The sequence below is a fragment of the Onychostoma macrolepis genome, chromosome 16, assembly GCF_012432095.1.
Source record: "Onychostoma macrolepis isolate SWU-2019 chromosome 16, ASM1243209v1, whole genome shotgun sequence".
Lineage (NCBI taxonomy): Eukaryota > Metazoa > Chordata > Actinopteri > Cypriniformes > Cyprinidae > Onychostoma > Onychostoma macrolepis.
The window spans coordinates 28,189,679-28,261,767 of NC_081170.1; the positions used below are offsets into that span (position 1 = coordinate 28,189,679).

The 72,089-nt window shown below is 40.2% G+C and overlaps 1 long non-coding RNA gene across 1 annotated transcript; it reads left to right on the top strand.

Annotated features, from left to right (window-relative positions):
- The first annotated feature begins 25,278 nt into the window (after nt 1-25,278).
- Nucleotides 25,279-27,323, top strand: LOC131522300 (uncharacterized). The gene is made up of 4 exons (XR_009266499.1): nt 25,279-25,460; nt 26,096-26,190; nt 26,311-26,355; nt 26,522-27,323. It is a non-coding gene; the product is annotated as an uncharacterized LOC131522300 (long non-coding RNA).
- The last annotated feature ends 44,766 nt before the right edge of the window (nt 27,324-72,089 follow it).

The window sequence follows — 72,089 nt, forward strand, 5'->3', positions numbered from 1 at the left end:
ATAAGAAGAAGCAGAATAATAAGTATGCAAGATAACAATAGTGATGCCTTGCCTTTGGCAAGCACCACTAACTAGAATGTACATTTCCTGAAGAAAATGTGAGTGGTGCTTGCAGTGGCAAAACTCGGCACTGGGCAGATACTACAGTGTTCTGCGCGATTGCAGAGAGCCAACTTCCATGTCTGTATGATGTTGTGGAGCTGAGATATGGCTTCTTTACGTTGATATACGGTTGATACCCAGACAGCAACATAGTGTCGGCCCAGATCCGGCCCACATCTGGCCTGTGTGAAATCCATGCGGACCGGATCTGGGCCGACACTGCTTGATGTCTGGGTAGGGTTCTCTATGTGGTTGCTAGGGTGTAGCTGCACAGTTGCCATAGTGATACTTACAGACTGGTTTTTCAGCCCAAACAAAAGAGGCCACCCCCATATCTATACCACTTTCTGGTGCTGAGAAATTGCTTATTCATGTGTTTGCTCAGTTGCTAAGGTACTCTAAATGGTTGCTATGGTGTGGCCATACAGTTTATGGGATGATATTTAAAGACTGTTTGACAGTCTGAATCAACAGAGCCCAACCCCATGTTTCTACAATGTTTTGGTGCTGAAAAAATTGTTTTTTAATGTCCTTTTATGGTTGCTAGGGTGCTGTAAGTGGTTGCTAGGGCATAGCTATGAAGTTGTCATGTCAGTACTTATTGGCTGCTTGATAGGCTGAGTCAAATGAGCCCTCCCCCAAGTCTCTGTGACTTCCTGATCCAAAGATATAATCTCACTAATTTTATGCCAATGTTAAGTCTATGGGACTTTTTCGCCCAAATTTATTCATCCACCAGACAAACATCGTACACTCAATTACTTATAAAAGATATAGCCCACATCTCCTCAATGAGCCGGTCGATTTGACCCCTCTTTCATGGGTCTGTGACAAACGGTGCAGGAGGAGTAGCGAATCTAAATTTTTGTCCAGAAGAAGAATAAGAAGAAGAAGAAGCAGAATAATAAGTATGCAAGATAACAATAGTGATGCCTTGCCTTTGGCAAGCACCACTAACTAGAATGTACATTTCCTGAAGAAAATGTGAGTGGTGCTTGCAGTGGCAAAACTCGGCGCTGGGCAGATACTACAGTGTTCTGCGCGATTGTAGAGAGCCAACTCCCATGTCTGTATGATGTTGTGGAGCTGAGATATGGCTTCTTTACATTGCTATACGGTTGCTAGAGTTCTCTATGTGGTTGCTAGGGTGTAGCTGCACAGTTGCCATGGTGATACTTACAGACTGGTTTTTCAGCCCAAACAAAAGAGGCCACCCCCATATCAATACCACTTTCTGGTGCTGAGAAATTGCTCATTCATGTGTTTGTTCAGTTGCTAAGGTACTCTAAATGGTTGCTATGGTGTGGCCATACAGTTTATGGGATGATATTTAAAGACTATTTGACAGTCTGAATCAACAGAGCCCTCCCCCAAGTCTCTGTGAGCTCCTGATCCAAAGATATAATCTCAGTAATTTTGTGCCAATGTTAAGTCTGTGGGACTATTTCGCCCAAATTTTTTCGTCCACCAGACGAACATCGTACACTCAATTACTTAGAAAAGATATAGCACACCTCTCCTCAATGTGCCGCATGATTTGACATCACATTCATGGGTCTACGACAAAAGGTGCAGGAGGAGTAGCGTGCCGAAGTTTTGTCAGGACGAATAGTAATAATAATACTAGAATGTACATTTCCTGAAGAAAATGTGAGTGGTGCTTGCAGTGGCAAAACTCGGCACTAGGCCATCAGTAGAGCCTTCAACATGATTGTAGAGAGCCAACTCCCATGGCTGTATGATGTTGTGGAGCTGAGATATGGCTTCTTTATGTTGCTATACGGTTGCTAGGGTGCTCTATATGGTTGCTAGGTTGTAGCTGCACATGGTGATACTTACAGACTGGTTTTCAGCCCAAACAAAGAGGCCACCCCATATCTATACAATTTTCTGGTGCTGAGAAATTGCTTATTTATGTGTTTGTTCAGTTGCTAAGGTACTCTAATTGGTTGCTATGGTGTGACTATAAAGTTTATGGCATGGTATTTAAAGACTATTTGACAGTCTGAATCAACAGAGCCCAACCCCATGTTTCTACAATGTTTTGGTGCTTAAAAATTGTTTTGTTAATGTCCTTTTACGGTTGCTAGGGTGCTGTAAGTGGTTGCTAGGGCATAGCTATGAAGGTGTCATGTCAGTACATATTGGCAGCTTGATAGGCCGAGTCAAAAGAGTCCTCCCCAAGTCTCTGTGAGCTCCTGATCCAAAGATATAATCTCAGTAATTTTGTGCCAATGTTAAGTCTGTGGGACTATTTCGCCCAAATTTTTCGTCCACCAGACGAACATCGTACACTCAATTACTTAGAAAAGATATAGCACACCTCTCCTCAATGTGCCGCATGATTTGACATCACATTCATGGGTCTACGACAAAAGGTGCAGGAGGAGTAGCGTGCCGAAGTTTTGTCAGGACGAATAGTAATAATAATACTAGAATGTACATTTCCTGAAGAAAATGTGAGTGGTGCTTGCAGTGGCAAAACTCGGCACTAGGCCATCAGTAGAGCCTTCAACATGATTGTAGAGAGCCAACTCCCATGGCTGTATGATGTTGTGGAGCTGAGATATGGCTTCTTTATGTTGCTATACGGTTGCTAGGGTGCTCTATATGGTTGCTAGGTTGTAGCTGCACATGGTGATACTTACAGACTGGTTTTTCAGCCCAAACAAAAGAGGCCACCCCCATATCTATACAATTTTCTGGTGCTGAGAAATTGCTTATTTATGTGTTTGTTCAGTTGCTAAGGTACTCTAATTGGTTGCTATGGTGTGACTATAAAGTTTATGGCATGGTATTTAAAGACTATTTGACAGTCTGAATCAACAGAGCCCAACCGCATGTTTCTACAATGTTTTGGTGCTTAAAAATTGTTTTGTTAATGTCCTTTTACGGTTGCTAGGGTGCTGTAAGTGGTTGCTAGGGCATAGCTATGAAGGTGTCATGTCAGTACATATTGGCAGCTTGATAGGCCGAGTCAAAAGAGTCCTCCCCCAAGTCTCTGTGACCTCCTGATCCAAAGATATAATCTCACTAATTTTGTGCCAATGTTAAGTCTATGGGACTTTTTCGCCCAAATTTTTTCATCCATCAGACGAACATCGTACACTCAATTACTTATAAAACATATAGCACACCTCTATAACTGGGAGGTTACTAAGCGTATTGCTAAGCGGTTGGTAGTTGTCACACATCATTACTATGTAGATTTATAGTTATTCGTATGTTCTTAGTCTGATTTAACACTTAGCTAATCACTATTAGCATGTAGCTATTCACTGCTAGCATGTGTAGCATGCATGAGGGAAGTCCTGTTTGCGATCATGAGTCAAAAGAGCAAAACCTGCATGTTTATATGACACTTTTATCCAAAGATATCCCTTTTGATCTGTTTTCAATGGAGGTCTATGGGGTGGTTGCTAGGGTGCTGTAAGTGGTTGCTAGGGTGTGGCTATGAAGGTCATAGGTCATTATTTATTGGTTACTTAAAAGAGGAGTCAAATGAGTGTGTGTGAGTTACAGAGAGAGAGAGAGAAGGGGCTCTAAGGGCCTGCGTGTGTGTGTGAGAAAGTGACAGTTGAGATTCAAATTCACGAACATTCCACCATTGTAAGTCAATGGGATTTTTTGCCCACTTTTTCGTCCGCTGTGTGAAGATCGTAGGTCCGATTGCTTAAAAAAGATATAGCCCACATCTCCTCAATGAGCCGGTCGATTTGACACCTCTTTCATGGGTCTGTGACAAACGGTGCAGGAGGAGTAGCGAATCGAAATTTTTGTCCAGAAGAAGAATAAGAAGAAGCAGAATAATAAGTATGCAAGATAACAATAGTGATGCCTTGCCTTTGGCAAGCACCACTAATAAGTATGCAAGATAACAATAGTGATGCCTTGCCTTTGGCAAGCACCACTAACTAGAATGTACATTTCCTGAAGAAAATGTGAGTGGTGCTTGCAGTGGCAAAACTCGCCCCTCGGTTGCTATGAGGTTGCTAAGGTACCCGGGGTGGTTGCTAGGGTGTTGCTATGCGGTTGCTAGGGTACCTGGGGTGGTTGCTAGGGTGTTGCTGCGGTTGCTAGGGTACTTGGAGTGGTTGCTTGGATGTTGCTATGTGGTTGCTAGGGTACTTGGGGTGGTTGGTAGGGTGTTGCTATGCGGTTGCTAGGGTACTCAGGGTGGTTGCTAAGGTGTTGCTATGCGGTTGCTAAGGTACCCGGGTGGTTGCTAAGGTGTTGCTAGGGTACTTGGGATGGTTGCTAAGGTGTTGCTATGCGGTTGCTAGGGTACCTGGAGTGGTTGCTAGGGTGTTGCTATGCGGTTGCTAAGGTACCCGGGGTGGTTGCTAAGGTGTTGCTATGCGGTTGCTAGGGTACTTGGGATGGTTGCTAAGGTGTTGCTATGCGGTTGCTAGGGTACTTGTGTGGTTGCTAGGGTGGTTGCTATGCGGTTGCTAAAGTACCCGGGGTGGTTGCTAAGGTGTTGCTATGCGGTTGCTAGGGTACTTGGGTTGGTTGCTAGGGTACCTGGGGTGGTTGCTAGGGTGTTGCTAGGCAGTTACTAGTTGTCACTGATCGTTACTATGGAGTTTTATAGAGTTCTTAGTTTGAATTAGCACTTAGCTAATCACTATTAGCATGTAGCTATTCACTGCTAGCATGTATAGCATGTTTGGAAGTCCTAATTGTTAGCATGAGTCAAAAGAACCAACTCCCAAGTCTATACGACATTCTGATGCAAAGATATAGGACTTTTATTTATTTTTATTTTTTCCTTTATTTAACCAGGTAGTCACATTGAGATATTACTATCTCTTCTTCCAGTGAGACCTGGTCAAGACGGCAGCACATAAAGTTTCATACAAAAAATGTCACAAAGACAGTACCACAAATTACACAATCACAATTCATAAATAGAGTCTGATCATGAAAAGCAATTACAAGTATCCTTTAAAACATTATACAAAAGACATTTAAAAGTACTCAATGTTGGAAGTGTATCCAGATTAATTACATTTTGCAGTTCATTCCAAGCCCAAGGAGCATAAGCAGAGAAAGCACATTTACCAAATTTTGACAATACCCTTGGAACTGTTAACCGAATACAAGAACCTGATCTAGTACAGCGATTGTTGATATGTAACGTTAACAAATTAGAAATATAAGATGGTAATTTACCTAAAAGGGCCTTTATGATGAATAAATACATATGTAACTTTCTCCTCTGATATAGGGATAACCAATCCAAGGATTCATACAGAATACAGTGATGCATCCTTGACTCTGCACCTGTAATAAAACGTAATGCTGCATGATAAACAGAGTCTAGTTTTCTAAGCAAAGAAGTAGCTGCATGCATATATAGATGATCACCATAATCAATTATGGATAAAAAGTACTCTCTACCAATTTCTTACGGGCCTTATAAGGGAAGCAGTTTTTGAGACGATAAAAGAAGCCTAGTTTTAGTCTAAGCTTTTTCAGCAACTTATCAATATGTATATCAAAAGCTAATCTTTCATCCAACCAAATACCTAGATATTTATAGGAGCTGACTCTTTCTATAAATAAACCATTCAAGGTTGTAATTATAAGGTCTGTTACCTTAGTAAATCATATATTTTGACTTATTTAAATTTACTTGATAAATGGTTGCTAGGGTACTCTGTTTGGTTGTTAGGGAATGGCTTGGCAGCTGCCAATGATGATACTCCAAAGGCTGTTTGCCAGTATGAATAATATAAAACAACCCCCATGTCTCTATGACATTCAGATTTGAAGATTGGCCTGTTTGGGTTGCTAGGGTACTCGACATTGGTTGCTAGGGAGTGGCTAGGAAGTGTCTATGGTGATTCATGATTAGCTGTTTGCTGCCCCAAGTCAAACGAGCCCACCCCCATGTCTCTATGATATTCAGATTTAAAGATATGGCTGTTTGGATTGCTAGGGCGAGGCTAGGAAATGTCTATGGTGATTCATGATTGGCTATTTACTGCCCCAATTCAAATGAGCCCACCCCCATGTCTCTATGACACTATTATCCAAAGATATCCATCTGGGCTTTTAACATGGCAGTCTATGGGATCAGTTGCTAGGGTGCTATAAATGGTTGCTAGGGCGTGGTTTGATAGCTTCATAATTATCCTGAGAGTCTGATTGGTTGGCTGAGTAAAATGAGCCCTCCCCCATTTCTCTATGATATTGTGATGCAGAGTTATGTTCAATGCAAATTCCTATGTAAATTACCATAGTAGGAAAAACGTGTGTTGTTTCATGGGCCGTCCCTCACCATAGTATGTCAATGGGGCAATTTTGGGGCGCTCTTGTGCCCCAGGGGTACAATTTATACCCCATTGCGGGGTATGTTCTCGCACAGCTTTCCTGAAGAAAATGTGAGTGGTGCTTGCAGTGGCAAAACTCGCCCCTCGGTTGCTACGAGGTTGCTAAGGTACCCGGGCTGGTTGCTAGGGTGTTGCTATGCGGTTGCTAGGGTACTTGGAGTGGTTTCTAGGATGTTGCTATGTGGTTGCTAGGGTACCCGGGGTGGTTGCTAAGGTGTTGCTAGGGTACCCGGGGTGGTTGCTAGGGTGTTTCTATGCGGTTGCTAAGGTTGCTAAGGTAACCGGGGTGGTTGCTAAGGTGTTGCTATGCGGTTGCTAGGGTGGTTGCTATGCGGTCAGCCCAAACAAAAGAGGCCTCCCCCATATCTATACCACTTTCTGGTGCTGAGAAATTGATTATTCATGTGTTTGTTCAGTTGCTAAGGTACTCTAAATGGTTGCTATGGTGTGCTATACAGTTTATGGGATGATATTTAAAGACTATTTGACAGTCTGAATCAACAGAGCCCAAGCCCATGTTTCTACAATGTTTTGGTGCTGAAAAATTGTTTATTAACCCCTTAACTGTCACTCACAGTTTTGAACATAGACATTATAGTGCACTATCCAAACTTAAATTTTTATAATTCATGAATTAAAACATTTTGTAACATGATTTTGATGTACAATTTCCATGGTAATGCAATGTCTGATTTTAAAATGGGTTTCAAAGGATGAATTTTGAGACTGATATATAATTTCTTATACGTGATAGAGAAAAAGGCAAAAAAGAAGACTTTCTGTGACAAAGGTCAGAATTGTTGTTATGATGTAGATTTTTCAGGTCCACTCTTGTCATAAATTAATCTATTACTTTTCCTACATAATTTAACAAAAAAAGTGGTAAAATACCTATTTAGGAGTCTTAGACCTTTCCAACAATATATAGTTTGTCATGATTAGATTAGGATTTAATGGTAAAATAGTGAAGTAAACGTAGGCGTGCCACGGAGGGGACGGTGACAGTTAAGAGGTTGTCATGCATTTCTTTATTTCAACACATTTACAGGTAAATCCTAGTATTTTAAATTTGCGATTAATCATGATTAATCACAGTCCATGACTGTGATTAACGCAATTACATTCTTTAATCGATTGACAGCACTAATATACATATATATATAGTCACGGGGTGAAGAATCACACGACAAGGACTGTTCCAATAAATGCCCCGGAGGGTGGATTTATTGACTCAAAAGGAAAATAGCAAACAGGTGTAGAGGTGCGTTGGTACAGTCTATCTCTTCCTCTGTCCTTGTGCATGGTGCCCGTGCTCGTGCTCGTGCTCGTGCTCGTGCTCGTGCTCGTGCTCTATGGTGGCTGCTTGGTCACACGCTGCTGTCTAGAGGTGCAAAGAGATGAGAGAGAGTGGTTAACTGCAGTCTTTCTGGAGGTTGAACTCAACCGTGGCGAGATCTGCTGGGCTTATAATGGGACTGATCAGCCGGTAATGAGGAAGTGCAGGTGTTCTGCCTCCGTTTCCAGGGCGACGCTGATGAGATATCGGGACGCTCGTCACCAAAAAAGAAATCTAAAAAAAAGAGAAATTTTATATCTGAGAAACTAATTATTATTGTTTAGCACGTTATTAAAATCTATTTTTGAAAAAAGTAGGCTATTAATAATAAACATGTTCTAAATATACTGTAGTGTGTGGGACTCACGTCACCTAAGACGTTGTGATTTTGGGTCACACGTCACTCAAGGTGCGGTTATGAGTATATCAGATGACCAATTCCCGCCTCACTTAGTTTAGTGCACCAGTCAAAGACTGGTAATTTGGCAATGCGGGCTTGTTTCCCACAAGCTGTTCAATAATTTGAATTGCACACATTGGAGGGAGCTGGTCAACAGATTTATCTAAAAGATTGGTGGTTTAGCTAGCTAGTAGAGCCTTGGATCATCAACACAAAGAAGACACAATTGTAATTAAAGCTGCAAGCAGCGATGAATGGGCCCTCGCACCCGGGCTCACCGCCGACCGGTTGCTTCAGGGAGAGAGGGAACGGTGAGCAATATGCATTTAAAAAGGCAAACATAGAGGAATATGTCAAAGTTATTTATATGTGCCAAACCTGCTGCCAGCTGGTGGCGCTATGTCTATAACTGAATATTGCCATGTAGATGTCTTCAGGGCAGCACTTTTATCAAACATATGAAGTTTGATGCAGATTGAAAGTAGTATGTTTGAGTTACTATAAAGCATGACATTTCCTATTGCCAAAAGGTGGCGCTATGATTATAACTGAATATTGGCCTTTAGGTGTCTTCAGGCCATGACTCTTACCAAACATGTGAAGTTTGGTGCAGATTGGACATTGCATGTTTAAGTAAGTGTAAAACAAGCCATTTCCTGTTGCCAGCAGGTGGCGCTATGATTATAATGGGATTTTGGCCTTTAGATGTGTTCAGGCCCGGACTCTTATCGAACTTGTGAAGTTTTGTGCAGATTGGACATTGCATGTTTAACTTAGTGTAAAACAAGTCATGTCCTATTGCCAGCAGGTGGCGGTATGTTTATAACTGAATATTGGCCTTAAGATGTGTTAAGACTATTACTCTTATAAAACGTGTGAAGTTTGGGACAGATCGGACATTGCATGTTTAAGTTAGTGTGAAACAAGTCATTTCCTGTCACCAGCAGGTGGCGCTATAATTTTAACTGAATATTGGCCTTTTGATGTGTTTAGGCCAGGACTATTATAAAAGGTGTGAAGTTTGGGGCAGATAAGACATTGTATGCATGAGTTACAACAACTTCCTGTGTCATGGTATTAATAACATGCTTTAGCACTTAGCTAAGTGTTGCTAACATGTTTGAGCATGTTGCTAACATGTTTAGCACACAATGGCATATTTTAATGTGTTGCTAATAGTGCATCACAGTCTAAAACATGTCACTTCCTGTTGCCAGCAGGTGGCGCTATGACTATAACCAAATACGGGAATGTATATTGTTCAGGACAGGCCTCTTATCAAACTTGTATAATTTGGGGCAGATTGAACACAGCATGCCTGAGTTACAGAAACTTCCTGTTTCACTGCATTACTAGCATGCTTTAGCACTTAGCTAAGTGTTGCTAGCATGTTTTAGTATGCTTGTAGCATGCTGCTAGCCTATTTATCACTTGTTGACACTTTTTAATATGCACCTAGGAGTCCATTACAGTGTTAAACATGTCACTTCCTGTTGCCAGCAGGTGTTGCTATGACTATATCTGAATATGAGCATGCAGATGTCTTCAGGACTGAACTCCTATGAAACGTGTGAAGTTTGGGGCAGATCGGACATTGCTTGCCTGAGTTACAGCAACTTCCTGTTTCATGGCGAAACATCAAACTTTGTCAGGCCCCCAGGGACACGCCCCTTGACGAAAACTCTAGATCTTCGCAATTTAACATCGCAAAGACCTTATGATTACACTCAGCAAATTTGAAGACGATCCGATTAAAACTGTAGGAGGAGTTCGTCAAAGTACGAAGCCTGGAAATTGCAAAAACTGCACAAAAATCGAACAGGTAATTCAAAATAACGTACTTCCTGTTGGGTTTTGGATTTTGTACCAAGAGGCTTTTTTGTAGGTAATGGTGTGTTACACGTGTGTACCGATTTTCGTGCATGTACATAAAACGTAGCTCAAGGCGCACTCTTTTGAAATATTATAGGTGGCGCTATCGAGCCATTTTGCCACACCCACTTCTGAAAGCAAAGTTTCATGAGTTTTGGAGCATGTTTAGGCCCTCTAAAATGCGATTCACTTTGGAGAAGAAGAAGAAGAAGAAGAAGAAGAATAAACGGAGCAATTCCAAGAGGGTCCTCGCACCTCGGTGCTCGGGCCCTAATAAGATAAATGAAATTTATTAACAATAGATATGCAAGAGTAAATACAACAACTAGTGATGATACCAATAAGTGAATATGCACTGCTAATAGAGAATAATAGACAACTAAATATGAAGGAAGTTACTGAGTAAATCGAAGAAACAAATAAATGGAATGAACACAGAATGGCTGAATGCAATGCTGTTGAGCTGAATATAGCAATGGAAGAGATTTCTATGGAAATGTTGCTTATGGGAACCACTTAATGGCTCTGGTGGAATTAACGATAAATAACTGCTTATTTATTTCTGAACAAATAATATAGCTATTTGTAATGCTGACCCCAAGTAAATGTTATCTAAACAGGTTAGAGAAACATAGACTGCAGGTATAAACTAAGTCAAGGTCTTTAGGAAAGAGGTTTGGTAAGTTTATAATTACGTTCCACAGGCGGGTGATCAGTCAGGCTGTAGAGACGTCTTCCACTGGTGATGCAGGCTGTGTGCAGTGGGGAGGGCACAGAGTTGTATTCCGGTAGCCGTCAATGCTGACCTGGAGGATGCTGAACTTCTGTTGTGCCACAAAGGGTCCTTAGAGCATGGACCGGGCAGCTGGGTCAGATGAGATTTCACGGGGTCCTTTGCAGCCTGGCTGCGTCGTTGAGGAGCCGTGGGTTTTAGGCAGTGTCTGCCAATGCGGAAGTCCTTTGCGGACTGGGCTGTGCTGCTTTTCGGAGCGGCAAGAGTCAGACGGCGTCCGTCACTGCTGGATCCTTCGCAACTGAAGGCCAGCCAAAAGTGATAAGGAAGGTTTGCTCAGGAGCTGAGTTAAACCTTAGCTGTCTTGAAATCTCTTTCCTCGTCAGGCCAGAGACTCAGAACGTTGAATCTGCTACTGTCTCTCTGGATGTATCAGAGACTCAGAACTTTGGTGTTTCTGTTAGTGTCTCTATAGATGAAAGACTCAGAAACGGGGAGTGTTCCTGTTGCTGCCTTCCCGGTAACAGGACTCAGACTCAGAACAAGGAGTGTCTTTTGGGAAGGTACCTTTATCTCTTTTTGATGAGGCGGAGATTGGAATCTTGCGCCTCTCTGTTCCAGGAATGTGATTGGCCACTTGTGTCCAAGGTGGCCATGATGTTGCCCGCCCTAGTGTGGAACTCATTTGCATACAGTGGAGTACAAAGTAAAAACAGTGTCTTTAACATTTCACTCATGCAATATTTCTTTACCAAACCTCTTTCAAACTACTATCAGCATTATAAGGAGCAAAAAGAGTCCAAACATGATAGGAAACTGTTGAACTATCACGTATTCATACCATAATATGTTAATAGGCCTGCTTCCGTGACCTGTTGTGTTAACAGTCAATGGCCATCAACATAAACTGTACTTCATCTGAGGATGAAGTCAATCCCTTGCAGTTTGCATCCATTTAAGGTCTCCAAATATGGGTATGAATGGATTTGGATAGATCTGTGTGGCCTTTCTTTGTTTCAGCCACTGCTGTTGCATCCAGAGATCTGAAGGAATTTTATGGCAGTCATTTCCTAAACCTTAGGATTGGGTGTGATGGTGAGGGTCAGGCCGTAGTCCAATGAGAAGTCCTCTCTTAGGTGGTCGTGGATGCAGAAGGTCTCCCTTCCTGCCCTGTTAGAGGTGTCTGGCAGTTGTCTTGGCATCTTATCTGATGGTTCTGAACATCTTTTTATGTTCCTCCACCAAGATCCAAATGCAGTGGGGCACATCTCCCTCCACGCCGGCAGTTAGAGAGAGAGCCTGCCATAAACTGGTCCTTGGAATGCCAGTTTGACTGTTGTTCACTACAGTACTTAGACTCATAGCATTCATCATGTTACAGTGCACACTCATATTACTTTTGTTTTATATAGAGCATGAAAACATCATCGCGCCGTAAGAAATTTAAATACAATGAATTGCCTATCATATTCAAAATGTTTTACTCTATTTCAAATATTGTAGTCAGGAATTATAGTTTGGGAAAAAACCAACTATGATTTTGTAGTCATATAGCCTAGTGTGATTTTATAGTAGCCTATGATATGATTCTGTAGCCATCCCAGACAGCAGCTGACTCTGCGTCGGATCCGTTTTCAAACTGGAAAATCCACATTACAGTCACATCCGTTTCAGTGCTGTAACACGGATCCAGCCCGGGCCCGGTTTCAGTGGGCGGGAACTACTTTCACAGAGCAGATCCGGGCCGCGTCTGAAACAAGCGCGTGTTCAGAACAGAAGACGTCAAAGATATTTTGCAGAAAATTCAGCTTTGATCAAAGCAATAAATTGTATTTTGAAGATTATTAAAATAGAAAACCATTATTTAAAATTTTAATACTTCAAAATATTACAGTTTTTTTCTGTATTTTTGATCAAATAAATGCTGGCTTGATGAGCATTTTGCAGAAAGAGTCAAAAAATTTTGTAATATACTGTTTCAATATCTTAGAAAAAACAATTTAAGTGTAAGGATATAGTTTTTCTGGTCCACAGTCATACCGGATGGTTGTGGTAATGCACCAAAAAGTTGTTTGCCAACCACCAATAAACCTTAGTAGAAGAAGACGACGTCAAGACGATCGAGGCACGGACTGTACGCTGTTGTCCTCAAAAACTTCACAAAGGTATGTCACACTGTGTGACCACACTGTTCTACTAACAAATTAATTTCTTATTATGTTGTGTACTCGATAACTTAAAGGTTTGGTGTTTTTATTGCTCCTTAGATCGGTGTTGGACTGGCGGACACTTTAGGCCTATTATCAGAGGACTTGCTAACATGAAGAAAACGGTCCAGAGGTCTGTAATTATACGTAATTAACAAATTTTAACTTAATTACTTAATTTAAAATTTAGTAATTTTGACTGCTTCTATTAAATTTTAATGTTTAAGATTGTGGCCTGATAATTAGTCATGGGCTAGCAACGTTAACGTTTAAGTGCTAACCCCCAAGGCTGCATGCATTTATTTGATCAAAAATAAAGTTAAAAAGTAATATTGCGAAATATCATTAAAATGTGAAATAACTATTTTCTATTTGAATATGTTTTAAAATGTAATTTATTCCTGTGAATTTTCAGCATCATTACTGCAGTCTTCAGTGCATGATCGTTCAGAAATTGTTCTAACATGCTGATTTAGTGCTGGATTTTTATTGGTGCTCAGTTATCAATAATGTTTCTTATTATTAGTTGTAAAAAAAGTTTTTGCTGCTTAACATTTCCTGGAAACATTTTTATGATTCTTTGATGAATAGACAGTTCAAAAGAACAATTTATTTGAAATATATTTTTTGCTTCATTATAGATGTTTTTACTTATATCAATTTAATGCCTATTTGTTAAATAAAAAGTCATTTTATTAAATAACACACACACACACACCAAACATTTCAATGGTTGTATATCATGGTTTCTGCATATATTAAGGAGCATAACTGTGTTTCAACTGATAATAATCAGAAATGTTTCTTGAGCAGCAAATAATAAAATGTGACCCTGGACCATAAAACCAGTCTAAAGTTTTTTCAAAATTTAGATTTATACATAATCTGAAAGCTGAATAAATAATATTTCCATTGATGTATGGTTTGTTAGGATAGAACAATATTTGTCTGAGATACAACTATTTGAAAATCTGGAATCTGAGGGTGCAAAAAAATCTAAATATTGAGAAAATCACCTTTAAAGTTGTTCAAATTAAGTTCTTAGCAATGCATATTACTAATCAAAAATGAAGCTTTGATATATTTATGGTAAGAAATTTACAAAATATCTTCATGGAACATGATCTTTACTTAATGATTTTTGGCATAAAAGAAAAATTGATAATTTTGACCCATACCATGTATTTTTGGCTATTGCTACAAATATACCCCAGTGACTTAAGACTGGTTTTGTGGTCCAGGGTCACATATTAGAATGATTTCTGAAGGATCATGTGACACTGAAGACTGGAGTAATGATGCTGACAATTCAGCTTTGATCACAGGAATAAATTACGTTTTACAATATATTCATAAAAGATATTTTAACTGATAATTACTTTTAAGATTTTAATTAATATATAATTTATTTCTGTGATGGCAAAGCTGAATAAATAAATGCTTTTCTTTTTAACTTTTTATTCGTCAATAAATCCTGAAAAAAGTATCACAGGTTCCCAAAAAATTAAGCAGCAGAACTGTTTCCAACATCGATAACAACTGAGTATCCAATTAGTATATTATAATGATTTCTGAAGGATCACATGAAGATGAGTAATGATGCTGAAAATTCAGCTTTGATCAAAGCAATAAATTATAGTTTGAAGTATATTAAAATAGAAAACCATTATTTTATTTCATTATTTTTAATACTTCCCAATATTAGTTTTTTTTTTTTTTTTCTTCTGTATTTTTGATCAAATATGCTGGTTTGATGAGCATAAGAGACTTATTTCAAAAACATTAAAAATAGTAATCTGTCCAAACATTTGACCAGCCCAGTCCCCTTAAATTTTTTTTTTTTTTTTTTCAGTGGAGCTTGAGTTATTAAAGCTATTTGAATGCCACGATTTATAATTGAGTATTGATAATAATGAGTGCCTGATAATGTTACAACTAGTGCTGTTCAAAACATACTGTTTGTTAGGGCCGATTGAGGCTTGCAGCTTTCTGGAGAAATGCTCCTTCAAATAACTTCACACTCAGCATCCTGAACAATATACCTGTTATGACAGTCATAGTCCTCTAGCAATGCTACAGTATGTGTGTCATTTGGGTACAAACACTTTTTCATCTCAAGTCGGATTAAAGGAAGTGTGTATGACGCTGTTGTCACATGCACTAATTTCCACAGTGGAGCATGTTAATAAACTGTGACTCTTATGTGTAAGGCTTAAACATTGCCTTCCTTGCTTTGCAATACTAAATTAAACAAATACATTCATAACATATCTGTGTAATATGCAATTAGTTGTGTATTTTATTTATTTTTTAATATAAAAAAACAGGTGGCACAGGTTCCCCATGCTTTTCTTCTGTTATATCAGTTGTTATACTTCACACCTATGGGCAGTAAGCAAAATGAACATTATCTTTGTTACACACAAAGCAGGACAAAATTACTCGATTACAGGAAAAATAAAAAAATGCTAACCATGGATAACATTTTATGATGTGGAAAAGCATACACAGTGCGTGCATAATTATTAGGCGATTCAATATTCTGATCATATATTTTTAAGCACTTTTACCAATTCCAAACCACATCAATCATACTATTAATTTTGTTTATGATCATATTTTATAATTATATAACCAACAAGAACTGGAAGTGGAGTTTACACAAGACTACTAGATAATGATCTGATCACTTTGCTGCAGAATTTCAATACCATTGACATCAATTCCATGTGACAATATTAAATCTAGAGTATGATTTCGACAATGTGTTGGTCCTGAGACATGTTGTCTATGAATGCTGATCCTAATGCATTTTTTTTCATTATCAACGTGGATATTAAAATCACCAACGATTAAGACTTTATCCGCAGCCAGCACTAACTCTGATAGAAAATCATCAAATTATTTAATAAAGTCTGTACACTGTAAAAAATAATTCAGAGGCTTTGTAAATATCACAAAAATAAAAACTTGTATTAACTTAATAAAATCTCTGAATATAATTTAAGAGATTATATGAGTTGGGATTACCAAAATTAATGAGTAAAAATCCCACAGTTTATTTCATCTCAAATTTACTTGTTCTACTTAAGTATGTTTTAATAAAAATATTAAGCATTTAACTAACAAATTATATTTTTCACATGTCCTTAATGTTTTTGGTACATTTCAATGAAAATATTTGAGAAGGTTGCAATAAAATCTGTCAGTTTTCAGAGCAGAAATTACTGCTTATTTTCAATCAATTTATTTTGTATTTTGCATCGACTTAAAAAATTTAGTAAGTTTCGCGGCTATTGTGATCACGTGAACACAATGACAGCGCGCTCAACGACGGTAAATCAACTTAATTTACTGGTCACAAGAAAGAAAACTGGAAGAAGAAGAAAGAAAACTGAGGCTAAAACCACCGTAAGACTCCTTTAAAATACTGGTAAGTCAATTATCAAAAGTTAATGAAATATTGGCTGTGTTTTCGGGTACACAAAACGTTCGGTGTAATTTTTTGAATGTTGTTGCGGCCCTGCTGTTCTGTGGTAACTTTTTGGAAGGGGCAAGCATTTCTAATCACTGTGACTTTGTAACGTTAGTTGTTGTTTTTTTTTTTTTTTTTAAAAACCCACCAAATATAAAGCTAAAATACCAACCTGTCCTCCAACCAATACGCCCGTATAGCTCGTTTGTCCAAATCCCTGAAATACGACCCATCAGAGCGTATGCTACAATTGCGCCCCTATCGGCAACAGGACATTTTCATATTAATGTTTTGTATTCTTTTATCTGCGTCATAGTTCGGGTTTCGTGTAGCTCGGTTGATAGAGCATTGTGTTATACGACGATATGTAATTACGTGATCATGCGATCATGGGTTCGATCCCAGAAAACGCACAAGCTCATAAAATGTGCACTAAAAATCATGATTTTGCATGATTCCTGTAAGGGGTAGGTTTAGGGGTAGGGTTAGGTGTGGTCATTCGTACGAATTAGCCACCTAGTAAAATATGTACGAATACTGCGAGATCGGTGTAAAAAGTCCACATATTGCATTTAAATAAACACGCATTTTGATTGGTAATGACAGTCATACGTCATTTCATGACGACAGACGCAACACGAGACTGTCATTATTTTTACGCGCGCTAGAGGGCGCTTAACTTTAAAACGTAAATATGGGTCGTAATAAGGGCTTGCACAAACGACCTATAGGGTCGTTTTTTGTTGGAGGACAGGCTCTAAAATACGGTTAATACAATTCGGCAACTTGAAATGTATGTAAAATGAGTCCAGTGAATGAGGGAAGGGGCCGTATTACTATTAACCGCCAAGCCGGTTTAGTCATTGTTATTTACTTCGGTGATGAGCATATACGTGTGAATAATTGCAGAAAACAACGACTAAACCAGTCTATCCGTAGTCCAGCAATTGTAAATGGACTGGTATAATGGGACAAATCCCTGCTCGCTGCAGCCGCGTCAGTGGCACGTTGAAAAATCTGGGGCCGGATTCACAAAATATTCTTAAGAAGAAATTTCTTCTTAACTGCCATTTTCTTCTTATTTTTTAACTTAAGAAAAAAGTTAAGAATATTTTGTATTCCCAAAAATTCTTCTTAAGAATATTCTTATCTTTTTTCATAAGATTGTTCTTAAGACAAAACTTCAGAAGAATTCAAATTCTTGAAAAGAATCTTCTTAAAAATCATCGTAAATAACTTCTTAAATTTAGGACAGCCCCAGACTTGTCTTAAATCCAAAACGGTAAGAATTATTTAATAAACTGATTGGGTTATTTCAAATTAATTGTTATATTTAAGCATTACAACAACATTAGCTACATATAATACATAGTAGGACTATTAATAGGGATGTGCACGAGTTTTCTGAAGTGACAGCGATGACTGATAATGTAAACAATGATCGGTCATGAATGACTAGGCTATGTGTGACGCTACTTTTTTCTGACTTCAAAACTCAGTAGCAACTCTACAAAAACGAATCAGATAGGGAACTTTAATTGGCCGCTTTTATTTTAGCCTATAAATACGACATAATCTTTGGCAGTATGCAGCGCATATGAATGCGCAGTACGCGTTCGCTGTAGCAGCGCGGACAAACAAACCGGAAGCGTTCACTCGGATGAGAGCGCAAAACCACAGCACAAAAATGAATGAAACAGATCGCTGCAGCTTGAGACAGACAGACTGTTCAAAAACACGCCGCATTAAAAACGTGAAGCGCCATTCAAAGTCGCGACAAAAAGAGTGTGCGTGCTTATTATGATTATTATATGGTAATCTGCAGGAAGCGCAGTGAGTTTATCAGTGCATCATGTTTTCACTCAGATAACTGTCATTTTCTACTTAAGAAAAAAATTAAGATGTTCTTAATCAAATATTTGAGAACTTATTAAGAATTTTTCAAGAATTGCACTTACGAACATTCTTACGAACTTCGTGGAATTTATCTTAAGAAATTTCTTAACTTATTTCTTAAGAAGATTTTCGTGAATCCGGCCCCTGGTTTTTAATCGGCCGTCTCTCTGGGTGAGTTCACTCCATGTCGGAATAGCAGAAACTACAATATAACTGTGTGTAAAAAGCTACCATCTCTTTGTATAACTCGTAATTACTACTTGAAACTAGGTGCAAAGTTTTCCGAGAGCCCCTCATATGTTTCAAAGCACCGCTGAAATGTCCTCTGGAATCACTCAAATGGCGGAGGCAGAACGTTAGTGAAGAAGTTATCGCGCTTAAGTCGAGGGCCGAGTTTCTTTTTCACCTTTACCAAAATCAACCATGGTTTTATTGTGGTAAAGTGTAGTAACCATGTTATTGGCAGATTTATTACCATTTGTATAGGACAGTTTTACTACAAATACCATGATATGGTTAATATATTAATGTTTGATACCATGGTTAATTTGTGTTTACCATGTTTTAACTACAGTAACCATGTTGTTGTTTTGTAGTAACACTGGCTAATTTTCATAAGGGCAGTCAACCACTACCTTACTGTTATTAATTTGAAGTGTAAAGTTATGAATCTCATATGGCAAAACTGTTGAACATTTGTTTTACAGCATTGACGTCATCGTCCAAAAACTTCAAAAGAAAACAAAAGGCAGGAGGTAAGTGCAGTTTACTATAATGTTTCAGTATAAATGTAGAAACACAGGTCAAAATTGTAGATACCTTATCCAAATTGTTTAAATGTGTAGAATCCACATAAGCTTGATTTTCATCAACCGGTCAAAATTTATAGCAGGGCATACAAATTCTGTCTATTTTTTTTGGCCAGACAATGTATGCATGTATGTAGCCTATATGTTTTTATCTACTCTCAAAGAGACAAGAACTGGGAACTTATTATATGAATCACCAAGGAGCACAGTTTTAGAATAAAAACATCACCTACATATTGGATGGCACCTACTTTTTCTGCTTTGATCATAATTATTTCAAAATATAGATAATATTTGGTAGTCTTGTAAGTTCATCCACACTTGGTGTCATTCAAAATCTTTGCAAGTGATACTCTGATTAAAATTGTCTTTTCAGAATCATGGATAATATAGTTTCCAACAGTAAATTCCACTGTTCAATAAGAATATTGCTGTAAAATGTTGTAATGTCTGGGGGGGGGGGGGGGGGGGTAAACTTGATGTTTGAGATTTAACTTTTTAGTCATGATTTGTAGCACCTTGAAGATGGTCTGCTTCTCCAGGTGATATGAACCATATTATCTGTGTCCTTGTCTTGTAACATACAGGCTGAATATTAGCTCTAACCTGTTACTCTTTATATTTGTGTCTTCAGGATGTTGCTGATCCACCTATTTGTGTTCAAGAGGAATTAGCTGTCTTCAACAAATTCGGTGATCTTAGCAGAGGCTGCTGCTATCTTGTGGGATTGACATATGCCTTGGACTTGCGATACCCCAAGAACTTTAAAGGGTTAGTTTACCCAAAAATGAAAATTAGCCCATGATTTACTCCTCCTCAAGGCATCCTAGGTGTATATGACTTTCTTCTTTCAGACGAATCCAATCAGAGTTATATTAAAAATTGTCCAGGGCTGCATTTCCCAAAAGCATTGTAAGCCTAAGAAGTTATTAAAAACTATCGTACGACTGATCTTAATATTACAGTCTGTTTACCAAACGCATCGTAACTTAAGTAGCACTTGAAAATCATCGTAGATTTACGAGTGCTCTTTAATCGTAAAGCACTAAGTGCATCTTAAAGTCGGCATGAAATCAAAATTGAAAATTCATATTTTTTAATAGAATACTGTAGTGTTTATTATAAATAACTTATCCGTGCACTTCATTATTATTTTTTTTTTAATTCATGTGCATTTGTAATCTTTAATTAAAAATGTTAACCTCCCCTCCCCCTCAAAACGACTCATCTTCTCTTCCCGGTCATGAGTGATGGTGCAAGGGCGGAGCTAGTGACGTAAGGGTAAACTCTGGGATAAACGACAGGGCGAAAGCTGGAGCTGATGCTTCACTTTATAGAAATAAATGCATTGAATAGTGCTGATGTGAACAATGGGGAGTACACTACCCTTAAAAATTGAAAGGCTATTAGGATATTACCACAGGATTACTCTTAAGACATTGCAAACAATTTTTTAATGAATATGACTTAACCTGATGGAGGACGCGTTCAGTCATTCAGGCAGTCTCTCTCTCTCTCGGTCTCTCTCGCACGTGCTGTTAGACATGTTTTGTGCTGTTGATTGTCCTCGTCGCCGACATCCTCACTAAATAAAAAAATTATTCATGCTAGGGTGTCGGCGGTGAATCCAGCGGAGAGAAATCCCCCCACAACTAACTGCAAACTGGCATTAAGATCTGCCTCCATATATGTATGAAATAAAAAGGGAAGAAAAATATAAATAAACATCTAAATTCAATGACTGAACAAAAACTTCAAAGATTTCTACTTGCGTGTTTTTGCAGCGTTGAGTAATGTCAATGTAATGTATCGCAGACATATGTTGATTCCTTGAATGTAGTGTTAATCAGAATCCACTCACTGCTCAAAATACTGGAGTTTTATTCATTGCTGAGTTATGCCATTATAGAGCTTGGAAGAGCCAGGACAATTTTTAATATAACTCCGATTGGATTTGTCTAAAAGAAGAAAGTCATATACACTGCCTTGAGGGTGAGTAAATCATGGGCTAATTTTCATTTTTGGGTGAACTAACCCTTTAAATATACTTTGGAGGTCTTTTCCTGGAGCTGGATCCACTGAAACTTTAAACAAAGGTTCAGAGACTAAAAAATTACCCGATTACATAGAGATTATTGTCCATCGTCCATGTGTTGTATAATTGTAAAAATGCATTTTGGTTGGGTGTTGTTACCTTTAATGTTAGGTTTTAATTGTACTTTGTAAGTCTGCACATCCACAGTTCAGTGGATAAAATTTCAATTTATTTAACATGTTGTCATTTGCAAAGTATACCAGGTTGAACTAAAGTTAAAGAGACAGTTCACCCAAAAATTAAAATTCTATCATTAATTACTCACCCTCATGTCGTTCCAAACTTGTAAGACCTTTATTCATCTTCTGAACACAAATTAAGATATTTTAGATGAAACCTTGCAACATTTCTGAGCCTTGATCATGTTAAGACCCTTGCTGTCCATGAAGGATCAGAGAGTTCTCGGATTTCATCAAAAATATCTTAATTTGTGTTGCGAAGATGAACACAAAGAATTTGTGTTCTGGAACGACATGAGAGTGAGGAAATAATGACAAAATTCTCATCTTTGGGTGAACTAACCCTTTAATTATATGGGTTTTTTTTATTGGTCTTATTTGGCATGCAAAGGTTAATGTCTAAAATTGGAAATGTTGTTTTTGATTAATTTTGTATGTTTGTAAGTATCCACAGTTCAGTGGCTAAAATTTATTTCAACAAGTTGTCATTTGCAAAGTATGGTTGAATTGGAGTTATGGTCAAATCTGACAAATAAATGTTTAATTAAAGTAATGTATTTTGTTTATCACTTTGTTATATTTATTGTAAAGTAATAACAGAGTAAATGGTAAATACAGTTAAAAATATAGTAAAAGTAAAAAAGTAAGTATTGTATATACAGCATATAAATTAAATCTACTCATTTTTTTGTTTCGGATTTACTATTGAATTACTATTGCATTGCATAAGGGTTTTAATTATATTTACTCAATTTTATTTATGAGATTAATTAATCTAATTATTTGAATCCACATAATATTTTAGTGTGTTTTGATTTAGAATTATTGTTGCATTGCTTAAGGATTTTAATTATATTTACTCAATTTTATTTATGAGATTAATTAATCTAATTATTTGAATCTACTTAATATGTTTAGTTAAATTTACTTGATTCTTAAAGTATATTTCAATGATTTCACAACTTTAAAATCTACTCAATATTTTTTAGTGTAAAAATGTTTCACCAAAAAAATTGAGTAGATCATAGTAAAAGTTTTTAGTGTTTAGCCAGTACAAACATCACAGGGGATTTATCATTAACACTTGTTTCTCTACACTGTAAAAAAAAAAAACTAATTTTACAGAAAATAACCCTAAATTTTTTACAGTAGTTTTCTGTTATTTCAAATTACATTCAAAACTTAGTATAATTACAAACAATATCTGTAAATTAACAACTTGACTGCTATTTTAGGTACTATATCATTAAAGACAACTTACAGTATTTTTTATTTTTTATACAGGAAAATTACTGTATTATTTGTACGGTATTTTTTGTGTTAATTTAAATTATGTTCAAAACTCTGTAAAATTACAAACAATATCTGTAAATTAACAACTTGACTGCTATTTTAAGTATTGTTCCATTAATGACAAATTACAGTAATTCTCATTTTTATACAAAAACATTATTGGATTATTTATACAGTATTTTTTCAGTTTTCTTAAATTATGTACAAATTTACGTAAAATTACAAAAATAATCTGCAATTAAAAAATGTACGTAGTTCATTATATTAAAGTTTTATGTCCATTCTTTCAATTTAATGTTCTTTTTTGTCATTTTAAAGTAAATCTTATTGGTTTTATATTTAGGTGTATTTTTACATTATATAGAATATAAAATCAGCCTTAAAATCCACAAATCATGTAACCGTGCAATAAAAAATGTATTGCATTAAAAATGTTTTATTTTTATAAAGAAAAAAAAAATCAGTAAGTGTACAAAGTACAGTCTAACGTTATACGAGAAATGTAACAGACAGAAGTGTAATCACAAGAATTTATTGCAGAAATGTCAAAAAGCAGTACCACAGTACAGTAGTCCAAATGACGATGCGCTGCAGTCTCGGTCCTCTCTGACGGAATATAATAGTTTAGTGCGAGGAGCAGGGCATAATTTAAGTTGTTAAACGCTGAAAATACTCTCCCGATCAACTCCGTGACTGAGCGCGCGCTTCTCACTCATCCCGGAAACACGGCATGTCGCAATCTGTGACGAAACCGGCGAGAGCCAATGAGCGTTTGATATCGCTGCCGTAAAACTTCTTATAAAACTTCTTAACGGCAAATTTTGTATCTGTTACTATAGCTACAGAGGAAGGAGATACATATCATTTATGAATGGTTTGAATTTGTATCTGTTCCTCACACAAAGCATCACATGGATAGCGAAGATTTGAATAAAAATAAAATACTTTTATGATCATTTTATTTAATGCTAATGAATGACAGCATATTAATAAATGTATGTGCCCCATGTTAAAACCAAATTAATATTGCATAAGTTAAATGCCCCCCCCCCCCTCTCTCTATATATACATGTGTGTGTGTAAAGATTCTAAATTTAGATATTTGTATTGAGAATAATATATAACATAAAATATATTTTAATTTAATGCAGTTGACTGATTTATTTATTTGCTTAATTTTGAAATTATATGTTTCATTCTGTGTTGACTTGCCATTTCAAAGATTAAATTTAAACAATACTACACTTCATTAAAATATCTGTAATATGTTTATTGCAATATTATTCCATCATTGCCACACATGGCCCAGCTCTGGATGAAAGGGTACATTGCCGACAGGAGGCCAGCTTGAGGCCACATTTGGGCCAAGATCGCTTGCTATGTGGGAAGGACCACACTGTTCATGATGGAACATCACTCTTAGGGCAACCTATACATCGTCTTTACTTTTGAATAACTAAAATACAGATTGTCACTTTCTGTGGTGAGAAGTTCAACATTTTCAGTTTACTTGTCTCATATCACAAATGCTATAAAGTCCTACTGCAGTCAGTATATATGCTATTAAATAAAAGTATGTAGACAAATTTTGTAACTTGCATGCAATTATGGCAGTATTTTTAAATAAGTGTTATGGTGGACAGAGGATTAACAGGCTATGTAACACTGAAGGGCCAAATACAGAAAATACCATACAGTAGTTGTACAACTGGTGCTTCTAAAGGAAAGATCATGGATTTGTTAAAATACAAAAGGGTGCTTATTGGTCATGTATAACCGCACAAGTAGCCAAACGTACACACACACACACACACACACACACACACACACACACACACACACACACATGTACGTCTGGTTTGCTATCCTTGTGGGGACTCTCCATAGGCGTAATGCTTTTTCTACTGTACAGACCGTATATTCTATTGCCCTACACCAACCCTACACCTAACCCTACTCCTTACAGGAAACTTTCTGCATTTTTAGATTTTCAAAAAACTTCATTCTGTGTGATGTATTAGCTTGTTTACCCGTGGGGACCTCAATTTAGGTCCCCATGACACGAGTCCCCATGAGTCTGTGTGTATTCAGGTTTAAATCCCCACCTGAATAGAAAAACAGGTACACACACACACACACACACACGACTACCATGATTTTGCCAAGTAAGACCTGTTCCTAAATCAGCATATTTTATTGATCCCGTCTGAAAACATAGTCCCTCTGGCCCTAAATCTAACTAAACCCTAATATCAGAGGGAAATGACAGGTGGTGAACACTGAATAGCACAGATGCAATGTGAAATCACCATTTGATCAATTAATTAAATGTAACAGCCTACAAATAAAAATAAACAAATAAAAAGACATATTTGTAATCTTTAATTAAGTTATTTTAATTAAGTTAACTTTGCTGTTGCTCAGTGTTGCTTTGAGCTGATTGGTTAAGCTGACTGTCACTCAGGAATCTGGCCAATGACTAGCGAGCGCGCCGTTTTCCCGCTCAAATTTGAATGTACACTTTCACAGCAGTGTCAGTGTGCCGCTGCTGCTCAGCTTCTGCAGTCTGCTGCAGTCGCTACTCTAGTAATGGCTTTTATATGTATTATCTGAGTGTTAAATTCATATTTTGAGTGAGTTTGTGTTGTGGGATGACGATTGAGAACGAATAAACGTGAATATGGACACTTCTACCAGCAGCTAACAGACAAGCAAACTGCAAAAGGTAAGTAACTTTTATTAATGTATAGCCTAATGTTTTATAGTTACATCAAGATTGAAGTGAGATGCTAATCGCGATTACATATATTTTCTCAATGTCCTACCAGTTACTGTGTTTAGTATGAGCTAATACTGTTAGCTAGGGCTGGGCGATATATGAGCATGTCACACAGAAAACCGTCTACAGACAGTCATCTCAAAATACACTCGACTTAAACACAGTCGCTAATGTCTGGAGTCAAGATAAACATTCAGGTGGAAACCCGGTGACCTGTCCGTATAACTTACTGGATCTGTGCTTTTGGTTCTTAAAGTGACAGCAGTATAATTTAGCCTAATGTTACCTGCAGTCGGTCATAATTTTAATCAAACAACAAAATACTAAAGAGAAAATGTATTTAACTGGTCTTTGTTCTATTGCATTAGTCCTATTGTTTGTAATTTGCTACTTTGATCTTATACATGTGATATATAAGATATATTGTTATTGTGAAGTAAAATGTCCTATATTGTGAAATAATATGGTCATATCGCCCACCCATACTGTCAGCTAGTTTTAAGATCAAACCCATAAGAAAAAAGTGACAGTACTTTGAAATGAGTAACCTGAGAACACTGTCATGTAAACTCGTTTGACAGAGAGGACCTGAAAGCATGATCCTTGGACATTTGGAGAAGAACACTGTATGCAAAACAGGATTTTGGATCAGCTGTGAAGATTTTGTATGGAGCTGGTGAGTACATTTTTGCAAGCCCATGTCTCTGTCAGTAAGCAGACAGTGTTTTATTAAACAAATTAATAATGTGTGTGTGTGTGTGTGTGTGTGTGTGTGCGCTTCCCCCTCATGATCCAGAAGTTTTGGAAATGAAAATCTTCTACCATATGATCTTCAGAGGAAGTGAGTATTCATGTCTAACATTAATACATATTATATAAATCTATTTTAAATTAATTTTCACAGTATTTTTATTCCATGATTTTAATTTGTTTTAATACCAGACAAAACAGGTGTCTTCTGACATAATCTTTTTTTCTTTCTCTCTTTTTTTTTTTCTTTTCCCCAGCTAATCCAGCTGATTACTGGCAATTTGGAGGAGGACTGCTCTTTATCTGCTGTGTCTGTCACTTCTGGCCATGGACATTTTCTTGTATGTTTTGGTTTTACTTATTACACTAATATAGCTATTAGTTTTTAACTATATGTAGAATTAAAATACATATGTTTTTCTACATATATTACCAGAGCTACTGTGGTCCCCAAAATTATTAGAACACTATTTATTTTATACCAGTTAAAAAATGGTTTTAAGTCAGTTATTTCTATCTTTTGCTGTAGTGTGTCAGTAGGAAATATCAGTTTACATTTCCAAGCATTCATTTTGCCCTTAATTGTAATTTTTTGAGATTTTTGTTTGCACAAGGAGTCTGACAACAGCCAGTGCTCCACACAGAGATCTGATCTCATCGTCTAAATCCAGAAGAACTGTGGCAGCGTCTCCAAGATGCTTCAAGAAACCTACCTGCAAAGCTAAAAGTTTTAGGCACTTGTGTAAAAATTCTGTTAAATGAGGATGTTGTCAAAAATAATGCCATAAATAAATTTTCTTTATCAATTAACTTTTATAACTAAATTAAATCAACATTTAGTGTGACCATCCTTTGCGTTTAAAGCAGCTTTTGCTCTAGGTGCACGTGTGGTTAGTTTTTCAGGTAACTTTTCAGGTAGGTTTCTTGAAGCGTCTTGGAGACGTTGCCACAGTTCTTCTGGATTTAGTCTGTCTCAGTTTGTTCGGTTTCTTCATGCCATTCCAGACAGACTGATGATGATCAGATCAGATCTCTGTGTGAAGCACTTGTTGTCGTCAGACTCCTTGTGCAAACAAAAATTTCACTGGATTATTAAAATTAATGGCAAAATGAATGTTTGGAAATGTAAACTGATATTTCCTACTGAAACACTACAGCAAAAGATAGAAATAACTGACTTAAAACCATTTTTTAGCTGCTGAAAATACTAGTGTTCTAATCATTTTGGACACCACTGTATATGGAGCCCACAGGAGTCAGTAGAATATTGTGGATTAATATAAGACTTATGTTATGTACTCATGACCTCATCATGAGAGTAACCCTAACTGATCAGATAGAAATGCAATTTTTAGCTATTCAATTCCTCCTGGGGGCTCTGAAGAAGTGTTTATGAAGAATTCATTGATAATGTTATTTTACATTTGAATAATAAAATTGCTTGACAATCTTGTACATATATTTTAGTATTTTTGTTCAGTTTAAAGGACTAGTTCAATTCCAGAATGAAGATTTGCTGATAATTTATTCACCCCCATGTCATCCAAGATGTTCATGTCTTTCTTTTTTCTGTCGAAAAGAAATTTAAGGTTTTTGAGGAAAACATTCCAGTTGACTCCCACTGAAGTCCACTATATGGAGAAAAATTATTTAATTTCTCAAAAACTTTAATTTCTTTTTGACTGAGTAAAGAAAGACATGAACATCTTGGATTACATGGGGTGAGTAAAGTATCAGAAAATATTTATTCTGGAATTGAACTCTCCTAAGTTGAATATATTTAATTCAACATTTTTATGAAAGTGTTCTATGTTCTTCACCAGTACAGTATTTTAAATGTAATTGTGCTGTATTTCTTTTAAATTTTAATTTCTTATGGCATCTGTACAGACTTTGTATTTTGTCTTCTAAATAAAACAGAATTTTCCATCTTGAGCATGCTTTGACACTTTATTGAAGGCTTTTGATTGTAATAATTGGTCAAATAACAGTGTTTCTCTGTAGAACATTTAGTGCTTTCATTGTAATAATCCAGGAAAAATCTGTAAAAATAAGGGTTTTACACTGTAAAAAAATGGTCGAATGACTGGCAGCTACGGCTGGCAAACAAAAACCGTAAAATTAAAATAAAATATCATAATTGTAACAAGCAAAAATCTGTAAAATAAGGGTTTTGCACTGTAAAAAAACGGTCAAATGACTGGCAGCTACGGCATTCTGTAAATGATTGTACTTTGTACAGACACGTTATGATCTAACAGAGAAATAGAATAACCAAATAATGCAATTTCTGGATCAGGTGTAAAAACACAACCATACATATCCGAGAACCATTTAAATATGTCACACCAGAAATCGTATAGTTTTGGACATGTCCAAAAGAGATGGGTCAGAGAGCCTTCTGCAGATTTACACCTGTCACAAATAGGAGAGATAGTAGGAAAAATTCTGTGCAATTTAGATTTTGAATAGTGCAGTCTATGCATCACCTTACATTGAATTAACTGATGCCTAGAACTAATAGAGCAAGATTGAATCCTGCTGAGGCTCTCCTCCCATACATCAGCCTCAATCTGCATAAACCCTTTTAATTAAACGTTTCCACGGTTTTTAGCATGGTAAATCTACCAAAAAGGTTATATTTGAAATTTTCATACAACATAAAGCTTGGGCTATATTAGCTTTGCAAAATGAAAATAAAATAATATAAAGCTAATAGTCAACTTGTTGCTATATGCTGAATTAGTTGTAGTTCACCACTATATGCTTACCCAACCATATTTATATACAACCTCAAAAATGTGAGAAGTGTCCATTAAATAATTGTAAAAAATAATAAGTGTTCCTGTGGCTCAGTGGTAGAGCATTGTGTTAGTAGCGCAAAAGGCTATGGGTTCAATTCCCAGGGAACACACATATTGATAAAAAAAATAACAGTAATGTATAACCTGAATGCACTGTAAGTTGCTTTTAAAGCATCTGCTAAATGCATACATGTAAATTGTAAATGTACATGACTGTAAATCCCAAATTGGTTTAAAGGACCTTTGGATGAATAAATTATTTGTTCATATAAATAAGCAAGAGTTGCTGTATAAACTTTTTTATATATTTTGTATTACTATGTCAAATTTTAGGGGTTGATGGTAATATATTCTTTCATTGTAAGAGGGTTCTGCACTTTACCCTACTTATATTTATAAAAATAAAATAAAAAAATAAATAAATGACAACTTGCATCTGGTCTGTTGATAGACAGATAGACCTTTTCACAGGCGTCCAATCACAGCTGACTTCCGGAAAAGGGGAAGTAACCAATGGCGTTAGAGATAACAATTAAAACAGCAAGCCCCGCCCCACGACTGACAAAAATAGAAGTGTTCGCGCGAGCGGGTGAGAGAAGATCGCGCGCGGGAGGGCTTGTATTGCGCGCAGAGGACAAGTGACGCGCGCGCGAGTGTTTGAAATTAGCTCGCGTGCTGCCGTTTCCTCGCGTGTAGATCTGTTTTCCTCTCGCGGAAGTGATTTACCGCGCGCGCCAGCATAAGTGGTGCGCTCGGTTATTAATGGCATAGATTTGACGCCATAAGATTGCGTCGTTTGTTCTGATCGCGCACACTCAAAGGGCCGCCAGCAGGCAGTACAGCTGCAGTCAGTGAGGGGTAGGTCTGTGCGCTGTGCCATGCAATGAGAGGTACCATACTCTCAAGAACTATAAACTGTTACCTAGATACCTGATTGGGCAGATAGCTGGTCAACTGATCAAAAAATAGGCACATGTATTTTACTATGGCACAGTAATATAGTAATAATTTACTACTTTCTCCTGTTTTACTGTTGATTTCCTCTTTTCCTGATCATTTGGAATGAGGATAAAAAGGCACAAAAAAAAAAAACAAAGAAAAAAACCATGCAAATAAGTTCAAACATCCATTCAATATCTGTTATTTCCTGATTACTGATTAACTGATCAAAAAGTAGGCTACTGTTCACATGCGTTTTACTACTATATAATATAGTAATATAGTAATAATTTAGTACTTTCTCCTGTTTTATTGTTGGTTTCTTCTTTTCTGATTATTTGGAATGAGGATAAAAAGACAAAAAAAAACATGCAAATAAGATCAAACATCAATTCAATATCTACTATTTCTTGAATATTATGAAATTCAAGAAGGCCGCCCCCTGATGGCGTCATAATATGCAAATTAGATGAGTATATTTACACCCCACATAAACTTTCGATCATGCCCAACATTTTTCTAATTTACATTAGATATCTATCTTTAAGCCCTTTCAAGCCACAAGCTTTTGAAATCTTGATGTCAAAATCCAGCATTTTTCCAAAAAATCTCTGGCGCCTAAGGAGTTAACTATTGGGGGCTAGATAAAAATACTATTGAAATATTGACATATTTCATAGTACTAGCATAACCGCTGATTATTGTCTCAGCTTTAATTAAGTTGCACGTAGTTATATAACTATCGGGGGCAAATAGACAAACAGTACTAGCATAACCGCTTATTATTGTTTGAACTAAGTTGTACATGGGTAAGCGTAGGAGGCTAAACAGAACTACTATTTAAAGAATGGTAAGCATGGGTGACCTATTAAATAGTACTAGTCATAACCTCTGGCTAATGTTCAGACTGACGAATTTGTGATCGTGGGACCCATGTAAAACGGCCAACCCTGAGTGATATAGATTCTAATGAACGAGTAAATATAAAGTAAAGAGTTAAATAGAATAATCAAATATCAGAATAATAATAATTAGAAATGGACGAGCAACCAATTCGTATGACAATCTAAATTCGAGGTCATAATAAATTAAGCCAGATTAGATAATAGAATGGAGTCAGATTTGAATTTAACCTAAATTTAATAACTTTGCGCATCGAAAAGACCGAAAACACAAGAAACCTTCATCCACAATTGGATACCTTCCTGGGCCAATCCGAGGACCTTACAATGACTTAAGAAAACCCTTATTTTCTTTATTTCTTTATTTCTTTATTTATTTAACCTTTATTTAAACAGGCAAGTTAATTAGGAACAAGTTCTTATTCTCAATAACAGCCTGACAGGAGAATTAATATCTCCTGAGCAACATACAAACATGTATCACAATACATAAAACACATTTAAAAAAATTAAATCTCAGTTAAAACACTTACAGGTTGAGGTCAGAGCACTTACTAGTAATTTTTTAAATGTCACATACTGGAATAATTGTCTTTAATTTCAATAACCTTTCTAGGACATTCCAATCATTTGGGGCAGCAAATTCAAAAGCGGAAAGACCATAAGTAGTTTTCTTCCTAGGAATAGCTAAGGAAATATAATTAGATTATCTAGTTGTGTGTATATATGTATATATATATATATATATATATATATATATACATATATATTAAAATGAGGTTTCAGCAACTGTTGAAGATATTCAGGTAATAAGCCCAGCAGGACTTTATAAATAAAAATATAGCAGTGAATTTCCCGTCTTGTATGCAGTGATGTCCAGCTCAAAAGGGAGTATAATTCGCAATGATGCGTTCTGTAGGGTGCATTAGCAATCAATCTAATTGCAGCATGATACAATACATCTAATTGCTCCAGAACACCTTTACGTGCATTTCTGTATATCACATCACCATAATCAAACAAAGGAAAAACAATAGTTTCAACAATATATTTCTTGGCTGACGTGGTAAACACAGATCTATTTTGAAACAAAAAACTAAGTCTAGATTTAACTTTCTTCTAGAGATTAGTTATGTATTATAAATATGGGCTTCATAGAAAGTGTTACCAATGTAGTATTATTGATGCTTTGATTTTATAACAGTTTGTAGAGATTTTTTTGTTGTTGTTTGTTTTGTTTTTACCTAGTAGAAGTATATATTATCCGTTTAACCTGATTTTTGTTATTAACTGAATTTTAATAAAATGTATTTTTAAAATTAAAATTATCTCTGTCTCTCTCTCTCAATTCAATTCATATGAGCTTTATTGGCATGACTTGCACAGTATTGCCAAAGCATTGTCCATTACATGAATAAGGAACAAACGATTATATAATACATAAACAAAACAAGAATAGATCTGTAAAATAATTAAGTAAATAAGTACATGTATACTTTTTTTTTGCTTTCACAAACAAGAAACAAGTAAAATATTTAAGACATTGTTTAAAAAACAAACAAACAACAACAACAACAACAACAACAAAAAAACCCACTTTGTACAACAATACAACATGCAAGAAATTATCTTGCTTCAGTTTTGTCCACTGGCTGACAGTCTTAGTTTGTGACAGGCTGATACCTATCTTGCTGCTGTTGTGATCATTTTGGAATTTTCCCCTAAAATGTAACAATTTTTCTGCATTTTGTAAATTTGGTTTAAATTTTTGGAATTTTGGGAAATATGCAGCTGTAATGTTGTGATAGTAATCACAGTGCAGTAAAGGCTCGTTTCCACCAAGCAGTACGGGTCAGTACAGTACGGTATGGTTCGGGACCGAACACTCTGATCTAGCTTGCGTTTCCACTGCCAACAGAACCCTTACTTAATAGGCGTGGTGTATGCCGGAAAGTATCGATTGACAATAAAGCGCGGCGATAAGCACAACTCTGCCTCTTTTATGTCAGCTTTAATGAACAATAATAGCCATTATAAAAGTATAAGTACAAAGTATAAGAGGCTTATATAAGAGGAAATAAAGACAAAAGAACAATTCAGTCAAACGTATGCTACAAAGTCAGCGCTGTACTACGGTAAAGTTCAAAATAAATATAATTAAACTTTGTGCTCAGTCAAAATGATATGACCAGGAACAAATAATAGATTCATGAGACCACGAATGCCTGTTAAATATACACACAACGAATTGTATATCATGTTTAATCACTACAGAGTCATCATAGCCAGCTGCAAATGTAGGAAGGACTAGCCGAACGTCAGACTGCTCTAGGCGGATACATGAGCACTGAGCACCCGGTGATCGCCTGGAGCTCCGAAATCGTCATAGCAAATTTTCAAATAGGCGCTAACTTTACAAATAAACCGCAGATTTGAGTATTAAACAACTACATTCTCGCATGAAAAACTCTTAAAACTACATTTCATGACACAATAACAGTAATATTTTGAAGATTACGCGGGTTTTTGGACAATGACGTTTCACAAGTCCACAAGAACAGACAAGAACGCATATTGAGAAACGGCTTGTCTGTGTAAAAATATAAAATTATAAAATACACCGTTATTTTTTTTTTGTGTTTGCGCACTCTGATGTAAATGCCGAACACTCATGGACAGCAGAGCAGAATGAGTGAAGGAGAAGCTTTATCCCCTTGTATCACGCAATTATCCCCTTGTAATTTTGTTTTTGTAACTGTGTGATTTGGTTGGGCCTGATTGCGCTGTGCTGGTTTGAGTGTAGTTTGAGTACCAGCTGTAAAAGGGCACTCTTCTGCAGATTCTGCTCCTGGCACTGTAGGGCTTCAGCCGGGTAAAAGCTCAGATTACTGCATTTCAGGTGCTGGTGGAATTTCAGAGCTCTCTTTTAATTTATAATGGGTATTGTCCTAATTCAGCTCTGCACGAGTTGTTTGGAGTTGCTCTGTTAACTTTTAAGATGTTTTTATAAATTTGCGTATGCATAATTTCAATTTCTTCTTTTTCCCATTTAGAGAAATCTTGGGTTTTTAGAGGTTCCCATATCTCACTGCCATATAGTGAGATATGGGAATAATCAAATTGGTTTGATTATTGCTTTTAGGATTTTTAGCCAGGTTTGAATTCAAATTTCATACTGAATTATATTTTTGATCATGTAGAAGACTCTCAGTGCCTTTGGTATCTATATGATGAAACCTAATAGGTATCATCATTGTTTGATTGTTAACAAGTACAAATTTTTTACTTTTGATAATTTTATTATGTTTTATAATTGTTGTTTAATGTACAAAATTGTTAACAATCTTGCACCTTCACCCTTGAAGGAATTTGTTTTCTCTTGTACTGAAAATATAAGACAAACTAGAGCCTCGTCTAGAGGTGATTGTACAGTGAATTTTAGAGTTACTGGTTTTGGTCGTTCAGCTTTTTCTGTAAGGGCTGTTAATAACTGGAATAATTTACCAATTAATATAAGACAGTGTTCTACCTTAGCACAATTTAAGCTACATTTAAAAATATGGTTAAAGACGAGTCAGGTATGTGACCATTGAGTATTTCTGTATTTTGAATGAAACTTTGGGGAGTTGTAAAATTTAGGATGATGCTTTGTAGTACTTACAGGGGATATTTTGTATAAATTTGGATTATAGTTTTTATGTGGGATTATATGTTTTTTTCTGTTAAATTTTGGGGGGATTTTATTGTAAATGGTATTATATTGATGTTTTTGTCACATTTGTATTTTCCTGCCCAGGGACAGCAGATGAAAGTTAGCTCTGTAGCTAATTCTGGGGCAGTTTTCTGACTGTCTATTGTCCCTGTCAAATAATGAATTAAATAAAAAAAAAAAAAAAAAATTTGCTTTCAGTTCATTCACAACCAGATAGAAGTTTCTTGTTGAGCTGATTTTTAGTTCCATATACAGTTGCATCTCAATAAATTAGAATGTCGTTAAAAAGTTCATTTATTTCAGTAATTCAACTCAAATTGTGAAACTCATGTATTAAATAAATTCAATGCACACAGACTGAAGTAGTTTAAGTCTTTGGTTCTTTTAATTGTGATGACTTTGGCTCACATTTAACAAAAACCCACCAATTCACTATCTAAACAAATTAGAATATGAAACATGCCAATCAACTAATCAACTCAAAACACCTGCAAAGGTTTCCTGAGCCTTCAAAATGGTCTCTTGGTTTGGTTCACTAGGCTACACAATCATGGGGAAGACTGCTGATCTGACAGTTGTCCAGAAGACAATCATTGACACCCTTCACAAGAAGGGTAAGCCACAAACATTCATTGCCAAAGAAGCTGGCTGTACACAGAGTGCTGTATCCAAGCATGTTAACAGAAAGTTTAGTGGAAGGAAAAAATGTGGAAGAAAAAGATGCACAACCAACCGAGAGAACCGCAGCCTTATCGATTCAAGAATTTGGGTGAACTTCACAAGGAATGGACTGAGGCTGGGGTCAAGGCATCAAGAGCCACCACACACAGACATGTCAAGGAATTTGGCTACAGTTCTGAACCACAGCCAACGTCAGAGGCGTCTTACCTGGGCTAAGGAGAAGAAGAATTGGATTGTTGCCCAGTGGTCCAAAGTCCTCTTTTCAGATGAGAGCAAGTGTTGTATGATTTGGGGTGCAATGTCATCTGCTGGTGTTGGTCCATTGTGTTTTTTGAAAACCAAAGTCACTGCACCCGTTTAGCAAGAAATTTTGCAGCACTTCATGCTTCCTTCTGCTGACCAGCTTTTTAAAGATGCTTATTTCATTTTTCATCAGGATTTGGCACCTGCCCACACTGCCAAAAGCACCAAAAGTTGGTTAAATGATGACCATGGTGCTGGTGTGCTTGACTGGCCAGCAAACTCACCAGACCTGAACCCCATAGAGAATCTTGGGTATTGTCAAGAGGAAAATGAGAAACAAGAGACCAAAAAATGCAGATGAGCTGAAGGCCACTGTTAAAGAAACCTGGGCTTCCATACCACCTCAGCAGTGCCACAAACTGATCACCTTCATGCCACGCCAAATTGAGTCAGTAATTAAAGAAAAAGGAGCCCCTACCAAGTATTGAGTATATATACAGTAAATTAACATACTTTCCAGAAGGCCAACAATTCACTAAAAATGTTTTTTATTTTTTTATTGGTCTTATGAAGTATTCTAATTTGTTGAGATAGTGAATTTGTGAGTTTTTGTTAAATGTGAGCCAAAATCATCACAATTAAAAGAACCAAAGACTTAAACTACTTCAGTCTGTGTGCATTGAATTTATTTAATACAGGAGTTTCACAATTTGAGTTGAATTACTGAAATAAATGAACTTTTCCACGATATTCTAATTTATTGAGTTGCACCTGTAGGTGTATTCATGGGTGTGTTGGAGGATCTGGTTTCCTGCTCTGAAAGTGTATTTATTTTCCTTACACCTGGGTTTCTTTTGAAAAATCAATATTTTTGTTAGATTCATTTTAAGAGCCCATGTTTGACTGAAAGTCTCTCTCTCTCTCTCTCTCGCTCTCGCTCTCAAATTTTGAGCTCTCTTTTGAATATTAATGCTCTGCACGAGTTGTTTGGGGTTGCTCTCTTAACTGTTTTTACAAATTTGGGTGTGCATTATTTCAATTTCTTCTTTTTCCCATTTAGAGAAATCTTGGGTTTTTACAGGTCCCCATATCTCACTGCCATATAGTGCAATTTGTTATTTCAAAAACAAGACAAACATAAGTATGCTGAATTGACAGATAAAGTAGAATATTTTAAATATTATGATACATATCTGAGAATATATCCATATATAGATTTTTGTTTGTTTGTTTGTTTCAAAAATACATTAAATAATACGAGATCTCTAAGAGGTTCTTTTAAAAATAAATATATAAATAAAACACCAAACACACACACACACACACACACACACACACACAGACACACATACACATGGGCTACTTTTAAATGCACATGTACAGGTGCTGGTCATATAATTAGAATATCATCAAAAAGTTGATTTATTTCACTAATTCCATTCAAAAAGTGAAACTTGTATATTATATTCATATTCATTACACACAGACTGATATATTTCAAATGTTTATTTATTTTCATTTTGATGATTCGAGCTTACAGCTCATGAAAGTGTGTGTGTGTGTGTGTTAATATAATGAATGGAATTAGTGAAATAAGTCAACTTTTTGATGATATTCTAATTATATGACCAGCACCTGTATAGATACATATGTACACACATACATTTCTTGTGTTCCAGGGTGACACATAGAGCCTGCCGTGGGCTTCCTCCGGTGGAGGGGGCAGCAGGGTGGAGAGGATAATTCTGGAGTTGGGGAAGTTGGAGGATGCTTTCTCTGCGACCATTAACGAGAGCTGTAGCTACTCTCTCTTGTTGGACTCTCAGGTCGTTGGTGCCGGTGTGGATGATAATATGGCTGGGGGAACCCGGCTCCTCTTCACACAAGAGCTCCAGGGCCTTCTTTGTGTTTGGGCACCATATTTTTGTGACATTTCTTCTCAGGAACAGTTTCTTTTCATCAACAAATTTGCCATTCGAGTCCATGAGTAGTACGATCTGGGGCTGTGTTTGACTGTTGGAGTCAGGTGAAGGAGCGCTGCCGGGGTTGATGGCTGTGGTTGTTGGAGGAGGAGTCTGCTCTAAACTTTGCTGTTCTTCTCTTGTCTGTGTCAGTCGCTCCTTCAGAGCTGGCAGTTGTTTTCCATTTTCACTTGTTTTCCTTCTGTCTTCTCTTAGCTCTCTCAATTCATCTTTCATTACAGACAGTTGTTTGTTATACTCCTCTTTCTGATTTTTCAGTTCCTGAATTTCTTCCTTTAGCATTGCTATTTATTTCCTGTAATCCACTTCTTCCTCTGTTGGATCAGTCTGCTGCACTGCTCCATGCACTTCTTCTCTCAGCTGCACCAGTTCCAGCTCCATCTCTCTGAACTTCTCTTTCATGTCTCTGATGGTGCTGTTTAGAAGGGAGATCTCCTCACTGTCATCCCTGATCTCTCATTTGTAGCTTGATGGGTGGAGATGGAGGTGTTTTCTTCCTGTTTTAGTGTATTAGGGCCGGTCTTGTTCAGCTGAGCTTTTCCTTTAATTTGGAGGAAGTCGTTTTCAATTTTTTTCATGTTGCCCTGAATCATAACAGTCCCATTTTTGTATAGGTTCGCTGTTATCATGACATCTGATTCTGAATCGTCCTCTTCTTTGACCTGCAGTTTCCATCCGTTACTGATGCCCTTTCTGATTACTGTGGGGTAATGCTGTCTAATCGCTGAGTGCCAGGCTTCTGGGTCTTCTGTATAAAATATGATGTCGCTGACCTCTTCGTTCTTATATAAATCCGAGTACAGTGTTTCTGGTCTGTCCTTGAGGAGCTTTTCTTTATGTTTTTTCTTTAAAATCTCATTTGTAGCTTTATGGCTAAGTTATGGGGATTGATTCTGTCATTGTTCAAATATTCTGACAGTTGCTGGTAGTTTGTTGTTGTTGTTTTTTGAATATGCAGATATCCACTATAGTTAGCCCTTATACTGTAGTTTAATTTGTCCAAAAAGCAGTTTTTTGGTTCAAATATTTCCCCAAAATAAAGTTAGTTGACTGCAGACCTCAGTATATCTATACTCAGAATTTTCTTTCTTCTCTTTCTTTTCTTTTGAGGCAGTTGTATGACCTTTTGGGCCACTCTCAGCTAGCTGTCCTCTTCCTGCTTTTTTTGGTTAATTTACAATCTTCTTTCAAGTAATATAGGTTGTAGAAAGTCTTTCTACTCTTCAATTCATCAAAACTGAATGTCTGTCTTATCTTAAAACAACATTAAAGATTAAACAATCTGGAGCTCATTTTCTTGCTGCTCTCTCTCTCTCTCTCTCCCTCTCTATAGGGCCTAACCAGTTTTGAATGGCTACCTGTAATAGGGGCCTCAGAAAACAAACCCCCCTCCCCAATGGCAGGATTCCAATTGAATGGAAAATGACAAGCAAAGTCATAATGCCACCAAATCACAACTTCATTTCTGCTCGATCATTACTAAAACCCATTAATTAACATCAATAAAATAATAATGACTTGTACATATGGGTACAGTCATTTTAGACACTTCCAAAACTGTTGCAACAGAGATGGAAATACAATTTTTAAATACATGAATTATGTTACCATCTTTGTTGCCACAGTTTTGACTTTTTTCTGCTCTAAAGAAGGGGATTTCCGCAATACCTTTGTCCATATAGTGTATGTACAAGCAGGGCCTAAAACTAACTTTTTGCCACACCTGCCAATGGCCGGTGACGTGATAAAATTTACTGGCCAAAACTTTTTTTTTTACCGGCCATGAAACTCTTTTTGGAAAAACAGGCAGTTATTACTACTACAATGACTAAACATATTTACAGTGTTTTTAATTTGTCCTGCTACTGATGTCTTTATAAAATGCGTGAGCAATAATCCAGGCAAGGCGCGAACAGAGTCCGAAACAGCAAGACAAGGGTTAATCCAAACAGACAATAGATCCAGGGCAGGCAGCTGACAGACGAGACGAGATAAACCAGGCAAGGATCAGGACACAGATGAAACAGACTAAAAAAAGGTTAGGCTAGACTTAACTTCAGAAAACATGGAATGGCTCCATAAGGTTGCTATCACTAGGAGAGGGATAAATACAGACAATACTCGGCGATCTGACTAAGGAAGTCCATGGCTTAAGTAAGCTGTGTGATCAGTGCAATCAGCTGTGTGTGTGTGTGTAGTCAGTGCAATGGATGATGGGTATTGTAGTCCGTGGGTGACGTGCAACAGTAGTGTAGTGCAAGAGTCAATACGATGGAAGGGCGACCTCTGGTGGCTATCGGGCGGAAGGCCACAGACCGGATTCGTCACAAATATATACATAGCATGAGAGAGCTTTATCTTTATTGTTAGACACTTATCTTCATGTAGCATTATTTACTTAATATGAAATTATAATTAACATAATTTTTACCCCATGACTTGTTGGACAATTTCAAGATAAACTTTGACAACAAGATACATTTTGCTGTCATCCATTTAAAACTGCTGAAAATAATACCATTTTAAGTTGAGTGATATTTGCAATACTATTGCAATACTAAACTGTTTTTTTTAAGATACTTTGAGATAAAAACAAATCTGTGGTTCTTTTATATGTGTCACACCATAGGGCATTACATAAGGACATAAATGGTAGTTATTAAAGTATTTCTTTTTAACTTTAAACATGTCAAAGGAGAAAGAAAGTTTTATTTTGATATAAACAATATCAACATGTTTTTTAAACAAAACAAAATAATTTACATCAACAAAATTCAGTCTCTTTCAATCAGTATGCTACTAAAACTCTTCTTGCCCCCTTCTAGCCTTCTAAAATTTGACCATGTGCACGTGTCATGGGCTTCACATGGGGCTTCAGTAACACAACCATTCAACAGTCCTTCAACTAATTACAGTTTTTTTTTTTTTTGTTTATTCAATGTAAATTAATTGCTTTCAGAAATATATAGATGAAAAAAAAAAGATTGCCATTTACTAAAATAGACACTTGTACAATTATGTCGGGTGTATTTATTAAGATTTTTATGCTTTTCTTTTTAATTTATAAAAGTTGTAATTTACTGAACCATGCTTGGGACAGTCACACCATAGGACAATTTTGACATTCGGCTCAAAAATACAAAAAAATCAAATAACAATGCAGATATTTTAACAACAGTACCATGTAGGACGAAGAAATGTTTAATGATTTACAGCATTTTAAATAACGACAATATTAATTATATTAATTTTTATCCTGTGGTACTGTGGCAATGCGAAAAATCCGTGCCACCAAAATCATTTTACTTTCACTTTGTGTGTTTGGGGGTGGAGTGTTCAATTAACGGCGGAAGGACGGAGGATATAAGGAAGCGTGTCTTACCCGAGAATAATTGCGTCATCAGTAGGTTTGCAGTAGTGAGCGTGAAGGGATTACCGTGTGACGTGGAAAGACTGCCGCTTGTCGAACTGTTGCTTCCTGTGAGCGATGTCTGGTGCGTCGAAAAGTTCACTTGACTTTCAAGCGTTGCACATCACGATCGTCTGTTGTTAGTAAAACTGTTCTGAAGACAAGTGATGGCTGCTCATCCACCTGTCCTGCTGTCGGACAAAACCCGAAACACTCTCCAGTTTCCATTATGACTGCAAACGTGCGTGATGCAATTTCTGCACGGCTTCAAAAGTGAACGGAAGTGGTGAACTGTTTTTTTCACTTGTGTTTTTTTTTCTCTCATGGACATCGTGGAATAAATCTTCCCCTTGTGAACAGAGTTTTTTTTCTTTGACTGTTTTTGTAAATTAATATTGTAACAGGTGGCCTTTGTTTTGCTATCCTGGGTTAACTTAAATTGTCAGGATTAGTCCTGACTGGCGCCCGAACATTTCCCTTAGAGCTTATCTAAGCTAGGGCGGCGGCCACCGTTACAGAGTGGCGTCCGAACAGGGACTTGAACACTTTCACTTGAACACTCGAACACATGAACAAACGGACACTTGAATCTGAATTGTGTTGGGGAATTATTGAAACCTTATGGTTAATTGTTAACTTATATCTTTTGTGAACCTTAAAAGAAACCTTGTTGCATTTTTTTGTGTGCTTTTGTTTGACTGAAGTGTATCAGCTGGAAAAGGTACCAAGATAATTGGGTAATTGAAGTGAAATCTAATTACTGGGAACTTGATGTTGCATTTTGAATGTGCTGTGTGAAAAATTGTGAAAAATATTTGAGAAAATTGAGATTGGAAACTGTACTCTGTGCTTTTTTGTTTTTGTTTATATCCCCTGGTGCCCCAAAAAACAGACACAGTCATTCCAATTCACTCATCTCATTTACTGATTATTCACACAACATTGCCAAGCAACAACACATACAAACATGGCCACTATCCCTCCTTCACCTTCAACATCTGTGGAAATTGAACCTCCCCCAGACATAGCAACTCCAGTCTGGTCGCTTGTGCAACCAAGACCCATTCATCCACCTCAGTTTTCCACTTTCCACTTCACCCCAACTCAGTTCAGCAGTCCCCATCCCCGGTCTCAGGTGCATTTTGCCTCCATGCCTCCAGGTGGCGCTACTTCATTTCAGCCAGAACCTATGCAACTTTGCACATCCACTGAAACTACACCATCTTCTTCAGTGTCACAGCATCGCCTGCCTGGTCACCTCCCAACTCCTGGAAAAGAAATTCACCATTTGACTGCACAAGTTCAAGGTAACTGGGACAACTTGTTTGATTTCATGAAACATCAGGAGAAAGCTGTGAACGAACTCACCCAGGAGCAAAAGACAGCCACTTCCCATCATGAAAAACAACTTGGAGACCTGACTGCCAAAATGGAGGCTAACCAGCAACAAATTTTCACCACGTTAACTGCAACAAAAGCAGATTTAGCCAATTCGATCAACTAGTCAAAGCCATGAAAGTGATGATCTCACAAGAGCTACAAAAAGTAGAGTCTACGTTTATTTCTGAAGTCCGTTTTATGGTGGATCAACTTCAGGTTGAACTTCAGGGAGACATCAGAGCCACACAAAAGAACCTTCAAAAGGATCATGAGCAGCTCTCCACTGAATGTAATCAGTGCATCATTCAAATTGACAAGCTAACAACACAAGTAAATGAGCTTCAAACAAACATAGAGGAAGTCAAACGGCAAGGAAAAGAAATGGCTGATCACCACAGTAAAGGGATACAACCACCACCCAGTGCCATACTTACCGCATACCCATCACCACTAGAAAATGCCCCAGAGTGTCCTCCTATTCCTGCTGGAAAAAGTGACCATTTAAAATTGACCTTTCCCACATTTGGAAGACCGTCGGATGACGCCGATCCTCTGCTGTATCTAACAAGGTGTCAGGATTTCTTGGCATTGCACCCACTTGCAGAGACCGACCTCTTGGTAACCTTCCGCAGCGTACTCCACGGCACTGCACGTGACTGGTGGGAAGTCGCCCGATCTTCAGTAACGACATGGAACGAGTTCGAGACTGCTTTCCTCTCAGCCTTCCTCTCCGAAGACTACGAAGATGAGTTGGCTGAAAGAGTCCGCACAAGGTATCAAGGAGAGAGAGAATCTATCAGAGATTTTGCCTTTACATATCGAGCTCTTTGCAAAAGATGGAAACCTTCCCTAACTGAACATGAAATAGTAAAAATGATTCTCAAAAATTTAAAACCTTACCTTGCCAGTCAGCTACGTAGTCGTGTGAGTACCGTTGAGGAACTGGTAAAGCTGGGACATCAGCTAGAGAAGGACCATGAGCAGCAAATGCAATATGAAAAATGTATGAGCAGAAAATCACCACAAGAAGTAATTCCAAAAAACATTAAACCCACTGACCAACTCCAAGTGCAATGTTGGCGATGTAAGGGACATCACTCACCTGGATGTTGTCCACTTTATGGCAACCCATCCACAAACCAACCTGCAAAACAACAACATCCTTTCACTAGTCAACGATCATTTCATTCCCGCAAGTCTGGAGGTCAAGCAACTAGTAATTCTGTGACAGCCACAACAAATAAAAGATTGTCCACTTCAAGAAATCACCCCTACACCAATGCCTGGTTCTCCTGTTGTCATCCCACAACAACTGATCGTTCCAATCCGCATTGGTGGGTGGTCTGGAAAGGCCATCATGGACACAGGGGCCAGCTACACCATGATCCATGAGAGTTTGTGGAAAATCTCTTTCCACAAGAGAACCTCCAATCTTGGTCTCATGGTCCACTGTATTTGGCTAATGGCGAAGCAGAGGTGCCTTTAGGATGGTTGCAGTTACCAATCCACATTCACAATAACACTTTCACTTTACCTGTCGCTGTCCTTTCCCCTAAAGCACTCGCCTACGCTGTAGTTCTGGGACTGGATTTCATCTTCTTCAGTGGCCTACAAATTAATGTAATCGACAGTAAATATTCATTTAAGTCCTCCCACAAGAAGATCATCCATTTCAACCTGGCAATGCAAGTGTACCTGATATCAGCCCTCAACGTCAAAAGACGGGACCACATGTAAAGACTTTTAACCAAAGCCTTTCACTGTTAAGCTCAATCCCTCCACCACAACCTGTATGCCGATCATCACCATTTGTCAGTACAGATGCACAATGTTTAATTGACACTGCTGTAAGTGAAGCACACTTACCCCCTGCTGAAAAAGACAGACTGAGGAGAATTCTGAGTCCAACACTCAGGTGTGCACCCTTCAACCAGGTCGTACTGATGTCCTACAACACACTATTTATACACAATATCAAGTGCCCATTAAGCAACGGCCATACCGCATGTCCCCAGCCAAACAAGCAGTGGTACAAGAGCAACTTGTGGAGATGTTGAATGCAGGAATTGTAGAACCCTCACATTCTGGCTGGGCCTCCTGTAGTCCTTGTTCCCAAAAAGATGGCAGCCTTAGATTTTGTGTAGATTACCGTAAGCTTAATACCATCACTGAGAATGATGCTTACCCCCTTCCCAACATCACTGAAATCCTTGAATCTCTGTCTGGAGCAGCCATCTTTTCAACCATCGATCTCAACAGTGGCTACTGGCAGGTGGCTATGGACCCCCAGAGTAAATCAAAGACAGCATTCATCACTCCATCAGGGCTCTTCCACTTTAATGTCATGCCATTTGGATTAAAAAATGCACCTGCAACATTCCAGAGGTTAATGGAAACAGTACTGGGAGACTTACGAAGAAACATTTGCTTTGTCTACATCGATGATATTATCATATACTCACTATCTGTAGCTCAGCACTTCAAGGACCTTCAAACTGTTCTCAATCGACTGCAGGAAGCTGGATTGACCATAAACCTTAAAAAGAGCAAGTTCTGCCTTACAGAAATTACATTCCTGGGACATGTGGTTAGCATCAATGGCATCACAGCAGACTCATCCAAAGTTGAGGCCATCAGATCTTACCCTGTGCCAAGGAACATCAAAGAGGTCCAGCGTTTTCTTGGACTAGCTGGATGGTATCACCGCTTTGTCCCAAATTTCTCCAAGATCGCTGAACCCATCAATACACTGAAAAAGAAGGGACATTCTTTTCACTGGTCACCCCAATGCCAGGAAGCTTTTGAAGAATTGAAGGCACATCTCACATCACCTCCTATCCTTGGCCATCCAAATCTCCAACTACCGTTCATTGTGTACACCGATGCCAGTGATTCCGGACTCGGTGCTGTATTAACGCAACGGAAAGCTCAAGGACTGGAGAAAGTCATTGCATACGCAAGCCGCACCCTTAACAAAGCTGAGACAAATTACTCTGCTACAGAGAAAGAGTGCCTAGCAGTCATATGGGCACTTGAGAAATGGCAACATTACCTGGAGCACAAGATGTTCACCGTAGTCACTGACCATTCTGCACTACAGTGGGTCTTAAGTTCCCCAAAAACCACCAGCCGTCTCATTAGATGGGCCCTACGATTGCAAAGGTTTGATTTTGTAATTGAATACCGAAAGGGAAAACTCAATGTAGCCCCTGATGCTTTGTCTAGGATTTCCAGCTTACCTTGTTGCAGCTTGTACTCCAGCCAGAAAGAGGATATTGAGTTTCCAGTCTCTGTTGTGTCAATATGGGAAGAACAACAGAAAGATCCTGAGATCATAAATGTTTTTAAAGCATTGGCAGAGAACAATAACAGTGATCTAAAAGACAAATATGAAGTTGTGGAGGACAAACTATATCACAAGACCCACCTGTCAAATGGCCAAGTTCACTACAGAGTGTACCTGCCTAGCAGTCTTATTCCAGCTGTCCTTCATCACTACCATTCCCATCCTTTAAGCGGCCATGGAGGTATCTATAAAACCTACATTTACATTTACATTTACATTTAGTCATTTAGCAGACGCTTTTATCCAAAGCGACTTACAATTGGGGAATACATCGAGCGATTAATCTTGAAGAGGCAATCAGACATACGAAGTGCTTGCAACACCAAGTCTCAGACATTGTTCAAATAAATACAAACTACCAAAGGAAGGAATAAGTAAAGATAATTTTTTTTTTTTTTTTTTTTTAAGTTTAGGATGAAGTCAAGTGCTGTCGAAAGAGATGAGTTTTCAGTTGTTGCTTGAAGATTGACAGGGATCCAGCATTCCGGATAGAGGTGGGAAGATCGTTCCACCAGCCAGGAATGGTGAATGAGAATGATCTAGAGAGTGATTTTGCGCCTCTCTGTGATGGTATCACGAGGCGCCGCTCACTAGCAGATCTCAGATTTCTGGAGGGATGTAGTTTGTTAATAGAGAGTGCAAGTAAACGGGTGCTGAGCCAGTGGTTGTTCTATATGCAAGCATCAGTGTCTTGAACTTGATGCGAGCCGTGATTGGTAGCCAGTGCAGGGAGATAAAGAGAGGTGTAACATGGGCTCTTTTGGGCTCGTTGAAGACCAGTCGTGCCGCTGCATTCTGAATCATTTGTAGAGGTTTGACTGTATTAGACGGAAGTCCAGCCAGAAGAGCATTGCAATAGTCCAGCCTAGAAATGACAAGGGCCTGGACAAGAAGTTGTGCAGCATGCTCTGTCAGAAAGGGCCTGATCTTTCTGATGTTATATAGTGCAAACCTGCAAGATCGAGCAGTTTTTGTAATGTGGTCTTTGAAGGTCAGCTGATCATCAAAGATTACACCAAGATTTCTGACCGAAGTTGATGGGGTTATTGTTGATGAACCTAACTGGATCGTGAAGTCATGCTGTAGAGTCGGAGTGGCAGGGAGGACAAGAAGCTCAGTCTTTGCCAGGTTGAGCTGCAGGTGATGTTCTTTCATCCATGCCGAGATGTCCGCCAGGCAACCTGAGATCCTTGCAGTTACCGTTGGATCATCTGGTTGAAAAGAGAGGTAGAGCTGTGTGTCATCAGCGTAGCAATGGTATGAGAATCCATGTGCCTGTATGATGGGACCCAGTGATGTAGTGTATGTGGAGAAGAGGAGGGTCCAAGAACTGATCCCTGAGGAACCCCAGTGACCAGTGTATGTGCTTTGGATACCTCACCTCCCAGGCCACCCTGAAAGACCTACCAGTGAGATAGGATTCAAACCAGCGAAGTGGAATGCCAGAGATGCCCAGTGATGAGAGGGTGGACAGGAGTATCTGATGATTGACAGTGTCAAAAGCGGCAGATAGGTCCAGCAGAATGAGGACTGATGATTTGGAATGGGCTTTTGCAATTGCAGGGCTTCAGTGACCGAGAGAAGCGCAGTCTCAGTTGAATGGCCCCTCCTGAAACCTGACTGTTTAGCATCCAGTTTGTCGTTCTGTGAAAGAAACAGTGAGACTTGGTTGAAGACAACTCGTTCAAGTGTTTTCGCTATGAACGGAAGGAGAGAGACAGGTCTGTAGTTTTCTATAAGAGAAGTGTTTAATGTAGGTTTTTTGAGCAGTGGGGTTACCCGAGCCTGCTTGAACGCAATGGGGAAGTTACCTGTGAGTAGGGATGTGTTGATGATGTGTGTGAGTGCAGGTAAGAGTGTGGGTGAGATTGCTTGGAGAAGGTGTGAGGGGATTGGGTCAAGAGGACATGTTGTAGGATGGTTGGAGAGGAGAAGCTTGGATACTTCAGCTTCAGTGAGTGGACAGAAAGAAAAGATGGGAGTTTTAGCAGTGGATGTGGTAGGGTGAGGGTCCTGTGTGCGTGGAGGTGAAAACTGACCACTGATTGATCTAGTTTTGTCTGTAAAGAAAGTGGCAAAGTCATCAGCTGTAATAGAGGTGGAGGGAGGAGGTGGAGGGGGACAGAGGAGGGAATTAAATGTTCTGAAGAGATTACGCATGTCTGGAGTGCTGTCGATCTTGTTGCGGAAATGTGAGGATTTGGCAGTGTGGACTTTAGCAGAGAAGGATGTGAGCATAGACTGGTACCTACTGAGGTCCGACAGATCGTTTGATTTGCGCCATTTTCTCTCTGCCGCTCTGAGTGTAGTCCGATGTTCACGAAGAACCTCGGATAACCAGGGGTTGGAAGGAGCAGCCCGTGCGGGCCTAGAGGAGAGAGGACAAATGTCGTCTAGACAAGAGGTTAAGGTAGAGCATAAAGTCTCAGTAGCTGCGTTTACATCCAGAGATGAGAAATGGGTGGGTGAAGGAAGAGAGGAGGATACCACAGAGGAAAGATGGGAAGGAGAAAGGGAGCGCAGGTTTCGTCTAAAAGTAACTGGTAGGGGTTGGTGGCACAGGAGAAGCAAAGTGTAATGTAAATGTAATGAAGAAATGGTCCGAAGTATGTAGCGGTTGTACCAGAATGTTATCTGCAGTACAATTGCGTGTGTAAATTAAGTCAAGTTGGTTGCCTGATTTGTGTGTGCTAGTAGTGGTAAGGCGTTTGAGATCAAACGAAGCTAGGAGTGCATGGAAGTCTGTAGCATAAGGCTTGTCTAGGTGAATGTTGAAATCACCAAAGACTAGGAGTGGAGTGCCATCCTCCACGAAGAGGACAGCAGCCCGTCCAGCTCCTCTAGGAAGGTGGCTAGAATTTGGCTAGGGGGACGGTAAATGACCACGATCTGGAGTTTTATCGGAGCTGATACAGTAATGGCATGAGATTCAAATGAGTTGTAATTGCATAGGGAAGAGCGGGTTGAGTATTTCCAATTGTTAGAAATGAGCAGACCAGTGCCTCCACCCCGGCCAACTTGCCGGGGGGTGTGAGAGAAAGAGAGATTAGTAGAGAGAGCAGCTGGGGTTGCTGAGTCTTCTGGACGAATCCAGGTCTCAGTCAAGCCCAAGATGCTGAGCGTGGATTTTAAAGAAAAAGCAGAAATGAAGTCAGCTTTGTTGACAGCTGACTGACAATTCCAGAGACCCACAGAGAAGGAAAGAGGTGTAGTGAAGGAGGTAGAGATAAGGCGCAGGTTAGCAGGATTACGTTGCCGTCTGCGTGGGACGTTAGAGCGTGGTTGAGAGAGAACCGAATAGTTTGGAAACACATGATAGAGGTGGCAGGAAAGAGGATGGAAACGGAGAGTGTGTAAGGAAGGGGAAAAAGAAAAGATACTTAAGTGTGTCGCCGGAGTCGTTGCTCGGTTAAAGTCGCGCAGGAAAAGTCGATGGTCTTTACCCTCGCCTGTCTTCACACGAGGAGGTTGAACGCTTCCGCTGATGCTTCCGCCAGCGCTCGGACCTCTGATAAATACAGCCTAACACACTACCGTGAAAACAGCTGTGGCCGGCTTCTGATTGGCCCAGCCAATAGCCTTGTGCAAATAACTCAAGACGAAACTAACACTTCGCTAGCAAGGAGCACTGAAAATGATCCAGGTTCCTTCTTAGCCGAGGTGCAAATTATTATAATTAACAGAAAGTGCAATCAAACAACGAAACCTCAACGAAAATGCAGAATAGAAATAGAAGGAAACGAAAGTATTCCTTCCCAACAGCAGGTAAATAATTTAAACAACAGATCTATGACTAAGTATCGCAACACTTACGAGCTGCTGTCCGCCTCTTCTGGTGAATATTCGGCTTCTCCCGACTTGTAATAGCGAACAGGCAGTTTAAATACTTTTACAGTCGCTGTGGCGGCTTCTGATTGGCCCAGCCAATAGCCTTGTGCAAATAACTCAAGACGAAACTAACACTTCGCTAGCAAGGAGCACTGAAAATGATCCAGGTTCCTTCTTAGCCGAGGTGCAAATTATTATAATTAACAGAAAGTGCAATCAAACAACGAAACCTCAACGAAAATGCAGAATAGAAATAGAAGGAAACGAAAGTATTCCTTCCCAACAGCAGGTAAATAATTTAAACAACAGATCTATGACTAAGTATCGCAACACTTACGAGCTGCTGTCCGCCTCTTCTGGTGAATATTCGGCTTCTCCCGACTTGTAATAGCGAACAGGCAGTTTAAATACTTTTACAGTCGCTGTGGCCGGCTTCTGATTGGCCCAGCCAATAGCCTTGTGCAAATAACTCAAGACAAACTAACACTTCGCTAGCAAGGAGCACTGAAAATGATCCAGGTTCCTTCTTAGCCGAGGTGCAAATTATTATAATTAACAGAAAGTGCAATCAAACAACGAAACCTCAACGAAAATGCAGAATAGAAATAGAAGGAAACGAAAGTATTCCTTCCCAACAGCAGGTAAATAATTTAAACAACAGATCTATGACTAAGTATCGCAACACTTACGAGCTGCTGTCCGCCTCTTCTGGTGAATATTCGGCTTCTCCCGACTTGTAATAGCGAACAGGCAGTTTAAATACTTTTACAGTCGCTGTGGCCGGCTTCTGATTGGCCCAGCCAATAGCCTTGTGCAAATAACTCAAGACGAAACTAACACTTCGCTAGCAAGGAGCACTGAAAATGATCCAGGTTCCTTCTTAGCCGAGGTGCAAATTATTATAATTAACAGAAAGTGCAATCAAACAACGAAACCTCAACGAAAATGCAGAATAGAAATAGAAGGAAACGAAAGTATTCCTTCCCAACAGCAGGTAAATAATTTAAACAACAGATCTATGACTAAGTATCGCAACACTTACGAGCTGCTGTCCGCCTCTTCTGGTGAATATTCGGCTTCTCCCGACTTGTAATAGCGAACAGGCAGTTTAAATACTTTTACAGTCGCTGTGGCCGGCTTCTGATTGGCCCAGCCAATAGCCTTGTGCAAATAACTCAAGACGAAACTAACACTTCGCTAGCAAGGAGCACTGAAAATGATCCAGGTTCCTTCTTAGCCGAGGTGCAAATTATTATAATTAACAGAAAGTGCAATCAAACAACGAAACCTCAACGAAAATGCAGAATAGAAATAGAAGGAAACGAAAGTATTCCTTCCCAACAGCAGGTAAATAATTTAAACAACAGATCTATGACTAAGTATCGCAACACTTACGAGCTGCTGTCCGCCTCTTCTGGTGAATATTCGGCTTCTCCCGACTTGTAATAGCGAACAGGCAGTTTAAATACTTTTACAGTCGCTGTGGTCGGCTTCTGATTGGCCCAGCCAATAGCCTTGTGCAAATAACTCAAGACGAAACTAACACTTCGCTAGCAAGGAGCACTGAAAATGATCCAGGTTCCTTCTTAGCCGAGGTGCAAATTATTATAATTAACAGAAAGTGCAATCAAACAACGAAACCTCAACGAAAATGCAGAATAGAAATAGAAGGAAACGAAAGTATTCCTTCCCAACAGCAGGTAAATAATTTAAACAACAGATCTATGACTAAGTATCGCAACACTTACGAGCTGCTGTCCGCCTCTTCTGGTGAATATTCGCTTCTCCCGACTTGTAATAGCGAACAGGCAGTTTAAATACTTTTACAGTCGCTGTGGCCGGCTTCTGATTGGCCCAGCCAATAGCCTTGTGCAAATAACTCAAGACGAAACTAACACTTCGCTAGCAAGGAGCACTGAAAATGATCCAGGTTCCTTCTTAGCCGAGGTGCAAATTATTATAATTAACAGAAAGTGCAATCAAACAACGAAACCTCAACGAAAATGCAGAATAGAAATAGAAGGGAAACGAAAGTATTCCTTCCCAACAGCAGGTAAATAATTTAAACAACAGATCTATGACTAAGTATCGCAACACTTACGAGCTGCTGTCCGCCTCTTCTGGTGAATATTCGGCTTCTCCCTACAAGCGACTACAAGATGTTGTTTTCTGGCCAGGGATGTGGACTGATGTCAAAAATTATGTTAAGCACTGTATAAAGTGTCAAACACTTAAAAGTGAAAATCAGAAACCGGCTGGGAAGCTACAACCCATTACCATCTCGCAACCCAACAAAATGGTGGGTGTCGACATAATGGGGCCGTTGCCAAGCAGCACACAACATCATGAATACCTTCTGGTTTTTGTGGATTACTTCACTCCCTGGGTTGAGTTGTTTCCCTTGCGCCGTGCAAATGCACAAACCATAGCGAAGATTCTCAGGACCGAAATCCTTACCCGGTGGGGTGTTCCAGACTTCATCTTGTCTGACCGTGGTACCCAATTTGTTTCCTCCATGTTCAAAGAGCTGTGTGCAAAATGGAATCTCAACCAAAAATTAACAACAGCATATCACCCCCAAACGAATATGACTGAGAGAGTTAACCGGACCCTAAAATGCATGATTGCCTCGTACGTGGATGACAACCACAAGAAGTGGGATCAGCATTTACCTGAACTCCGGTTTGCAATTAATTCAGCTGTGCAGGAAAGCATTGGGATGTCCCCTGCAGAACTCCAAATAGGGAGAAAACTGAAAAGCCCCATGGATAAATTACTCCAAGTTCAGAGCCTTTCGCCATCCACACCATCATATGATGTTGTCCACCATCTAGTGCAACTGAAATTGAAGGCAGAGGAGTGTTGTAAGAGAGCCCAAAAAAGACAGCTCAGAAGTTACAATAAAACCCGTCGTGAAGCCTCCTTTGAAGAAAAAAGCCGTGTGTGGTTGAGAAATTTTCCTCAGTCCAGTGCTCAACATAATTTCAGTGCAAAACTGGCCCCTAAGTGGAAAGGTCCTTACCGGGTTTTAAAGCGGTTAGGCCCGTTGAATTATCAGATAGTGTTGGAAGACACTGGGGAGGATGTCCGCACAGCACACGTGTGTAACCTCAAACCATGCTATCCAACAGCAGAGGAATTGGAGTCCCAGGAAAAACAAAAACTCCTTAACTTATTTCAAGAAACCTCTGATGAGGAAGAATTCCTAGGTTTCTAATTGTTTTCTTTTAACAACCATGGGTTGTTTACTTCCAGGGGAGAGTGTGGCAATGCGAAAAATCCGTGCCACCAAAATCATTTTACTTTCACTTTGTGTGTTTGGGGTGGAGTGTTCAATTAACGGCGGAAGGACGGAGGATATAAGGAAGCGTGTCTTACCGAGAATAATTGCGTCATCAGTAGGTTTGCAGTAGTGAGCGTGAAGGGATTACCGTGTGGCGTGGAAAGACTGCCGCTTGTCGAACTGTTGCTTCCTGTGAGCGATGTCTGGTGCGTCGAAAAGTTCACTTGACTTTCAAGCGTTGCACATCACGATCGTCTGTTGTTAGTAAAACTGTTCTGAAGACAAGTGATGGCTGCTCATCCACCTGTCCTGCTGTCGGACAAAACCGAAACACTCTCCAGTTTCCATTATGACTGCAAACGCGTGCGTGACGCAATTTCTGCACGGCTTCAAAAGTGAACGGAAGTGGTGAACTGTTTTTTCACTTGTGTTTTTTCTCTCATGGACATCGTGGAATAAATCTTCCCTTGTGAACAGAGTTTTTTCTTTGACTGTTTTTGTAAATTAATATTGTAACAGGTGGCCTTTGTTTTGCTATCCTGGGTTAACTTAAATTGTCAGGATTGGTCCTGACTGGCGCCCGAACATTTCCCTTAGAGCTTATCTAAGCTAGGGCGGCGGCCACCGTTACAGTACAGTGAAAATGCCATGTTACGTCAACAACCCATATTCAGTGTGTGTATATATATATATATATATATATATATATACAGTATATACACAGTTGATACGGAAAGTATTCAGACCCCCTTAAATTTTTCACTCTTTGTTACATTGCAGTCATTTGCTAAAATCATTTGTTCATTTTTTTTCCTCATTAATGTACACACAGCACCCCATATTGACAGAAAAACACAGAATTGTTGACATTTTTGCAGATTTATTAAAAAAGAAAAACTGAAATATCACATGGTCCTAAGTATTCAGACCCTTTGCTCAGTATTTAGTAGAAGCACCCTTTTGATCTAATACAGCCATGAGTCTTTTTGGGAAAGATGCAACAAGTTTTTCACACCTGGATTTGGGGATCCTCTGCCATTCCTCCTTGCAGATCCTCTCCAGTTCTGTCAGGTTGGATGATAAACGTTGGTGGACAGCCATTTTTAGGTCTCTCCAGAGATGCTCAATTGGGTTTAAGTCAGGGCTCTGGCTGGGCCATTCAAGAACAGTCACGGAGTTGTTGTGAAGCCACTCCTTTGTTATTTTAGCTGTGTACTTAGGGTCATTGTCTTGTTGGAAGGTAAACCTTCGGCCCAGTCTGAGGTCCTGAGCACTCTGGAGAAGGTTTTCGTCCAGGATATCCCTGTACTTGGCCGCATTCATCTTTCCCTCGATTGCAACCAGTCGTCCTGTCCCTGCAGCTGACCCAGTCACCCAGATGACCCCCAGAGACATATCCCCAGTGAAAACCTCGATTGAATACAATAAAACTAAAAACAAAATAACTAAAATATAATAAAATACCTAACTACATAATACTACTATTGTTAGAAATTGCAACAAAATTAAAATAGAAATATAAACTTTTGAACAGCGGGTTTCGTCTGGTCAGAGGAGAACTGCGCCCCGACTGAGCCTGGTTTCTCCCAAGGTTTTTTTTTTCTCCATTCTGTCACAGAGGGAGTTTTGGTTCCTTGCCGCTGTCGCCTCTGGCTTGCTCAGTTGGGGACACTTAATTTAATCTTTTCATTATACATTACTGACACTCTATCCTCTAATTTGATACTGTTAAGTGCTTTGACACAATCTGTATTGTTAAAAGCGCTATATAAATAAAGGTGACTTGACTTGACTTGCAGCTGAAAAACACCCTCACAGCATGATGCTGCCACCACCATGCTTCACTGTTGGGACTGTATTGGACAGGTGATGAGCAGTGTATAACACATATCGCTTAGAATTAAGGCCAAAAAGTTCTATCTTGGTCTCATCAGACCAGAGAATCTTATTCAGGTGTTTTTTAGCAAACTCCATGCGGGCTTTCATGTGTCTTGCACTGAGGAAATGCTTCCGTCGGGCCACTCTGCCATAAAGCCCCGACTGGTGGAGGGCTGCAGTGATGGTTGACTTTCTACAACTTTCTCCCATCTCCCGACTGCATATCTGGAGCTCAGCCACAGTGATCTTTGGGTTCTTCTTTACCTCTCTCACCAAGGCTCTTCTCCCCCGATAGCTCAGTTTGGCTGGACGGCCAGCTCTAGGAAGGGTTCTGGTCGTCCCAAATGTCTTCCATTTAAGGATTATGGAGGCCACTGTGCTCTTAGGAACCTTAAGTGCAGCAGGAAATTTTGTGCCTTTCCACAATTCTGTCTCTGAGCTCTTCAGGAAGTTCCTTTGACCTCATGATTCTCATTTGCTCTGACATGCACTGTGAGCTGTAAGGTCTTATATAGACAGGTGTGTGGCTTTCCTAATCAAGTCCAATCAGTATAATCAAACACAGCTGGACTCAAATGAAGGTGTAGAACCATCTCAAGGATGGTTATATGAGTGTCACAGCAAAGGGTCTGAATACTTAGGACCATGTGATATTTCAGTTTTTCTTTTTTAATAAATCTGCAAAAATGTCAACAATTCTGTGTTTTTCTGTCAATATGGGGTGCTGTGTGTACATTAATGAGGAAAAAAAATCGACTTAAATGATTTTAGCAAATGACAAAGAGTGAAAAATTTAAGGGAGTCTGAATACTTTCCGTACCCACTATATATATATAATTTACATGACATTTGAAATTTTCTTCTTAAATTAGTATTTTTATCAGGTTCAGTAACTTTACTTTAATGCCAACGAATAGGTCCTTTTCATTGCCATTAAAGTGGCATAACCGAACGAAATAACTCAACATTGGAGCCTGAGAAAAATGCTCATTTTAGAGGAAAATTTCAAACGGCACTTAGAGGCTTTTGCATCTGAACACTTCATATATATCAATTCGTCTAACTCTCGCATGCTCTTTAAAACATTTTCCTTGCTCCTTTGTCCTCCTCCTCCCCCTCCTTCATCAACTTTAAAAGCTGATAACTTTGCCACATTCTTCATTAATAAAATTAAAACCATCAGTGCACAATTTTCCACACCACAATCTGTCAAGCACATCTTACCAGCAAACATACACTTGTTCACATCCTTCTCTTCACTCTCTAATGCAGAAGTCTCCAAACTCATCCTTACTAATCATCCTACTACTTGTCCGCTTGATCCTATTCAGTCTCATCTCCTTCAAGCCATTTCCCTCCAGTTGTACCTGCACTCACTCACATCATTAACACATCTCTTCACACTGGTGTTTTTCCCTCAGCACTTAGAGAGACTCGTATAACCCCAAACCTTAACCTATCTCTTTGCAAAAAACACTTGAACGAGCTGTGTTCAACCAAGTCTCTGCCTTTCTCACACAGAACAACCTCCTCGACAGCAACCAGTCCAGTATCAGAAGTGAATATTCAACCGAGACTGTCTTGCTCTCAGTTGTTGAAGCCCTAAGACTAGCAAGAGCATATTCCAAATCTTCAGTACTTATCTTGCTGGATCTGTGCACTGTTTTTGACACAGTAGACCACCAGATCCTCTGTCAACCCTATTGGCAAAGGGAATCTCAGGAACCGCACTCCAGTGGTTTGAGTCTTACCTCTCAAATAGGTCCTTCAAGGTATCTTGGAGAGGTGAGGTATCCAAGTTGCAACATCTAACTACTGGGGTGCCTCAGGGTTGAGTTTGTGGACCACTTTTCTTCTTTGTCTACATGGCATCACTAGGTTCTGTTATTCAGAAACATGGCTTTTCATATCACCGCTATGCTGATGACTCTCAACTCTACCTCTCATTCCAACCTGATGATCCGACGATAGCTACTCACATCTCAGCTTGTCTAACAGACATTTCTTGCTAGATGAATGACCATCACCTTCAACTCAACCTTGCCAAGACAGAACTGCTTGTTGTTCCATCAAACCCATCGTTTCATCACAATTTCACCATCCATTTAGGCACATCAACCATAACTCCTTCAAAAGCAGCCAGAAACCTTGGAATTATCATTGATGATCAGCTGACTTTCTCAGACCACATTGCTAAAACTGCCTGTTTCTGCAGATTTGCTTTATTCAACATCAAGAAGATCAGGCCCTTTTTTTTGGAACATGCTTCACAACTCCTTGTTCAAGCTGTTGTTCTGTCCATGCTGGACTATTGCAATGCTCTCTTGGCAGGTCTTCCAGGCAGTTCTATCAAATCTTTACAATTAATCCAGAACGTGGCAGCAAGATTAGTTTTTAATGAGCCAAAAAGAATGCACGGCACACCTCTGTTTATCAATTTGGAATGACCTGACCAACTCAATCCAAGCAGCTGAGTCCTTAGCCATCTTCAAGAATCGGCTAAAAACACATGTCCTCCATCTTTATTTGACCCTCTAACTCTAGCACTCTCTATTCTAATTATATTCTTAAAAAATAAAAAAAATAAAAAAATTTAAAAAAAATACTAACACTAGCTTTTCTAATCTTTTTGTATTCTATCTATTTGTTTTCTTTTTATTTATTATACTATTAACAAAAGCAAAAAAGGCCTCTAACACTAGCTCACTCTATTATTTTTCTATTCTATTGTTTTCTTTTTATTTATTATATAATAATAATAATTAAAAATTGCTACGTGTGCTGCGTTAAGCTACAGTAACTGAGACTTGTTATAACACTTGCATATCATTGCTCATTTGTTGATTTTGATATATATATATATTGCATGCATGTCTGTGTGTGCTCAATTATTTCTTTCTGCACCAGTGGGTCATTTTGTGAAGTGAAAAGCTGCATGTTTGTAAGAAACAAATCAACATTAAGGCATTTTAACTTTAAACTGGCATTTCTGGCCAAAATGTGAATCCACAATCCATATTAGTCCTTCTGAAGTCACCCATTCACTGCAAAGGATCTATTGGTGTGAATGTGGTGTAATGTTAAATTTCTCCAAATCCATTCTGATGAAGAAACAAACTCATCTACAACAAATTTTCATTTTTGGGTAAACTATTCCAGTGCCTTGAGCCATGTTGTACCCTAAGTGAAATGTGCTCACATTGAACAGACATTTATGAATAAGTGTTTCTGAAATAATGTTTTAACTGTTAAAAGGTACACATACATCATAACAGAAACTGTCTGTTCCTTGTCAGATAAGTTTTAACTCTCACCCACCATCCCTCAAAAATATTGTTCAGTGGGTAGTGTATCAAAATTTAGTCTAATTTCAGATATAAAATCATGATAAAAACACGGTACAAAACTACAGTGCAGCATATTGTATAGTGTAGTTGCAAGATTTGTTGTTTATTTTGTTGTAATTCAGAAAATGTAAGATTGTAAATCAATTTCACAACTATTAGAGAAACTGACATATTTAATCTGACAAGCAGAACTATTATTTGTACATTTATTTCATACTGTCCTTTTTGTCTTAGAAATTGTAAAAATGTGTTACACTCACAGTTGATCTAGTTTCTGTGTTCTTTATTGAACAGGAACCATCAGCTTTGAGGTGAAAGAGCTGACTACCTCATCACTTTCATGACAGCACTGCCGAAATCAGGCATGGCAGTTTAATATGAGCTCAAATACTCCAATCTTAAATGTCTTTGAGCCAGTTACCATTTCATAAAGTCCACAAATTCACAATGACACCTGGTTAAGGCAGCCGTGTCCCTGCTGATGGATGTGTGTTTTTGTGTGAGCCCCATACATCTCCAACACTTCACACATCAAGCCTACCAAAACAAGCCTGCATAAATATCAGTCTTCACTGTGGGGCTATATTAAAATATATTGAATTTAAGTGCACTTATTTAATGTTAAGGCTCCAGCACTCCCACAACCCTGGCAAGCAATTTGAACAATGGATAGTTGGATATTTAATGTTAATATATAATGAAAGTTACTAAAATACATGGGGCGGCTCCATGTTTTTTAGATCATGGGGGTGATAATGAAATTAAACATCCAAGCATGTAACCTGCACCAATTCTAAACAACAGCAAAACAGAGCTTAAAAGCATGCAATAGTTTAATTTGTAAAGTTATTCCACCTGACTTAGAGCATAGCCACAACTATTGAAAACTGCCATTCTCACACTTTAAATGTAAATTGTCCCTATATATGATTTATTTTTAAAACCTAAATTTTATTCAATTTACTTTTTTAATGGGCAGATAATGAAGGAAATGATTCAATACTATTTAAAAAGCACTTGAGTATGCACCTCATTAGGTTGACTGTGCGAATGTGTGAGCACAGCTGAAAACTAAAATATGTTAAGGGTTTTAGTCTTAGCATGCTCTCATGTCATTCTAATCAGAATTTTTAATAAAAACTCCCAATGCTTTTACACACTTTAAAGCTTTCACTGTGGTAAAAATTTACAAAGGAATAGGGTGATGATTTCTGAATGTAAAACATCTTCTTTCTCTCTCAGCTAGTTGTCTCTCAGTCCCTCACACGTACAATATACATCCTTTATATTCTAAATAACTGGATAGAAACAGCCAGAATCTTTATCAAAAGTATTGCTTTTGAGACATTAGTGGTGGCTTGAGAGTTCCCCTTCTGTCGTTCACTTCGAAGTTGTGTCGAATTTACGATACTAGGAGTCGCTCTTGGGAGCCCAAACACCTCTGACATATTTGAGAAAAGGCCAATGAAATTGGGTGTGCAGAATTTGCATAGCTGGCCACACCTGGATATCTGGGTATAAATAGGCTAGCGTAGCATCACTCTTCGTGAGAAGCAGCACTCATTTACCTCTTGATCTCAACGTCATTGGATCTACGGCACAGGTAGTGGTCTCTCCCTTTCATACACGGATAAATGTCGTGAGAGTACCCATGGGTGCTTCAACGGCGATCTTTAAGAGCAAATTTCTTCTAAAACCAATTTCTCTAAAAGAGCTTCACGGGTGGAATTATGTGTCTTGACAAACATACCTTTCCATCCGTGTTCTTCTGGTGCGGGTTCACATCTCTCCTAAACGACCAGCGTGCGTGCTGTGTTCAGTGTTGGGTTATGCTCACGCTGAAACAACGCTCGTAGATGGTTTATGTCCCCGCTTGCGAGGACATGACCATTGCACTTGTGGCTCGTGTTCTTTTTTTTTTTTTTAAGAAACACGAGTCACCCCGACTGCTTCCCGCTCCGGTCCTTCTACTTCCGGGTATGAGGCCGCAGCGATGTGCATCGGGGAGAGCAGGTGGAAGTGAGAGTAGTTTCGTCAGGGGATCCCCGTGGACCTCTCGTTTCTTGTACGCTTCGTGTCTTCCGGTTGAGCTGCCGAATGGGTTTGACAGCTTGTCTCAGGATGAGTTTAATCTCTCATTTGGTGCTCACAAAGAAGATGAGCTGTCTCTCGCAGCATCGGAGGGCGGGCTTGAGCCATCAGAAGGCTCTGGGTAGGTCGATGTCTACACTTGTGGTCCAGAAGCGCCACCTGTGGCTCAACCTGGCTGGGATGCGGGATGCCGAGAAAGTTCGCTTTCTTGATTCCCCCATTTCACAGGTTGGTCTCTTGGCGACACCATGGAAGAATTCGCTCAGCAGTTCTCCACGATTAAGAAGCTGACGCCGTCTGCTCATTGCCAGGGACAGCCCCTTGTGAGGACTGCCGAGGCTCCGCAATAGCCTGGGCCTGCAGTCAAGATCAATTATTGGACTAATTCTCACAGGAAGGTGGCACCACCAGCTCGGTAACAGGACACCAAGTACCCTTGTAAGGCTACAAGGTGCTCCTGAGATGGGCAGCCCAGGAAGGAGGGATTATCTGACCAGCTCGGGTCCACATCCGTTGGGGGGACGGATGGCTTTACACTGGCCATCTGCCAGTCGATTCCTCCTTCTCTGGGTCACACACAGTGTTATTGGCCTTCCCATGTGCGAGGGCCTAACGCTGACACCATGCATCAGAACCTGCTTGGACACAGACACTCTGTCTCCTCACGTTCAGATGCAGGAAGTCTGTCACCTAGTCCACTCGACGCATATATATATATATATATATATATATATATATATATATATATAATTCATGTCCCTGTTACACCTAATGTTTACACTAACTGCAAATAGCTATAGATTTTTACTACAAATAGCTATTTACACTTAGCATGATTTTCTGCTATTTATAATACTTATTGCAAATAGTGGCAATTATCTGCACCTCAGTATTGAAGTACATTATAAAACAGTATGCAATGATAACATACTGAGTGTAAATTAGGGCTGTAGCTATCGAATATTTTAGTAATCGAGTATTCTACCGAAAATTATATCGAGTAATCGAGTAATCGGATAAGAATAACTTTTTCTTTATTAAAGAGCAATACTAAATATACAAGAGAAATAAGACAGGTCTCTTAAAATGAACAAGTAATTTGTTTCCTTTTTAGAAAAATCTACATTTTTATTGCTGAAATTGCATATATTAATAAAACTAACCCCATTAATGCATTTAATTGCCATATTACATTCAAAATACAAATATATAAAAATATAAAAATCTATTTCAAATTACTTTAAAAAAAAGTTAAACATAGTACAATACTAATAGAAAAATAATAATGAAACCTAAACATTGTGCAACTTAACTTTCAAGTTTCAGCCTAACTACAGCTCAGGTGTGACATGAGCCTTTACTGTCTTCTTAGAAGGCTTTGTGGCTTTTGTAAGAGGCAAAAATTAGTGGGCAGGAAGCTAACGTGGAACAAAAATAAGAGTCCATACACACAACATTTATTAACACATTTTTCAGCAACATGAATTTAAAGTTATTTGGAGAATAAACCCTCTTAACCGTGACGACATAGGGGTCCTATGGAAAGCGCCACAACCTGAACCCCGTCACAACCTTGTGGCATGCAGATGCTGACAAGCGAGCGCGTGACAAGTCAAGTCAAGTCACCTTTATTTATATAGCGCTTTTACAATACAGATTGTGTCAAAGCACTTAACAGTATCAAATTGGAGGATAGAGTGTCAGTAATGTATAATGATAAGATTAAACACTCAATTTTCAGTTAAAGGCATTTCATTGTTGAATTCAGAGATGTCATTGTCTAGCTCGGTTTAGTTTAAATAGTATCTGTGCAATCAAATCGGCGATAATCGCTAGAAATTAAGTGTCCCCAACTGAGCAAGCCAGAGGCGACAGCAGCAAGGAACCAAAACTCCCTCTGTGACAGAATGGAGAACAAAAAAACCTTGGGAGAAACCAGGCTCAGTCGGGGGGCCAGTTCTCCTCTGACCAGACGAAACCCGCAGTTCAAAAGTTTATATTTCTATTTAATTTTGTTGCAATTTCTAACAATAGTAGTATTATGTAGTTAGGTATTTTATTATATTTTTGTTATTTTGTTATTTTTGGTTGATATATCTGGGGATATATCTCTGGGGGTCATCTGGGTGTCCTGGTCTCCGCTGACGATCAGGGCTGTAGACATCATCTCTTGGTGCTGATCCACCATCTGATCGGATACGGACTGAGAAACAGACTAGGAAAGAAACAGGCAAATATTAGCGTAGATGCCATTCAACTTACGATGTAACGAGTACATCGTGTGTTATGGTGAGTGTTCCCGGTTCCGGCTGATCTAATTAATGCAGCCTAACAATCCTTTAACGGATTTGAATAATAGAAGCGTATTAATGTGTTATGTGTAAGCTAGGCTAAAGAGATGGGTCTTTAATCTAGATTTAAACTGACAGAGTGTGTCTGCCTCCCGAACAGTGTTAGGTAGACTGTTCCAGAGTTTGGGTGCTAAATAGGAATAGGATCTGCCGCCCGCAGTCGATTTTGATATTCTAGGTATTATCAAACGGCCGGAGTTTTGAGAACGCAGCGGACGTGGAGGACTATAATGCGATAAGAGCTCGCTCAAGTACTGAGGAGCTAAACCATTCAGGGCTTTATAAGTAATTAACAAGATTTTAAAATCTATCCGATGCTTGATAGGGAGCCAGTGCAGTGTTGACAGAACCGGGCTAATATGGTCATATTTCCTGGTTCTAGTAAGGACTCTAGCTGCTGCATTTTGGACTAACTGTAGTTTGTTGATCAAGCGTGCAGAACAACCACCCAATAAAGCATTACAATAGTCTAACCTTGAGGTCATAAACGCATGAATTAACATTTCTGCATTTGACGTTGAGAGCATTGGTCGCAATTTAGATATGCTTTTGAGATGAAAAATGCAGTTTTACAGATGCTAGAAACATGGCTTTCAAATGACAGATTGCTATCGAACAGCACACCTAGGTTCCTGACTGATGAAGAAGAATTGACAGAGCAGCCGTCAAGTGTTAGATAATGTTCTAGGTTATTACATGTGGGGTTTTAGGTCCGATAATTAACACCTCTGTTTTTCAGAATTTAGCAGTAAAAATTACCGTCATCCAGTTTTTATATCGACTATGCATTCCGTTAGTTTCTCAATTTGGTGTGTTTCACCGGTCGCAAAGAAATATAGAGCTGAGTATCATCAGCATAACAGTGAAAGCTAACACCATGTCTCCTGATAATATCTCCCAAGGGTAACATATAGAGCGTGAAAAGTAACGGCCCTAGTACTGAGCCTTGAGGTACTCCATACTGCACTTGTGATCGATATGATACCTCTTCATTCACTGCTACAAACTGATGGCGGTCAGATAAGTACGATTTGAACCATGCTAAGGCACTTCCACTAATGCCAACAAAGTTTTGTAGTCTATTCAAAAGAATGTTGTGGTCGATAGTGTCGAACGCAGCGCTAAGATCCAGTAGAACTAATAAAGAGATACAACCACGATCAGATGATAGAAGCAGGTCATTTGTAACTCTAATGAGAGCAGTCTCAGTACTATGATACGATCTAAATCCTGACTGGAATTCCTCACAGATATCATTTTTCTCTAGGAAGGAATATAATTGTGAGGATACTACCTTTCTAGTATCTTTGACAGAAAAGGGAGATTTGAGATCGGTCTGTAATTAACTAGATCTTTGGGGTCAAGTTGTGGTTTTTAATGAGAGGCTTAATAACAGCCAATTTGAAGGTTTTGGGGACATATCCTAATGACAATGATGAATTAATAATAGCCAAAAGAGGATCTATGACTTCTGGAAGCAGCTCTTTTAGTAGTTTAGATGGAATCGGGTCTAACATACATGTTGTTGGTTTAGATGATTTAACAAGTTTATACAATTCTTCCTCTCCCACAGTAGAGAATGAGTGGAATTGTTCCTCAGGGGTCTATAGTGCGCTATCTGATGCGATACTGTAGCTGACGGCTGCAGGGATACAATTTTATCTCTGATAGTATCGATCTTGGAAGTGAAGTAGTTCATAAAGTCATTACTGCTATGCTCTTGGGAAATGCCAACACCTGTTGATGCTTGATTTTTCGTTAATTTAGTTACTGTATTGAATAAATACCGGGGGTTATGTTTGTATTCTTCTAGAAGAGACGAAAAGTAATCAGATCTAGCAGTGTTTAATGCTTTTCTGTAGGATAGGGTACTTTCCCGCCAAGCTAAACGAAATACCTCTAATTTAGTTTTCCTCCAGCTGCGCTCCATTTTCCGGGCTGCTCTCTTTAGGGTGCGAGTGTGCTCATTATACCACGGTGTTGGACTCTTATCCTTAATCTTCCTTAAGCGTAAAGGAGCAACCGCATCTAAAGTGCTAGAAAAGAGAGAGTCCATAGTTCCTGTTACATCATCAAGTTGTTCTGAGCTATTGGATATGCTGAGGAACTGAGATAAGTCAGGAAGATTATTTATAAAGCAGTCTTTTGTGATAAAGGTAATGGTTCTACCATATTTGTAACAAGAAGTTGGCTTTACAGCTTTAGCTATATGGAATATACAGGAGACTAGATAATGATCTGAGATATCATCGCTCTGCTGCAAAATTTCAACGCCACTGACATCAATTCCATGTGACAGTATTAAATCTAGAGTATGATTTCGACAATGAGTAGGTCCTGACACGTGTTGTTTAACACCAATTGAGTTTAGAATGTCTATAAATGCTGATCCCAACGAATCTCTGTCATTATCAATATGGATATTAAAATCACCAACGATTAGGACTTTATCTGCAGTCAGCACTAACTCCGATAGAAGATCAGAAAATTCTTTAATAAAGTCTGTATGGTGCCCTGGTGGCCTGTATACAGTAGCCAGTACAAACATCACAGGGGATTTATCATTAACACTTTTTTCTTTGGATAACGTTATATGAAGCACCATTACTTCGAACGAATTATACTTGAAACCCAACCTCTGAGAGATACTGAAAATATTTCTATAAATTGTAGCAACACCTCCCCCTTTACCTTTTGGACGCGGTTCATGTTTGTAACAGTAATCTTGGGGTGTAGACTCGTTTAAAGTAATGTAATCATCTTGTGACAGACAAATGCCATGCGAAAGGTCGCAACCTTCCCATCGCCCCAGCGCAAATTCGCTAACCTTGGTGCCCGCAGGGACCACTGAGTACTGGAGATAGCCAAGCCGCTGTTCCTTTCCCCACTGAAGTCGGAAGGGATTTCGACCTTCAATGAAAGATAGCTTCAAGTCTTTCCTATTTGTTGTTACAGCTTGGCAGTAACGACGGGGAAGCGAGCCTTCCAGAGAAGGGCGCTACGGAGGCCACATCCTGCCCCAAGGGAGGTAACATGTGGAGACACTGATATGGACTGACCCAGGCTTGAGGCAGTACTACATACGACTGGACCCTGGGGCAGATCCTACCTAGGGGTAGGGAGGAGAGCTGCCCACAGGGCCTGACAGAGAGCTCTGTCAAAGGGAAGACACGGGTTTACCGTAAGGGAAACCTTACCGTGGTAGAATACACATATGGGATTACCCGAAGGGAATCAAGCCATACAGACACCTAGCCCAGTACAGGGGCTGACCGGAGACCCGGGCGAGCTAACACTGGGCCTGGCGTCAGACTGCTCCACCCAGTCTGACTGCCAGGGGTGCTGGAGGAACTCCACCAGGGTTCGCCATCCGGGGAACTGAACTGGAGGAGGAAAACGGCACTCTTCCCGCCACTTACCTGGTACCCAACACACGGGAAGAAACTGGCTCGACGCGGAGATTGTAAAATCTCGCGAAGGTGTTCGGTGTCGCCCAGCCTGCAGCTCTACAGATGTCTGCCAGAGAGGCGCCGTGTGCCAACGCATAGGAGGAGGCAACACTCCGTGTGGAGTGAGCCCTCACCCCCAGGGGGCACGGCTTGCCTTGGGATTGGTACGCCAAGGCGATGGCATCCACTATCCAGTGGACCAACCTCTGCTTGGAGACAGCCTTCCCTTTCTGCTGACCTCCGTGACAGACAAAGAGCTGCTCAGAGCTTCTAAAGCTCTGGGTGCGGTCCACGTATATGCGCAACGCTCTTACGGGACACAGCAACGCCAAGGCTGGATCTGCCTCCTCTGAGGGCAATGCTTGCAGGTTCACCACCTGATCGCGGAACCTTAGGCACGTATCCAGGCCGGGGTCTCAGGACAACGTGAGAGTAGACCGGCCCGAACACAAGGCACTCTTTGCTCACCGAAAATGCTTGGAGGTCCCTGACCCTCTTGATGGAAGTGAGCGCGGTCAGGAGTGCTGTCTTAGCAGACAGGAACTTAAGCTCAACTGAGTCCAGCGGCTCAAAGGGACCCCTCTGAAGCCCAGCCAGGACAATAGAGAGATCCCAGGGGGGCATCAGGGGTGGCCTAGGAGGATAAAACCTCCTGGCACCCCTCAGGAACCTCACGATGAGATTGTGCATTCCCAGAGACCGGCTGTCCACTGCATCATGATTGGCCGCAATAGCAGCCACATACACCTTCAAGGTGGAGGGTGACAGCCTACGCTCCAACCTTTCTTGCAGGAAAGAAAGCACTACTCCAATCATGCATCTTTGGGGGTCTTCTCAGCGAGAAGAACACCAGTTCGCAAACAGACTCCACTTCAGTGCATATGCTTGCCTTGTTGAAGGAGCTCTAGCCTGAGTGATGGTCTCTACCACAGTCCGTGGGAGACCACTCAAGTCTGCTGCTCATATGGTGCCAAGCCCCTGAGAAAGGAGGTCCTTCCTCAGAGGAATGCGCAAGGGAAGAGCTGTCGCAAGGAGTATGAGTTCGGGAAACCAGGTCCGGGTGGGCCAGTACGGCATGACCAGCAGGACCTGCTCCTCGTCTTCCCTGACCTTGCAGAGTGTCTGTGCAAGCAGGCTCACTGGGGGAAACGCATACTTGTGTAGAGCCCGAGGCCAGCTGTGTGCCAGTGCATCCGTGCCGAGGGGGGCCTCGGTCAGGGAATAATACAGCTGGCAGTGGGAGGACTCGCGAGAAGCAAACAGGTCTACCTGAGCTTCACCGAATCGACTCCAGATCAGCCGGATCATCTCGGGATGGAGTCGCCATTCTCCGGGGAACGTGAGCTGTCGTGAGAGCGCGTCGGCCGCACGATTGAGCTCCCCCGGAATATGGACAGCACACGGTACACGGCAACTTGTCTGACTCCAGAGGAGGAGATGGCGGGCGAGCTGTGACATGCGACTTGATCGTACACCTCCTAACCGGTTGATGTACGAGACAGTCGCAGTGTTGTCCGTACGGACCAACACGTGCTTGCCAAGCAACAGTGACCGGAACTGCCGCAAGGCCAGATGCACTGCCAACAACTCTAGGCAGTTGATGTGCCAAAGCAGTCGAGGCCCTGTCCAGGGCCCCGAGGCTGCCTGCCCGTTGCATGTAGCGTCCCAAACCCGTACTGGAGGCATCCGTCGCGACAACGACATGCCGGGACACTTGTTCTAGGGGCACACCTGCCCGTAGAAAGGCAAGGTCCGTCCAGGGGCTGAAGGAGCGGCGACACACGAAGTGTACCGCGACGCCATGCCCACCTCGTGACTTAGGAGTGCAACCAGTGCTGAAGTGGTCTCATATGAAGCAACCCGAGCGTCGTGACTGCGGCTGCGGATGCCATATGCCCCAGGAGCCTCTGAAACTGTTTCAGTGGAACCAAAGTCCTGCCTCTGAAGGAACTCAGGCAGTTCAGCACTGACTGGGCGCGGTCCTCCGAGAGGCGCACCGTCATACTCAGCGAGTCTAACTCCACACCGAGAAAAGAGATTCTCTGCACAGGGGAGAGCTTGCTCTTTTCCCAGTCGACCTGAAGCCCCAACTGGCTGAGTGCTGAAGCACACAACTGTTCTCGCACGCGGGCCATGCTCGAGATAGTTGAGGATCCTGCTGCCCACTTCCCGTAGCAGGGCAAGGGTGCCCTCCATGCTTTCGCGAAGATACGGGGGGGACAGGCCGAAGGGGAGGACCCTGTACTATCATGCCCGACCCTCGAACGCAAACCGTAGGAACCGTCTGTGTCGCGGAAGGATCGAAACATGAAAGTAAGCATCCTTCAGGTAGATCGCTGCAAACCAATCCTGGGGCTGGATGCATTTGATATGCGCCTGTTCGTCAGCATCTTGAACGGGAGCCTGTGCATGGCCCGGTTCAAGACTCGCTGGTCCAGGATTGGTCGAAGACCACCGCCTTTCCTGGGTACGATGAAGTAAGGGCTGTAAAACCCTTGCCTCATCTCGGCTGGAGGGACCGGCTCGATTGCATCCTTTGCCAGGAGGACAGCAATCTCCTCGCGCAAGACAGGAGCGTTCCGAGCTACCACTGAAGTCTCGAGAACGCCGCTGAACTTGGGAGGTCGTCTGGCGAACTGAATCATGTAGCCGAGTCGAATCATGCGCGTGAGCCAACGAGACGGGCTGGGCAGCGTGAGCCACGCCTCCAGACGCCGTGCAAGTGGCTCCAACGGCACGATCGATGTACCTGCGGTGGTGCAGCGAAAGGGAGTAGAGCTGGATGGTACAGAAGGCTGTGCGTTCTGAGGCATCCTCGCAAAACTCCCTGGGTCCCAGAGGGGACTGGCTAGAAGTGCGTGGGGAGGCACTGCGTCCCCTGAACCGCACTCTCTTGGCAAGGCAAGATGGGTCGTGGGCGAGAGTGAGGAGGCAGCGTCGCACACTGTCGGCCTGTGGACCTGAAAACCCGGAGGAAAAGGAAATTGCTCTTTCTTTTGACTATGTGGGTACAGAACCAGAGATTTTCCACCCGGCCCTCCTCCAGGGGAAGGAGCGGCGCTGTCCCTGCCGTCTCCTGAGAAAGAGCAGCTTCCCACATCACTGGGTTGCCCGTGTCAGGGCCGTTTTGTCGCCTATCTGGGCGATTAGGGGCCGACTCGGACACGGGGGGCTCCACACTCCTGCGAGAGGCTCGACGCACCGGCATACGGGACGATTCAGCACGGGGCGGAGCAGCTCTGAAGGATGCGGGAGGGCGCCGACGGCAACAAGCAGACTGGGGCTTGCCCTGCAGCGGAGCAGTGCCTCACGCCGGGGCAAGATGTGTTACTTACCTGTTACCCAGTTGGCCTCAGTCTGCTTCTGTACTGCCGAGAACTGCTGGGCACAGTCCTCGACAGTGTCGCCGAACAGTCCAGCCTGGGAGACGAGAGTGGCGAACAGTGCACTGTCGACATCACTCTTCTCATCAAGGCTAAGCCATAGATGGCCCTCTTGGACCCCAAGTGTGGACATCGCCTTCCCGAGGGACTGCGCTGTGACTTCCATTGCCCGTAGGGCACAGTCAGTCACCGAGCACAGTTCCTGCATCAACCTCGGGTTGGTACTACCCTCGTGCATTTTAATGCCTTGGCTGGTGTACTCGCAGGATAGCCATGGCATGTGCAGGGCAGAGGCAGCTTGGCCCGCAGCACTGTAAGCTTTGGCCGCGAGCGGCCGTCAGCCTACAGGCTTTGGACGGGAGACGAGACGATTCCTCCAAGTGGCGGCGTTTTGCGGGCACAAGTGCACCGCAAACGCACTCTCCACCTGGGAAATGTCAACGTACCCCCTAGCTGCCCCGCCATCGAGGGTAGCGAGGATGGGGGAGGCAGACGAGCCGCTTCTGGCCGTAAAAAGGGGCCATCCACGACTTCGTCAGCTCCTCATGCACTTCCGGGAAGAAAGGAACCGGGGCAGGACATGGTCGCGAGCCACGGCCCGTGCCAAGGAACCAATCATCTCGCCGCGAGGGCTCAGGACTAGGAGGTGTGCACACTTCAAGCCCGATGCTCATGGCGGCCCGGGAAAGCACGGCCGTCAACTCTGGGACCGATTCAGCGGCGGCTGCGACTCCCGAGGGAGGCAGCCCCGCCGAATCTTCATCCTCAGAGGACGATTGCCCATCCCCCGATGCTGTGATCGACATCTGATCCTCTATCGGTGCACCGAATGAAACGCTGGGCATGCCGTGAGACGGCACAGCAGAATCACCAGGGAGCCGCACAGAACAGCTGCTGCGGGAGGAGTGAGAGGTCCATGGGGACTGGCCTGGCGGAAAGGCTCTCACTGTAACCCTCAGATCGCCCAGAGCACTAGCCGATGGTTCTCTCCGTGAGGAGAGAGAGGCGCTATCGCAGCGCTGCCATGGTTACACGCTCAGAGCAAACGCATAAACCATCCACGAACGCAGCTTCAGCACGCTGGATGCCCAGACACTGAAGACAACGATCGTGGCCGTGGACGGAGGAATAGGAAACGACCACAACCAAGAGGACACGGCTGGAACGGCATCTTTAAAAAGACGTGAACCGAGCGTGATTTGCTCTTTTAGGAAATCTGCTTTTTTTAGTTGAAGTGCCCAGGGGAATCGCTGCAGACAGGGACACCGCTGTTCGCACCATAACGCCAAGCAGAACAGCTTCCAGACAGATGATGAATGGCTCTTTGTGGAGATCAACGCGTTCATCCACTCGTCTCCGAAGCAAAAATCTAATGAGTGGATGCACCTGCCACCTATTTATACCCGTGTGCACAGGGAGTGGCGCAGGTATGCAAAATCCACTAGCCAATATTCATTGGCATTTTCTCTTAAGTCAGAGATGATTGGGGCTTCCAAGTAAATCCCCTATGTCGTCACGACATAACTCGTAGTGATCGACAGATAGGGAACTATTATTATCAGCGCATGTGAGCAGAGCATAGTGGGGAGCAGATCAGTGAAGGAGATTTTACCAGCGTTGCCCACAGCATGTCACAGCACAGGAACGCTACTGCAAACAGGAATAAGTATACTACATAGAAATTTCTTGTCGGTGCGTTATTTGAGCTGACTTAGCTTTTCCGGTGAGCATGAGCGGTAAATGAGCAGAATGCACAGTGATAGAGCAGAATATTGAACGGAGTGTCACGTGGCTGAAAATTCAGTGCATCCCTAGTAAATAGACTAAAATGATTCTTCGAAGCACAAGAATTTGCCTCGATGATTTTTGGTATTCGAGTTACTTTAAAAGTAAATTTCGAGTAAATTTAATTCAAATTATTAAATGGATGTCACCTTGGGACAATAAATCCATCCCTACACTTACCCTAACCCTACCCGATACTTTAAGTTCAAATTTTAGATTATTTCCATCATAATTATTGAAAATACATGCCTTTCCGACAAGATGTCTGATTTGAAAAGGTAGGAAAAAAGTCGACAAAACGCGGATTCGAACCCGGGTCGATCACGTCAAAAACAACTTCAACACGTACTTCACCATCTGCAACATTGGAGCTGTAATTGGACTGTGGTATTTTGTACACGTTGGTGGGCAGAGTTAGTGTAAATAACATCTGCCAACAATAGACACTCTTTTTTGTTTGTTTTAAACTGTTCAGCTGTTCTTTTTAATAATCAACTTATTTTCGGGTCATTGTCATAAAAGCCCTTCCACAAAGATTGTCACAGGCAAGAAGAAACATCTTTCATTTCATCAAGCTAAATGCTCACTAAAAGCTGACAGCCATCGATTTCAAGCCATTTCATGTTTAAAAAGATATCTAAACGGGAGAGTTGTTTACTTTATAATTAGTCAATAACGCCATCATTTTCTTCATTCATACCATGAGCTCGCACGAAAACAAGAGGTGGGATTTATCGCAAGAACCAATCGCATCCAATTATAACTGATCATATCCAATTATAGCGCAATGGAGGCATTACCTCCTCTCACGTGATTTTCCCCCATTCATCTCAGTGAGCCTCGAAAAAGTCACCGCACACTTTGGGGTCTCTGTTTTAAGTCTATGGACCAAAGGTAGGCAAGCCTCTGCTGTGACTTTACCTGCGGATGTCGCTGTTGGACAGTGTTACTTTATAAAAACGAGTGACTTTTAGACTTTCAATATCATATTTAGTCATATTTGTGCTGTTTTATTTTTGTAATATTGATTAT